This window comes from Bufo gargarizans, chromosome 3, assembly GCF_014858855.1.
Source record: "Bufo gargarizans isolate SCDJY-AF-19 chromosome 3, ASM1485885v1, whole genome shotgun sequence".
In the NCBI taxonomy this organism is placed as follows: domain Eukaryota; kingdom Metazoa; phylum Chordata; class Amphibia; order Anura; family Bufonidae; genus Bufo; species Bufo gargarizans.
Window position 1 is genome coordinate 120,237,361 of NC_058082.1, and position 66,941 is coordinate 120,304,301.

At 44.5% G+C, this 66,941-nt stretch overlaps 1 protein-coding gene across 1 annotated transcript; it reads left to right on the plus strand.

The window, feature by feature from the left end:
* Positions 1 to 8,192: 8,192 nt before the first annotated feature.
* Positions 8,193 to 32,865, plus strand: LOC122931428 (retinol dehydrogenase 7-like). The gene is made up of 4 exons (XM_044285502.1): positions 8,193 to 8,340; positions 9,989 to 10,247; positions 17,276 to 17,439; positions 32,633 to 32,865. The coding sequence occupies exons 1-4, from the start codon at positions 8,193 to 8,195 to the stop codon at positions 32,863 to 32,865; spliced, it is 804 nt and encodes a 267-aa protein (XP_044141437.1).
* Positions 32,866 to 66,941: the final 34,076 nt, after the last annotated feature.

Consider the following 66,941-nt stretch of genomic DNA (forward strand, 5'->3'; position numbering starts at 1 on the left):
CTGTGGAGGACACTGTTATGGGGGGATCTGTGGGTGACACTGTTATGGGGGATCTGTGGATGACACTGTTGTGGAGGGGGATCTGTGGATGACACTGTTATGGAGGGGGATCTGTGGATGACACTTATGGGGGGGATCTGTGGATGACACTGTTATGGGGGGATCTGTGGGTGACACTGTTATGGGGGGATCTGTGGGTGACACTGTTATGGGGGATCTGTGGATGACACTGTTGTGGAGGGGGATCTGTGGATGACACTGTTATGGAGGGGGATCTGTGGATGACACTGTTGTGGAGGGGGATCTGTGGATGACACATACTGTATATAGCATCTTATGCTATATGTGTCATCCACAGAACCCACCCCATAACAGTGTCATCCACAGATCCCCCCCCCCACCATAACAGTGTCATCCACAGATCCCCCTCCTTATAACAGCGTCAGCCACAGATCCCCCTCCCCGCCGCTCACAGAAGTGTACATTTGACAGTCACATTTCTAAACTGTAATCCATATCCTGCAGTAAATTTCACTTTATATAAGCGGCCGCTCATCTCTACTAGTACCTTACACCACTCCTCAGCTAGCTTCGGTAACAGGGCCAGGCTACAGCCTACAGGCCGCCAAGTGGAAGGAGCAGACGTGCCGCACGCACTGCATGTTAGTTGTTACCGAGCAAGCGCTGATTAAAAGTTAAAGTTACTGCAAGACCAGGTCAGAGTATACCGATTACAGTTTAGAAGAAATGTACATGCCCATGAGCGGTCAAAATGAATGGCGGATACAAATTTCGTGAATTACGTCAGGATTCGAGTCCACGAATCCCACGAATCCTGCAAAATTCGAGGGATTTGTGGATTCAACGGATTCGTCGTCCCACCTCTAGTAAATACCACAACACGAAGCAAAAACGAATTTCAAAATATGAAATTCGCTCATCCCTAGTTGCTATGGGCACTAAGCCAGTTATACTTTACACCAGTTTGATAAATGAACCCCAATGTGTTAAGATTTTAAGGGGAACCTGCCAAACTGAACACAATCTGCAGAATGTTATAGAGCAGGAGGAGCTGAGTAGATTGATCTCTTATATATATATATATAAAAATGAGTTTCTCTGTCTGTCTGTCTAGACGTCTGTCTGTCTGGACGTTCTTTATGTGTGACCAAATGACTGGACCGATCTTCACCAAATTTGGCACACAGGTACATCAGGTGTCTGGGAAGGTTTTAGACCGGTTCTCTTGGACATACCATTCCTAAGATATTCCCAAAAAATTACCCACATTAGTCAATACAAGCCTGCAAGTCTTTCTCTTCAAATCCCAACTGCCATAAACACCGTTTTACTCAAGGTTTCCATAACAACACAGCCATTTTTCTTTACTGCTTAAAAGGGAGGGCACTGGGGAGGTCACTGTTTTTAAAGGGGGGGCAAAGTGGAGGTCACTGGTATTAAAGGGGCGGGCACTGTGGAGGTCACTGTTATTAAATGGGCGTACACTGTGGAGGTCACCGTTATCAAAGGGGCGGGTGCTATGAATGTCCCTGTTAAAGGGGTGGGAACTGTGAAAGTCACTGTTAAAGGGGCGGCCACTGTGAAAGTCACTGTTAAAGAGTAAAGAGGCGGTCACTGTGAAAGTTACTGTTAAAGGGGCGGTCACTGTGAAAGTCACTGTTAAAGGGGCGGTCACTGTTAAAGGGGCGGCCACTGTGAAAGTCACTGTTAAAGGGGCGGTCACTGTGAAAATCACTGTTAAAGGGGTGGTCACTGTGAAAGTCACTGATAAAGGGACGGCCACTGTAAAAGTCACTGTTTAAGGGGCAGTCACTGTGAAAAGTCACTGTTAAAGGGGAGGTCACTGTGAAAAGTCACTGTTAAAGGGGATGTCACTGTGAAAGTCACTGTTAAATGGGAGGTCACTGTGAAAGTCACTTTTAAAGGGGCAGGCACTGTGGAAGTCACTGTTAAAGGGGCGACCACTATGAAGGTCACTGTTAAAGGGGTGGTCAATGCTAAAGGGGAGGTCACTGTCAAAGGGGCGGGCACTGTGGAGGTCACTGTTATTAAATGGGCGTACACTGTGGAGATCACTGTTATTAAAGGGGCGGGCGCTAGGAATGTCCCTGTTAAAATGGTGGGCACTGCGAAAGTCACTGTTAAAGGGGCGTTCACTGTGAAAGTCACTGTTAAAGGGGCGTTCACTGTGAAAGTCACTGTTAAAGGGGCGGCCACTGTGAAAGTCACTGTTAAAGGGGCGGCCACTGTGAAAGTCACTGTTAAAGGGGCGGTCACTGTGAAAGTCACTGTTAAAGGGGTGGTCACTGTAAAAGTCATTTTTAAAGGGGCGGGCACTGTGGATGTCACTGTTAAAGCGGCGGCCACTGTGAAAGTCACTGTTAAAGGGGCGGTCACTGTGAAAGTCACTGTTAAAGAGGTGGTCACTGTAAAAGTCATTTTTAAAGGGGCGAGCACTGTGGATGTCACTGTTAAAGGGGTAGGCACTGTGAAGGTCATTGTTAAAAGGGCAGGCACTGTGGAGGTCAATGTTTAAGGGGCGGGCACTGTGGATGTAATTGTTAAAGGAGTGGGTACTGTAGAGGTCACTGTTATGGGGGAAACTGTCTATCTTTTTACGACACACTGTGAAAGTCACTGATAAAGGGACGGCCACTGTAAAAGTCACTGTTAAAGGGGCAGTCACTGTGAAAAGTCACTGTTAAAGGGGAGGTCACTGTGAAAGTCACTGTTAAATGGGAGGTCACTGTGAAAGTCACTGTTAAAGGGGCGGTCACTGTGAAAGTCACTGTTAAAGGGGCGGTCACTGTGAAAGTCACTGTTAAAGGGGCAATCACTGTGAAAGTCACTTTTAAAGGGGCAGGCACTGTGGAAGTCACTGTTAAAGGGGTGGTCACTGTAAAAGTCACTTTTAAAGGGGCGGGCACTGTGGATGTCACTGTTAAAGAGGCAGGCACTGTGAAGGTCATTGTTAAAAGGGCAGGCACTGTGGAGGTCAATGTTTAAGGGGCGGGCACTGTGGATGTAATTGTTAAAGGGGTGGGTACTGTAGAGGTCACTGTTATGGGGGAAACGACACACGGAAACATAAAATGAAATAGATAAAATATACCCGTGCGAAGCCGGGTCCTTCTGCTAGGATATATATATATATATATATATAGTTGAAAAAATCGGACTGCACTCCAAACGTATCCTCAAACAATGTGTGTTTATTCACCCATATATGGCAAAGCGACGTTTCGGCTCAAACTGAGCCTTTCTCAAGCATTGGTGAACAGTTAATGACAAGTATATAAAGGTGTATCACAATACAATCAATAAAATTACATAATTGATACTTTACAAATAATGCCTATAGGCGATATACAAATGTGCAAGAAAACGGAACATTCATATTACATAAGGTGACTAGTGCTTAGAATATTAACAAAATATCATATAATGTCATATTACACATAGTAAAACCGAAAGATACATAATTGATTGCACCTGCAGCTTATCACCATCTCATTTATATATAAACTTGGGTGGTAACCATGTGCAACACCTTAAGTATAGATGAATAGAAACCTGATAGAGGGATGGGGCCCACGTATACCGTAGCGCCGATCGGCGCGTCCTGTGAGATCCAGTGCGCATGTCCCAGCCTACCACCGTCATCCACAGGAGACACATGCGAACACTGATGACATCAGCAGCATTCCGGTGTCGCCCGTCGATGACTATGGACAGTCAAGCATGCGCAATACCGTTGTCATCAACCAGCAGCCATGTTGCTCAAGGGAATCCTCTATGGGCAATTATTTGTTTCTTTTTATTTTTATTATTATTTAATACGGGGCCGAGAAACGTTCTATAAGATCAGTTGCTATGGTTGCTTACCACTCTATTACAGGGGGGCTATGTCACCATCCTTTTCAAGATGATAGACATAGCACCATTGTTCCCACAAACACCCTCGGCATGTCAGTGCCGTCGGCCCTATGGGATCTTGCCCTGCTTCACTTTGCAACTGTGAGGGAGCTCCTCATAATAGTAGAACGATGTCCATTACTGACAATCCCGGACCACGTAGAGGATAACCGAATCGCTCTCCCTTAGATTATAACTAGATGGGACATACGTCTGGACCACACAGAAAAAAATATATATATCTGATTCAACAGAATAATGTTGCTTGGGCTCATCATCCACTCGCAGGTTCATCCATCTTCCAAAGTATCATCGGCATAGATATGTCTAAAAAGACAGTAAAAAAGTGTTAATTAAAGTGTCTAACAAAGATGTGTATAAATGCATTTCTTATTTTTGTTTTTTCTTTTTTATATAAAACCAATGAATCAGTCTTACACGGAAGATACTACAGAGCGCACACAAGTGTTATCCGAGGGCAAACTGTCACCCTCACATGACACCACCATATCTATAATCAATGTTTAAACCCGTTGGATGGAGGCTTTTTAAGGTTTGGATCCACTGCATTTCTTTTTTCTTTAATAAAGCTATCCGGTCCCCCCCTCTCCTTGGCATCGGAACATGATCTATGATCCAGCACCGGAGGTCTTTTTCTTTATGTTTGAGTAACGAAAAATGTCTTGGGACTGGTAAGTCCTTGCGCCCCTTTCTAATTGTGTGGCGATGGTTGTTTAACCTAGTTTTCAGATCCGTAGAAGTTTCGCCTACATACAATACTTGGCAAGGACAGGATAGTACATAGATAACAAATGAGGTGTCACAGGTGAGATGGAATTTTATGGGGAATACTTGACCAGTTACAGGATGTGTAAATATTTTAGATCTACGAATCAGGCTACAATTGACACAATGCAGACACGGGTAACAACCCGTGCCCGATGGTGCCAATGTAGTCTGTATCATCCTTGATTTGGACCCAACATCGGCCCTAACTAATTGGTCACGGATATTCCGAGGTCTACGGTAGGCACACAGGGGAGAATTTAAAAATTCCGGTACCGTTTTTAGGCAACTGCCTAATATTGGCCAATGTTTTTTTAGGATTTTGTTAATAGGGTCACTGTATTCAGTGTACGTGGAAACAAACGTGATTCTTTTCTGCATCGTTTTATCAACTTTATCATGCAGTAAAGAATCACGATCCAAAGTTAACACCTTCTGTTTCTGTTCATAGAGCAATTTATTGGGATAGCCCCGCTGTCTGAATTTGGTGACCATTTTATCCACAGTATGCTCAAGCACATCAGTATCAGCGACAATTCGCCTCGCCCTCAAAAATTGCGAATATGGGAGATGTTTGACCATATTACGTGGGTGGCAACTCTCGTACCTCAGTATCATGTTCCTATCAGTAGGTTTTGTATATAGTAGTGTGGTAAGTTTACCGTTGGAAACCACCACGTTAGTATCTAGGAACTGAACTGAGGTATCAGAGTGTGTCAAGGTGAATTGTAAGTCAGTGTCCACTCCATTCAGGAAGTGGTGTAAATCCAACAGTTGTTCCTCTGTACCAGTCCATATGAGGAAGATGTCGTCTATGTATCGCCACCAGCCCAGAATATAGTGGGCATGGTGGGACCCATAGACGACATCTTCCTCAAAACGGCGCATAAATATGTTGGCATACGTTGGGGCCACGTTGGACCCCATCGCCACGCCGCGTTTCTGGACATAAAAAGTGTCCTGAAAAAGAAAATAATTATGTTCAAGTACAATCCTTAAGAGCGAAATAATAAAGCAGCTCGCCTCAGGCGTCATTGATGAAGCGTCTAACATGTTTTGCACAGCTGCAATACCCTTCTGATGGTTGATAGAGGTGTATAAGGATACGACATCAAATGACGCCAAAATTACCCTGTCTATCATCTCCAAATTCACAGCATTAAGCTTCCTCAAGAAATCAGAAGTGTCCCTAATATAGGACTGACCCCCTGTGGAGAAATTACGTAATACTTTATCAAGGAAGACAGACACCCGGCAAAACACTGAATCAGTGCCCGAAACAATGGGGCGCCCGGGTGGGTCCACCATTGTTTTGTGCACTTTTGGCAGGACATAGATCACTGGTGTAATGGGGTGTGGGACTATGAGATGTTCCCTAAGGCCCTCATCTATGATACCTGCCCGTGCTGCCTCTGTCAAACATTCTTCAATTAAGTGCATAATACAGAACTTAGGGTCATATGCAATCTCTCCATAAACATGCTCATCTCCAAGCTGCCTCAAGATTTCTTTGATGTATTTGGGAGTATCAAGTACTACAACGGCACCGCCTTTATCGGCTGGTTTTATCGTAAGCTCCGTATCGCTCTTTAGCTCCATCAATGCATGTACCTCAGCCACGGTGAGATTGGGAAATCTAAAACTCTCTGTGCATGGGAGAGCCCTAAGAGATCCAATCTCATTTTTTACGGCAGAGATATATGCATCGATGGCTGGTTCATTCACAATTGGATTAAAGTAACTTTTTTTAGATAAATTAAACATTTTACTTGAAAACTCGCTGGACCTTGCTGTCTGTTCACCACCCTTACCCTGAAACCACACCTTAAGTTTAATGGAGCGAAAAAAATTGCAGAGGTCTGATTCAACATCTAGCCAATTAATCTTAGCATTTGGACAGAAAGATAATCCCTTAGATAAAACCGATAACTGTGCAGATGTCAACATTTTAGAGGAAAGGTTAATTACCGCTATTTCTTCTTTTTTTGTTGTATTTGAGTCCTGGTTTTCATGTTGCGGCCTCTGTTGGTCTCGTCTACACCTGCGGCCACCTCTCCTGGTTCGTCTCCTTTTTCTGTATGGGAATCGATTTTGTTCCCTAAAAAAACATCTGCTTCCACTTTATGCATCTGGTTATTTTTTCTCACTTTTTGTTTATCCCTCATGTTGTTAAATGTGGGATTGCCCGGTTGCCAGCCGTAGATGTCTCCTTTCTTATAGTCATCGATATCACGTGCCCATTTGATCCGTTTTCCATCCTCTAGTTCCGTCTGTAGCTGTTGTAGTTGCCCCTTTAAATTTTCTTTAAACTCTGCGACTTGCTCCTCAGTCATGTGCGTACTGAGCTGTTGTTCAATCTGTACCATATCAATGGTCAATGCAGTGACCTCCTCTTGTAAAAACTCAATGTTTAGTAGTATGAAATCCATGGAGTATTTGTTGGACAGAGCTTCAAACCGTTTACAATACGAATCACTGTGTGAAAATAAATTAGGACGGAGATGCGATCGCATTCCTCTCGGAATGCGCTGCTCCTTAAAATAATGTCCGAGGGTCGTCATGTGTAACTTCAACGATAATGTCCTTCTTGACAAATTTTCATACTTTCTCTTGAGTTCCCTTAGCGATGGGGTGGTGAGGAAAGCAGCATCTCCCTCAATACCACCAATGATACGATCTGCATCCTCCTGTGTAAAGACATAGCCACTGGGTGCGTCAAATTGTGACATGTTGGAAAACCAACAAAACAGTCTTTGTAATAATAAAGTTCGTAATGGATATTGGTGTGCTCTGCCAGTAACACTTGATGATAGAAAAAGAAAAACCACAGGCGGCACCACCTGGCGTACAAAGTGGGTGCAAAGTCCAAGTATGGTAGCAGGTGCTTACCCAGTCGTAGAGTTGAAAAAATCGGACTGCACTCCAAACGTATCCTCAAACAATGTGTGTTTATTCACCCATATATGGCAAAGCGACGTTTCGGCTCAAACTGAGCCTTTCTCAAGCATTGGTGAACAGTTAATGACAAGTATATAAAGGTGTATCACAATACAATCAATAAAATTACATAATTGATACTTTACAAATAATGCCTATAGGCGATATACAAATGTGCAAGAAAACGGAACATTCATATTACATAAGGTGACTAGTGCTTAGAATATTAACAAAATATCATATAATGTCATATTACACATAGTAAAACCGAAAGATACATAATTGATTGCACCTGCAGCTTATCACCATCTCATTTATATATAAACTTGGGTGGTAACCATGTGCAACACCTCGGATAACACTTGTGTGCGCTCTGTAGTATCTTCCGTGTAAGACTGATTCATTGGTTTTATATAAAAAAGAAAAAACAAAAATAAGAAATGCATTTATACACATCTTTGTTAGACACTTTAATTAACACTTTTTTACTGTCTTTTTAGACATATCTATGCCGATGATACTTTGGAAGATGGATGAACCTGCGAGTGGATGATGAGCCCAAGCAACATTATTCTGTTGAATCAGATATATATATTTTTTTCTGTGTGGTCCAGACGTATGTCCCATCTAGTTATAATCTAAGGGAGAGCGATTCGGTTATCCTCTACGTGGTCCGGGATTGTCAGTAATGGACATCGTTCTACTATTATGAGGAGCTCCCTCACAGTTGCAAAGTGAAGCAGGGCAAGATCCCATAGGGCCGACGGCACTGACATGCCGAGGGTGTTTGTGGGAACAATGGTGCTATGTCTATCATCTTGAAAAGGATGGTGACATAGCCCCCCTGTAATAGAGTGGTAAGCAACCATAGCAACTGATCTTATAGAACGTTTCTCGGCCCCGTATTAAATAATAATAAAAATAAAAAGAAACAAATAATTGCCCATAGAGGATTCCCTTGAGCAACATGGCTGCTGGTTGATGACAACGGTATTGCGCATGCTTGACTGTCCATAGTCATCGACGGGCGACACCGGAATGCTGCTGATGTCATCAGTGTTCGCATGTGTCTCCTGTGGATGACGGTGGTAGGCTGGGACATGCGCACTGGATCTCACAGGACGCGCCGATCGGCGCTACGGTATACGTGGGCCCCATCCCTCTATCAGGTTTCTATTCATCTATACTTAAGGTGTTGCACATGGTTACCACCCAAGTTTATATATAAATGAGATGGTGATAAGCTGCAGGTGCAATCAATTATGTATCTTTCGGTTTTACTATGTGTAATATGACATTATATGATATTTTGTTAATATTCTAAGCACTAGTCACCTTATGTAATATGAATGTTCCGTTTTCTTGCACATTTGTATATCGCCTATAGGCATTATTTGTAAAGTATCAATTATGTAATTTTATTGATTGTATTGTGATACACCTTTATATACTTGTCATTAACTGTTCACCAATGCTTGAGAAAGGCTCAGTTTGAGCCGAAACGTCGCTTTGCCATATATGGGTGAATAAACACACATTGTTTGAGGATACGTTTGGAGTGCAGTCCGATTTTTTCAACTCTACGACTGGGTAAGCACCTGCTACCATACTTGGACTTTGCACCCACTTTGTACGCCAGGTGGTGCCGCCTGTGGTTTTTCTTTTTCTATATATATATATATATATAAACTGAAACAAATTAACAAAGAAAATAGACATATGTGATATTGTTGCGTCCGGAACAACCTGGAGTCAGTCTCTCTCTCTCTCTCTCTATATATATATATATATATCTTGTAATGTATTCATTTAAATATCTACTAATTTTGGGTTTAGGAGTCTAGTGGACGATACTACTTAGTGATTGACAGTTATTTCTTTATGTACACTGATATGGGGAGGTTATCAATCACTCAGTAGGACCTTGCACAAAACTAAATATCAATCTGCTCTGTAAGCACCACAGATTACACAGCAAGATGACATGTTCACTTTAACATTATTTTTTTCTGTTTCATTTTAGAATTGATTTAAAACATGTAACTTAAAGGGGTTTTCCCATTACAGACAATAAGGGCATATCACTAAGATCTCTGGGACCCGCACCTACACCGAGAAAGGAGCGGTGTTGGCTCGGCTAATTCCGTCGCCCTCATAGAAATGAATAGGAGAGGTGTGCTCCCATTCACTTGTATGGGAAGAGCGCTTGGCGGTGGCTGGAGGTGGGACCCACACCTATCAGACAATGAGGGCATATCCTAGCGATATTCCCCCATGGTTTGTGATGGGAATACCACTTTAATGCAATTGTCTAACTTTTTCTTTTCAGGTCTTTGGGGTCTGGTGAACAATGCAGGCATTGGTGTTCCAGGAGGTATTAATGAATGGTTGACTACAGATGACTTCTTGAAGATTCTGAAAGTAAATCTGATAGGAGTTATTGACGTGACACTTAATATGTTGCCAATGATACGGAAAGCACAAGGCCGTGTTGTGAATGTAGGCAGTGTGGCTGGCAGAATAAGTATCTGTGGTGGAGGATACTGCATATCAAAGTTTGGAGTAGAATCCTTTTCTAACAGTCTTCGGTATGTATCTTCTTTTAAAGGGATCTGCATTAATATCCTATAAAATAATCATTTATGAAGGTAGCTGTAATTTTGTATTTCTTTTCCCTTTATTGCTGCTATCTTCTGTAATGGGCTGTCCATGCAGTTCTTTCTTATTTTCTTTCTGTTAGGCCCCTTTCACACGGGCGAGTTTTCCGCAAAGATGCGATGTGAGTTGAACGCATTGCACCCGCACTGAATCCGGACCCGTTCATTTCTATGGGGCTGTTCACATGAGCGGTGATTTTCACGCATCACTTGTGCGCTGCGTGAAAATCGCAGCAAGCTCTATTTTGAGCATTTTTCACGCAATGCAGGCCCCATAGAAGTAATTGGGGCTGCGTGAAAATCACAAGCAAGTGCGGATGCGGTGCGATTTTCACGCACGGTTGCTAGGAGACTATCTTTTGACAATTTTTTTTAAAGGAGGATGCGGCGGCTACCAGCAAGCAACCTCCCTACTTGCTGGTAGCCAGGTAATTAACATATTATAAAAGTGCCATTTTTAAAGAAACAAAACCACAGAAAAATATAAGAGCACTATATATTGAATAATCGCACTATAAGGATTCTAGTTAGCCCAAAAATGAAAAATGACTTTTGGGGGGGGGGGGGGGGTGACAGAAGCCCTTTAAGGACTATTTTCTTTGTCATTGTAGATACATATATCACAATAATAGGACTGACACCTATAGATTAGTGATGCCAATAAATCAGTTGAAGGTTGTGGACGCCTTTGAACACATTTTTACAAACAAAACAGATTTGCAATTGGTTATTATTAATAACGCCCTATCATTTGGCTTGTACATCTTGCCTGTAACAGTACAATGCAGCCTACTCGATCCTTTTCTGTGTTAAATCTTTCACACTCTACTACAGTTGTGTGTTAAGCCTCTTTCTTATCTATCCTGAGTTTAATCTAAGCCCTTGCATATGGATGTCATGGTTCTCTAAGGCCCCTTTCACACAGGCAAGTATTCCGCGCGGATGCGATGCATGAGTTGAACGCATCTCACCCGCACTGAATACCGACCCATTCATTTCTATAGGGCTGTTTACATGAGCGGTGATTTTCACGCATCACTTATGCGTTGCGTGAAAATCGCAGCATGCTCTATTTTGTGCGTTTTTCACGTAACCAGGCCCCATAGAAATGAATGGGGTTGCGTGAAAATCGCAAGCATCCGCAAGCAAGTGCGGATGCGGTGCGATTGTCACGCATGGTTGCTAGGAGACGATCGGGATGGAGACCCGATCATTATTATTTTCCCTTATAACATGGTATAAGGGAAAATAATAGCATTCTGAATATAGAATGCATAGTACAATAGCGCTGGAGGGGTTAAAAAAAATAAAAAAGAATTTAATTCACCTTAGTCCACCTCTGTCTCCTTTGCTGAACAGGACCTGTGGTGACGTCACTCCGGTCATCACATGTTCCATCACATGATCTTTTACCATGGTGATGGATCATGTGATGACCGGAGTGACGTCACCACAGGTCCTGTTCCTGAAATGAATGCTCACCACAGGTCCTGTTCAGCAAAGGAGACAGAAGAGATGCCGGGCTACGCGATCAAGTGGACTAAGGTGAGTTAAAAAAAATTTATTTATTTTTTTAAACCCCTCCATCCCTATTGCACTATGCATTCTGTATTCAGAATGCTATTATTTTCCCTTAAACCATGTTATAAGGGAAAATAATACAGTCTACAGAACACCGATCCCAGACCCGAACTTCTGTGAAGAAGTTCGGGTTTGGGTACCAACATGCGCGATTTTTCTCACGCGAGTGCAAAACGCATTACAATGTTTTGCACTCGCGCGGAAAAATCGCGGGTGTTCCCGCAACGCACCCGCACATTTTCCCGCAACGCCCATCTGAAAGAGGCCTAAGGCCGCTTTCGCACGGGCGAGTATTCCGCACAGATGCGATGCGCGAGTTGAACGAATTGCAACCGCACTGAATACCGACCCATTCATTTCTATGAGGCTGTTCACTTGTGCGTTGCGTGAAAATCGCGGCATGCTCTATTTTATGCGTTTTTTTCACTTAACGCAGGCCCCATAGAAAGGAATGGGGTTGCGTGAAAATCGCAAGCATCCGCAAGCAAGTGAGGATGCGGTGCGATTTTCACGCACGGTTGCTAGGAGACGATCGGGATGGAGACCCGATCATTATTATTTTCCCTTATAACATGGTTATAAGGGAAAATAATAGCATTCTGAATACAGAATGCATAGTAAAATAGCGCTGGAGGGGTTAAAAAAAATAAAAAAGAATTTAACTCACCTTAATCCACTTGCTCGCGTAGCCGGCATCTCCTTCTGTCTTGATCTTAGCTGTCTGCAGCAACAGGACCTGTGGTGACGTCACTCCGGTCATCACATGATCCAAAACATGATCCATCACCATGGTAAAAGATCATGTGATGGATCATGTGATGACTGGAGTGACGTCACCAAGGTCCTGTTGCTGCAGACAGCTAAGATCAAGACAGAAGGAGATGCCGGCTACGCGAGCAAGTGGATTAAGGTGAGTTAAATAATTTTTTATTTTTCTTTAACCCCTCCAGCGCTATTTTACGATGCATTCTGTATTCAGAATGCTATTATTTTCCCTTATAACCATGTTATAAGGAAAATAATACAATCTTCAGAAAATCAATCCCAAGCCCGAACTTCTGTGAAGAAGTTTGGGTTTGGGTACCAAACATGCGCGATTTTTATCGTGCGAGTGCAAAACGCATTACAATGTTTTGCACTCGCGCAGAAAAATTGCGGGTGTTCCCGCAACGCACCCGCACATTTTCCCGCAACGCCCGTCTGAAAGAGGCCTAAGGGTTCTGGTGACTGCTATCTTTCTTAGGAATTACCTACCAACCATCCACAGGGAAACCAGTCCTCAATAAAATGATGAACTTTCTTATGGACTGCTATTATGCTCTTGACATAATACATTGTCTCTGGCTCCCCTGGACAACAGTCTCAGACTCACGATGCTCTCTATCACTGTCTCACATGTAAAAGTTATGTTTTATATGAAAAGTCATTTTTCTCTGTGATACATTATATTGATACTTTTCTAACCCTATAAATACTACTGTGATTTGTTGTCTATCACTGTCTCACATGGCAGCAAATCAGTCCCCAAACATCCTCAGGCTCCAGTCACTCCCTGCTTCTATATACGTTGTGTAGGACCGCTCTGCTTCTCAATTTTCAGGAAGGATTCCTCCTATGTTCAGGTCATAGGTATGTTGCAGAGCCAGGAAAAGGAACATCAATCTTCACACGAGACAGTGTCCCTCTGGGTAAGTTACTCTGTGAAGTATCAGAAAGGCACATAGATAGTGAAGCACCATCGATAGAGTCGCATATAAAGGGTTTTATTTATACTCACAAACGTGATAAAGTTAAAAGCTCATCAACAATAGAATCACCCTCGTATTCCTGCCCGACCCAGGTTTCACTTATGCTTCGTCAGGGGCGAATACTCCACCTTCTTTAGGGGCTCCACCGTCTTTTTATATCTTCAAAACCATATCCCCATCTCCCCCCATCCAGTATCCATATAAAACAATTTCTCTAAAAACAATTAATTTCATATTTATAAATTCACACTCCAAAAATATTATATGTCCTACAAAACTCCCCAATGTGGTTGTCGAAAAAACTCTTTAGGTTGTTAGATAGTTTAATGGGGGAGTTTATCTGGAAAGGTAATACTCCCAGGCTAAGGAGAGAGGTTCTTCAGCTTCCAGTAAGAGATGGTGGTTTAGCCGTTCCAAATTGTTTTTTTTATTATTTAATAACACAATATATTCAGATAAATGGAACATTAAAAGGAATGGTGGGGAGGGAGGAGTTAACAAAAATCGGGTGGATTGGGGACACAAACTATTTAGAGATTTTGGAGTCAGGAACATTGGGGAAAAATAGCACAGGAAATAATATAATGAATTTAATGGGAAACACATGGGTGGAACTTAAAAAAATTATGGATATTAAGGGGTATCTGCACTACACACCTATTTGGAAAAATGTAAACCTAAAGGAAGTGCAAAAGATCAAATCCTATATAGATTGGGGAAAAAAGGGGGGAAAATATTTAGCGCAAATATTTGAGGGGGATAACTTGAAGGACTTCTCTTCTTTGACAATGGAGTTTGGGATCCCTCAAAAAGATAGCTTTAAATATCTCCAGCTAAAAAATGCAGTTAGGATATCAGTTAATTTAAATAAATACAGAAAAGAACAATCAAATAGAATATATAAATTCACTAAAGTATTATTCCAGGCCAGATTGTTGATACTTCGGAAATGGATAAATAAAGATCCCCCTACAGTAGGACAGTGGCAGGAAGCTGTGCTTAATCTGATCAGAATGGAACAGGTTACAGAGAGATTGAGTGACAGACAGAGAAAAATAGATAATATTTGGAAGAAATGGTTGAATCAGGGCCGAGAAGCCTGAGTTAACATGTTTTTTTTTTTCCTCTCTCTCTTCTCAATGGGGTGGGTTCCGGTATTTGGGGTTAAAGTTTAATGTGAATGTTAATCCAAAGGGAGAATGTTAACATATGATATCGTTTTGTAACATGGGTCTTTTGGACGGTTCATGATTATTAATGTATTTGTCTTTTTGTACTTTGGAAAATAAAAAAAATAAAAAAACTCACTCTCAATACGCATAATTTATCCATCAAAGTTCTAAAAAGTGAAAAATGTATTATCTCGTTCAAAGCTACAAACTCCCATTTACCACTACTCCGATCACATTGTTCACTCTGACCAGTAGAAAATTACACATCTTTTATTCACAAGAGATAGCTATCCCTCCCTCTCTTGTTCGCTCAAGGAGATCTGTTTGCATGCTATACTCCAGAGACCAGGGACCGCACCCTCCTCACCTACAAGCTAATCCTTTCAACATTAAATAGCACACCAAATACTTTCTATCCACTGGGTGCTGTTCACATGATAGGTACAACAAAAACTGCACCTGCACTTTCCCCACTCTCACATTTTAAGGGGTCGCAACTTAAAGCCAGTGCCACAAGGGCACTCCAATAGATAGACAACCCCTGTACATTCACACGTAATTTCCCCCTTTATTTTAAAATCCAATCTTTTTTATTTGAGTGAATTGCTTGTACACCTCTGATTCCATTTCCTTTGACCCTGTTTTTACACGGGAGGCAAAAGCCGCACCATGTGAATTTGTTCCCTTTCCTTTTAACGTTTTCGGTTGGAATGAAACTATGCACCAGATGCTGGCACAGGTTCTGGGCACAGGTTCTGGTTGATCCAAAATATCCTCTCCCAAAATTTGGTAATTTTTTTAAACCACCCAATTTTTCTTAATGGCCTTTTTCATAAAACCCGACACTCATATTATATTGGGTAAGAAAGGCGAAACAGAAATCCTTTACATTTTGTTCGCCCTTTTTTCCCCCAATCTTCCACTTTCCGCTATATTTTTACAACAGATGGTCAAAACCTTTTCTAGATATACTTTTTCTACAAACCGCTCATGAATGACGACTTTGTATTTTATGGTCACTGATGACCATACAATTGCGATAAAGTCTCTTGAATTGTTCTCTCTTGAAAATGTGATTCCTTATTAGTTGATATATTTTAATAGCTAACGTTGAAAGCTTGTACATTTTTCATTATCTTTTCAGTTAGCCATTAAAAGGTATCAACTAATAAGGAATCTCATTTTTCTATTTACTGTCAAACACGGTACAAATATATTTTTATTGCATCTTAGGGTACTTTTACACTAGTGTTATTCTTTTCCGATATTGAAATCCGGTAAAGGGTCTCAATACCGGAAAAAATGAATCAGTTTTGTCCTAATGCATTCTGAATGGAAAGCAACCCGTTCAGTATGCATCAGGATGTCTTACGTTCCGTCCCTTGTACGGTATGTGACCGCACAAAATACCGCGGCTTGCTGCAGTATTTTTTCCAGCCAAAATCCCAGAACAATACCACACTTGCTTGTTCTGGAAAATTGCCGCATCTCCGGATCCGGTTTTCAGGCCTGCGCCGGTATATAAGAGGAGCTAGTTTCGCTTTTGAAAAAAATTAAATATTGGATCCGTTATTCCGTTTGAAACCGGATAAGATGGATCCGTTATATCACCGGATCCATCTAACGGATCCGGAAAGAAAAGCTATCCATTTGCATACGGTTTGCCGGATTCTAACAACGCTTGTGTGAAAGTAGCCTTACTGACAGTGCCTGAAAAGCAGCCACAGGCTGTACGAGTTGTAAAAGGAACATTTGGGGAATTTGGATAACTCACTGTATTTTTTTCAGTTGACCGCGGGATCCCTACCAGTAACCACTTTCTTCCAGAGCCATCCAACTTTATACACACGGGTAAAACATCAATTCCCACAGATGCCTTCTCAACATTAAGAGCCCTGTGGAATGCCAAAAACAGCACTAATAGTGAAGTATTGTGGTCAGTATTCACACACACTTGCAAAGAATTGTACTCACAAGCGTAGAAGAAAATGCAGGCACATCAATCAGTGTTAGTTTTTTCTGTTGCTCTTGTAGTTTGCACCCTTTAGTCACCGCGCAAAGGAAGTGTGCTCCATAGTGAAGTCCTGTAGGCAATTCTGCCGTATAAATATTTATTATACTCACAAGCATAGATGTATAAAAGCATATAATTCACGTGAGACCAGCCAAATGTTCACTCACTGTACCATGAGATCTATCTGCATACTCACAATACAAAGACCAGGAAGTAGACTAACGCTCATTTGCAAATAGTCCCTTGCACCTCACTTAATTGTCACCCACAGAGATTTAGAGGGTGGAAAAAAAACAACAGATTCCACCTTTAAATTTCCAAATGACTCAAGCTCTAAAAATGAAAGATGAACCTGATTCGTTGCTATGGGCATTAGGCCAGTTTTCCTTTCCATTGGTTCTAATAAATCTACCCCTACATATTTATATTTCCCCTGTTTTTCAGACGAGAAATGCTTCCATTTGGAGTGAAGGTTTCTATAATTGAGCCTGGCTTTTTCAAAACCGAGGTAACAAATCCAGAGTTACAAATGCAAAATGTTAAACTCACATGGGAGCAAGCATCAGAAGAAGTCAAGAAAAGTTATGGAGTAGAGTATTTCAAGAAAAGTGAGTATGTTTACTGTAATTGAACTAATCTTCTTGTGTGACTTTGTTGGTATTTGAAGAACAGACATAGGGCTCTTTCACACTTGCGGCAGGACGGATCCGGCAGGCTGGTCTCCCTGTTGGATCCATCCTTCCGCTGTTTCGCCGAGCCGCCGGACCGCCACTCCGTCCCCATTGACTATAATGGGGACGGGGGCTGAGCTCCGGCGCAGCACGACGAAAGCCGCCGGACTAAAAAGTCCTGCATGTCTGACTTTTTAGTCCGGCGGCTTTCACCGTGCACCGCCGTGCTGGGCCGGAGCTCAGCCCCCATCCCCATTATAGTCAATGGGGATGGAGCGGCGGTCCGGCGGCTCGGCGAAACAGCGGAAGGACGGATCCGACAGGGAGACCAGCCTGCCGGATCCGTCCTGCCGCAAGTGTGAAAGAGCCCATACACCATAACACCCTAGGGCTTCACAAAGGCATAGCCAAATAGTTTTCTTACCAGTGTATCAGTGAGCACTAAGGATTCCAAAGCATTTCAAATGTGATGAAGTAAACAAGGCTTAAAGGGAGGTTGCTAGTGACAGATTCCCTTTCAGCCCTTCCCAAATTCCCACCAGGAGAGTAACTACCATAGCGGCAGACCATGCGACTGCTATGGGGCCCAGTTGGGATCATCTCCTCTTCTACTGGGGTGAAAACCTGGTCAGGACTCTACCCTCTAAAAGGAACAACTTTTAGCAAACGAGGCAGAGGAAAAAATGGCCCAGGGTTCATTGTAAAGGGTTTAGGCGGAAACCCTTATGTCCTGTGTGGGGGGCCTAGTTTGAACCTTGCTATTGGGCCCTTATTTCTCTATGTACGCCACTGTTCCAAAGCTCTCCGTTGCCCTACGCTGATTCGTGCAGGGCAAAGGCATTTTCTGGAGTTCCTGTGACGAACCGGGCTCTGCTTAGGCCTGCCAGGCGGAGGCTTCTGCCCAACAGTGAGCCTGGTCACATCACCGGCACTGATGGGCGGGCTTTAGCGCTGCCCAAGCTTGTAAAACGGCTAGAGCAGCGCTAAATCCCATCCCAGTGGATGATGTCACCAAACACACTGCTAGGCGGAAGCCTCCACCCGGCAGTGTGTTATGGTAAATAAAAGAGCCCTTGCCCTGCGCAATCCTGCATAGGACAAGGGAGAGCATCAGAGCATGAAATGCTCCGATGCTAACATCAGGGGGGCTGCCTGGGTGAAATTATGGGTATCTCCGGGTTCAGCTCTGAACCCAGACAACCCCTTTAAAGATGGCACCAGCTCGGGAGCGCAGTGAGTGCAATACCTGCCAGGTGCCTGCTGTTTTAAATAACAGACACCTGGGGCTAATGTATGCGATTGACAATAACATTGATCGTACACATTTAACCCCTCAGATGCCCTTGGCTGTGCAACATCTCTCCCTAGCAGAGATTGGGGGAGCAGAATAGTGTGTGCAGCAGCCTCCATCCTTCTGAATGATCCGAGGATGCCGCAGATAGGTTCATATGGAGACCCTTCTATACAGACTCCAATGCAAATGCTTTGGAGGATATGAGAGAAGTAATTTAATGATTGTTTGTTCAAGTTCCCTAAAGAAACTATTAAAAATGTAAAAGAAAAAAAAAGTTGTTCCCCAAAATTAATATTCTATACTTGCTTACATAGCCGGTTCTCATGAGATTTGGCAACAGCACATTTTCTCCCTTGCTTGTCCATTGCGCTTGGACAGCATTACAGCCAGGGAGAAGGAGACACCCACTGAGGAGAGCTGAGGTCTCCTTCTCCCTGTATCAATGGTACTAATGAGCATATTGGGCACCAGAACATACAGGGAGGGCATAGTGGTGCAACGGAGGGGACCATTTGAAACATTTTTAAAAAAAAATAGCATCTTCAGCAGACAGACTATCTGTAATTAATAACCAATCAGGGGCAGATTGGCCATAAACCCTACAGGGAAATTTCCCGGTGGGCCGATGCCCCATGGGCCCACCCAAGTCCTCCTCTCTGCCATTGACCAAGTACCTAATGAGCTCTCAACAGTAAATTACTGTCACAGAAGGAAGGAAAGAGTGCAGCCCTGGACTCCACCCGCACCTCTGTCCCTACCTACTTGCACAACCCGTCCTATTTGACGACGTACAACTGGGCGGCAGTCCCTAGCTTAAATATGTGCAGAGGCCTAAAAGCAAAGGGAAAACCATGAACAGAGTCAGGGAAGCAAAAGTAAAAAACCAGGAGGTCACGCAGTACACAGGGAAAAACACAATAGCAAGGTCACTAACAAAGCCGAGGTCGGAAGCCAAGAGGTCACGATAAATACAAATGGAGGTAGCGAGATCGAGGTAAAAAACAAAGCCGAGGTAAAAAAAAGCAAGGTATCAATATATAAAGAAAGCTGGTGAGGGTAACTAGACCAATCTGTTATTATAGCAGGAACAAGAGAGTCACATGACGTGGCCAGCGGCACGTGACCCAAGCCCAGCCCAAACCATCTAAGTGCAGATTATTCGCGACGGAGCGGCAGTCCAGGGGGCACACGTTCACTAGCTGCAGGACGGATCCGACAAGCTGTTCACCCGATGAAACAGCCTGCCAGAGGTCCGTGCCCCTAGTGTGAAAGTAGCCTAAGCCCCCTGCTTCATAGACAACTGGAGGAGGAGGACAGAAGATGGTAGCTATTGATGGCCACCACAGAGGGACAGCTTTTGGGGGCTGTATAATATGCTATACTGTGTTATTTGGTTCTCATGGGATGGTGTTTTGCACTATGGTACTGTTGATCCCACCTACTTGTGTTGACACGCCCTCTCTTAATTTGGACCTGCCTACAAAATGGGGCCACTTAGGGATTTTTTTTTCTAGGGCCACTTTAAGTTCCAAGTCCGCCCCTGTAACTAATTCATATAAAATATATGAGTGGTCAAATGAATGCTTATGTAAAACAAAGCATCAACCACAACAAACATACCAGCAACCAGAATGTTAATGTCTTTGTCAATGTGGCTAACTGCTAAAAAAAACATATTCTACAAGGATGTATGTCACATGAAACAATACAGAAAAACCTCACCACTAGGAGCTTTGATCGGTTGAGGAGCCTGAGGACCCACAACGAGATCCCAAACTCACAATCGCAAATACTTTATGTTGAAATTTTAGCTAGGCAGCTAAAAGGCATCTGCCAAACCAAAAGTTGTCACACTCCAAAATAAGCATCTCTACAAAAATTAGGTCACCAGATGTAACAATTATAATCTGTTACTGCATGAACCAGCCTCTTAAAACATAACCTTTAGGCTACATGCACACAAACTTTGTTTCCGTGTCCGTTCCGTTTTTTTTATATCAATGGGTCCGCAAAAAATTAGAACAGCACACCGTGTGCTGTTCACATCAGTATATCTGTTCCGTAGCCCCCCCAAAAAAATGTACTATTCTTGTCCATTTTAGGCATTGTTACAATGGATCCGAAAAAAAAAAAACTGATGGCATATGGCTACATGCACACGACCGTATGTGTTTTGCGGTTTGCAAAAAAAAACGGATGATGTCCGTATGTCATTGGTTTTGTTTTGCAGATCCATTGAAATGAATGGGTCCGCATTCTATCAGCAAAAAAAACGGAACGGACACGGAAACAAAATACGTTCATGTGCATGTAGTCTTAATGAAGATACTAATTGAAATCACAATATTCCTATGCAGATAATTTAAACAATTAATAGAGGGTTATGTAAATGCTGTAAGTTTGATATATAGTCAGTTTGATATATAGTTATTCACTTCAGTTAGTGATTTCTATGCTGTAGGAGAAGTGTCCTGGTTTCTGTGCCAACGACACGATCACAAAATTATTCCCTATACATCTTGCTAATCCAGGGACACAATAGGTGCATAATGATTTCAGCTACTCTACATGGAAATTGGATCTACTACGGACAAACAGTTTGGAACTTTTAGGGGGACATTTATCATTTGTGGTTGTTTTTGTGTCAGTTTTAAATCTGTTTTTGCTTTTTGTACTTGCTCCACATTTATAAAATGATGCACCTTAATAACATGTTTGTAATGAGTGCAATGTGGTTTACACCTATTTGTGTAAAAGAACACCAGGGGGTTGCTTGGCATAACTTGCGACTTTTTTGTGATTTTTGAAAAAGTCCAGGTCTAATCTCACTTTTAGCTCTTAAACATAGACCATTTTGAAAAATTTTGACTTTTTTAAGCCATAAAACTGACATATCTGATTTGATAAATGTCCTCCGTTGTGTCTGTTGTAACAACAATTATCACTTTTGTAAAATGGGTGCATCATGGGATAGGTTTTGGAAATGGGAGTGGGAGAATATAATGAGGAAGAATGAGAATCATAGGTCATTAGATGAATAAAGAGCACAATGGGTTGGAATAGGGGCTCATGGGCCCTGGTGCAACTTTGGCCCCTTTTCCTCAGTGCAGGAGCAGAGGAGTGTGCAGAGCCTCACCAGCTCTGCCTTGTATAAAGCCTCACCATGAGGCTGGCTTTCCCTGTAACTAAAGCTCCTTTGGATGCTCCAGTTACAGTGGAAATGGTGCAAAAAAAAAAAAAAAAGTCTGTGTCCCCAAAAGTCTTTTATGGACATTTTGGGGACAAATTATGTGGCAAATATATATTTTAAAAGTAAAAAAAAATAAAACACAATAAAAAAATAAAGGAAAAATATATTTTAAAAAAAGAACATTTTAGCAAAAATATAAATGAATAAAATAAATAAATAAGATACAAGCAAAAGAAAACTATAAAAAATATAAATTGTTCACGGTCGTATTATGTGGCAAAAATATATTTTAAAAATAAATAATAGGAGGCGATGATAAAAAAAATACAAAATAAATAAAATACAAAAAAAGGAAAATGCAAAATAAAAAAGTCTTTTTGTAGCAGAAATATATAAAAAATAAACAAAAAAATGAAAAAATAGTAATATACATAAAAGAAAAAAATGCCCATACCATCCAAAACCATTTGAATTATCACCCCATTCATGTGAAACTAAACATAAAGTATAATAAAATGATCCAACACATATAAGGAACTAATTATAATAATTTGCATATTTAAATAATGAGCTATAGTTTGAATAAAAATGACTTAAAAAAATATATTTTTTGTTTCCCCCTAATAAAACTAAAAAATATATATTAAAAAGCCCTGTGTTATGTAATAAAAAGCTGCAAAAGTTATTTTGGTAGTCCAAAAAATAAAAAAGTTACAACCATGTGTGCTAAATCACCAAAAAGTGACTGGTCAGTAAGGCCTTTCCAGGCCTGGTTATTAACCCCTTAACGGAAAACGTTGTGCATGTACGGAGCGCACCCAATCACTGCAGGGGAACGGCAGTCTCTGGTAGCCGGACCCCTGCTGTATCCGCCGGCATCACTATACAAACAGATGACGGCGGATTAACCCCTTCTATGCCGCAATCCGTGCTGACCATGAAGTGGTTTGCGGTGTGTGAAGGAGCGCATCGAGTCCCTGCCCTGCTGTGGCGGGGACTCGCACGAACAGGCAATGCATTACCATACAGATGTATTGTAATGCATTGCAGAGGGGATCTGTAACGGATCTCCTGGCACCCCGACCGGGTACCTCCGTCAAATGATGCTCCTAGTGCTTCCCGAGGACTCCGAGCACTCCACTTGATACAGTAAGCGCTGCAGACCCCACGAACCGCCGAAGCTTGGTTGAGGTCTCACCGTCTCCTACCCACCCTGGACCTACGACAAGGCTCCAGTGGGTGAACCTCTCCTAAATCCAGAGAGCAGGAACAGCTTTTACAAGAGCTAATAGTATAGCCAGGGGAGTATAGCAAATCTTCAGTGTATAGCAATCCCCAGTATCGATCAGTTACCCAAACACCAGCCTCAACATGATGAAGGGTAATACAGGAACTCTTTATTGAACACACAAGCATTGACTTATACACATTTTCCAACAAGGTTACAGCCGACAGGGTTTTGTAAAAACAACCAATAAACACATACAATACACTCAGACACTCCCACACAAAATCCTCCCCTCTGCCTGTGATACAATTGCATCAACCCATTGTGCAGGGTTAATTGTATCACAGGCAGGAGAATACACAGTGTCCTCTGTCCTGGAGACAACCGAGGAGTAAGTCAATTATCTCTCAGGACAAAGGGAAATCGCCAATACACACGTGGGGACAATAGGACAGACATCACTACTCAAATATACAATGTCCCACCCTTTACAGTACACATAGATATTTAACATATCCCAAAATGGCACAAATTAGACCAGGGGTTCAAAAGTTAGTAAAAGTCCTTTGTGAACAAAGGAAGCCTGGCTGATGAGAGGGCCCATAATCCTGGGGCAAGAGGCTGGTAGCCTCTAACAGACTAACAGGGTATCTGACCTTCTGCCGGTCAGTGCCCTTGTTAGTCCAGCAGCCCACCCACAAAACAGAAACAGCAGTACAGCCCATCCACAATAAATAGTTACTACACCTGAGCAAGGGATAAACCTGTCCATGTCCATGTGCCTCACCATGGCTGTGTGGGGGACTGGTAGACTGCCTTGGTGGGTTGCTGAGTGGGCAGAGACTAGCGGTACTTTGCCCTGGTGCCAGCTCTACCATGGAAGAAGTCTGGTTGTAGCCTGGTTGTTGTAGGGGGAGACCAACTGTCTCCCCTTTAGATACACCGCTCTGCTGTTGTAGGGAGAGACCTACTGTCTCCCCTTTGGCTAAACAGCCCTGTTGCTGGCGGACAGGACCGACTGTCCCTACCCCCTGTGCTGTGAGTGCAGAGACCATGGTCCCATCTGCACTGTTGTGGGGCATATTGTCTCCCCCTGGTTCATTAAACTGCAGCTGGGGGATGGAGACTGTGCTCCCAATTCCTTGTAGATTACACGGCCGCTGGGGAATGGAGACTGGGCTCCCAATTCCCTGTAGATCACACGGCCGCTGGGGAATGGAGACTGGGCTCCCAATTCCCTGTACATCACACTGCCGCTGGGGAATGGAGACTGGGCTCCCAATTCCCTGTAGATCACACGGCCGCTGGGGAATGGAGACTGGGCTCCCAATTCCCTGTACATCACACGGCCGCTGGGGGATGAAGACGATGCTCTCCTCTCCCTGCAAAACATACTGCCGCTGGGGAGCAGGACTGACTGTCCCTACTCCCTGAAACTCCGGCTGCCGTTGGGGATCTGGGCCGACTGCCCAGCATCCCTGTAGGGCCGGTGGAGGGACCTCAGTCCTATCTCCACCTGCCATATGGGGTTTCCCCCAGGACCAGTCTATGAGGTCCCCCTACCTGTGTAGCTGGTACTGAAGCAGGGGATACTTCAGTCGGGTCTTCCCAGTAAACCTCCATAATATCCTTATATCATTCCAGCTGAAGGGCTCTGGACCTGGGTCTGACACTCTGCTCTCTCGCTGAGCCCTCTCAATGGAGTGGAAGAGATCTCGGCAGTCCTGCTCCAGTTCCCACCCCAGGGTTGCTAGGTGAGCCAGGTCTTTCTCTACCTCGTGGGGGTCATCCCAATCCTGCCTAGCCTCCCTCTCGTAGAAAATGTTCTGAAGTTTTGACTGTGCAGGGCTCCCGAAGTCAGGCTCTGCAAAGGACTCCCATAACAAGCCAGGACCATCAAACTCCTCTTGTCATGCTCAGCTGTCCAGGGTATATACTGTGCCATATACCACCAGAGCGCCTGGTAGGCCTCCTCCAAACATAGCTCCTGCCATACCCAGTGCTCTAGTTCCTTCACCCATTCCTCCAGGGGCTGCTCTCCCAGGAAGGGCATCCGCAGGGCCACTTGCTTCTGCAATCGCTGCTCTCCACTGGGGAGACTCTCACCTCGCTAGTATTGTACATTACCCAGGGCCTGGTACCAGATGCCTTTCCTTAATGCATCCCGGCCATCCAGGTCTTCCTCATCGTATGCCACTGCTGGTTCCATCCTGCTGCTGTAGCCAGGGGCACTGTACGGATACTAGCGTTGCCCTCAATTTTGTCAATCCACGAACGGTGTCTCCGAGCTGCTTCTCCTCTCACTAGGACGCCATCCCACTGCTTGCCACACCTTCTCCCCCTGAAGAAGCTTTACGCGAAACGTGCATTGGGGTATTCGGTTCACCACTCAGGTACTTATGTCATGGCTCCATTGTGGTTAGCTCAGTATTTATGATCCATGTACTATGTATGTTTGCACTTTGCACTTTATACTTTTTGTACTGTTTTGGATCTCCATCCTGTTTTGCTAGCCGGAGTTTGGCCTAATTTTTTAGATATCCGGTTCAGGTCATTTATATATTATGCTATCTACATTATTTCATTAGCCTGGATATTCATATGTATATGCCTATATACTAGTGGTTTTTTCCTGTGTGTTCTATACCCACCACAGTATTGTCTTTTACCTGTATTTTATTATATTTGGTCTCGTGTTGAGACTTCAATAAAGTCTATATTTATTTATTTGTGCCAGCTTTTTCTCTTCTTTGGTGTTTGACTTTGCGTGCAGGTTTGGCACGGGTGCTCACTTCTGTGAGTCATTTAGACATTTTCTGGTGTTGATTGCTTGCCACCAATGTAACGGATCTCCTGGCACCCCGACCGGCTACCTCCGTCGAATGATGCTCCTAGTGCTTCCCAAGGACTTCAAGCACTCCACTTGACACCGCAAGCGCTGCAGACCCCACGATCTGCTGAAGCTTGGTTGAGTTCTCACTGTCTCCTACCCACCCTGGACCTACGACAAGGCTCCAGGCTCCAGTGGGTGAACCTCTCCTAAATCCAGAGAGCAGGAACAGCTCTTACAAGAGCTAATAGTATAGCCAGGGGAGTATAGCAAATCTTCTGCATATAGTAATCCCCAGTGTCGATCAGTTACCCAAACACCAGCCTCAACATGATGAAGGGTAAAACAGGAACTCTTTATTGAACACACAAGCATTGACTTATACACATTTTCCAACAAGGCTACCACCCACTGGGTTTTGTAAAAACAACCAATAAACACGTACAATACACTCAGATACTACCACACAAAATCCTCCCCTCTGCCTGTGATACAATTACCCTGCACAATGGGTTGATGCAATTGTATCACAGGCAGGAGAATACACAGTGTCCTCTGTCCTGGAGACAACCGAGGAGTAAGTCAATTATCTCTCAGGACAAAGGGAAATCGCCAATACACACGTGGGGACAATAGGACAGACATCACTACTCAAATATACAATGTCCCACCCTTTACAGTACACATAGACATTTAACATATCCCAAAATGGCACAAATTAGACCAGGGGTTCAAAAGTTAGTAAAAGTCCTTTGTGAACAAAGGAAGCCTGGCTGATGAGAGGGCCCATAATCCTGGGGTAAGAGGCTGGTAGCCAGGCTTCTCCACCACCCAGTGGCGAGGTTGGTTTCGTCACAGGATCATACCCCCAAAAGTTCACCGTGTAATCAGGAATGTGTTACCAATAATCGATTAAAGTGAATGAGGAAGGAATGACTGTGGTAGCGATCATTCCTTCCCAGTCACTTTGCATTAGCCTGTGTAATAGGCTGATACAAACAAGCGCTGATTAACTTTTTTTTTTTGCGGCCCCTTGAAATAGTGCAATGTGACAATGCGGCCCCCAGACCAAAAAAGGTTGTGCACCCCTGCTTTATAGGGTAGATGTGGGGGAGGGTGATAGTATGGAGGATCAGGAAAATTAAATAGCTAGCTGGATAACAGTGCAGTAGAGTAGAGGGAAGAGTGCAAGGGAGGCCAGCCCTGATCTTGCACACCCCAACAAGTTGGCAAGGTTGGCAGATGAGGGGGATGTCAGTTCAGGGATAGCAATGCTGCAGCGAGACACTTCCTCTTCCAGTTAGGGACTCAATTGTTAGGGGTACAGATAGGGCAATCTGTCACAAAGATCAGGATTATCGACGTGGTGTTGTCTTCATGGAGCTCGAGTTCAACATATCGCAGATCAGGTTAATAGATTACTGGGAGGGGCTGGTGAAGATCCAGCTGTCATGGTCCACATTGGAACCAATGACAAAGTTAGAGGTAGGTGAAGTGTCCTTAAAAATGATTTTAGGGATTTAGGTTACAAGTTCAGGACCTCAAAGGTAGTATTTTCCAAAATACTACCTATTCCACTAGCTATACCAGAAAGGTAGCGGGAGATTAGGGAGGTTAACAAATGGTTCAAGATAACTGGTGTAGGAAGGAGGGGTTTGGGTTCCTGGAGAACTGGGCCGACTTTTCTGTTGTTAACAGGCTCCATCATAGGGATGGGCTGCACCTCAATGGGGAATGTGCAGCTGTGTTGGGGGAGAAGATGGCTAGAAGTGTTTAAATTGGTTACTGGAGGGAGTAGGGTAATTACATTATGACCTGGGGGAGATAATTAAACTGGGGAGGAATGAAAGGAGGAACTAGAACAGTTCAGAAGGAAAGGTGTAGGGTAAAACATATTTTTTTAAAAACCCTCTTAATTGTATTTATACTAATGGCAGAAGCCTGACTAATAAAACTGGAAGTAGTAAGGTGTGAGGAGGACTATGACATGGTAGGAATAACTGAGACATGGCTGGATGATAGCTATGATTGGGTGGCTAACGTACAGGGCTACAATCTGTTCAGAAAGGATTGTCAAAACTGGAGAGGGGGAAGGGTTTGCTTTTATGTAAAGTCCTGTCTAAAGCCCACAGTCCGAGAAGATATAAGTGAGGGAAATGAACATGTGGAGTCACTGTGGGTAGAAATACTTGCAAGCAAAAACAATAATAAAATACTGATAGGCCACCTACCAGAGTCTACAGAAAATCTACTACTAAAGGATATATATGAGGCGGCAAATCATAATGAGGTTGGCAATAATCAAAGACAATTACCTTTCCCAACTGGTTCAGGACCCGACTAGAGGGACGGCCATACTAGACTTAGTACTAACCAATAGACCTGATGGAACAACAGATGTGCAGGTTGGGGGACACCTGAGAAATAGTGATCAATCTTAAACTCTAATTGTGAGCGGTACATACCTTATGGGAATAAAAAGGTAAGAAAGAAGAAAAAACTATGAGGGTCATTTGGGTCATTTATGAACCTGAAATACTCCTATAGTAGGCATATTTCAGGTGCAGATTGCAACGCAACAACTAGTTGCGCTGCAATCTGCGACTTCTCCACGCTTATGCCAGGTCTAAATAAGTTGGCGTGGTGTGGGCGGGGAAAGGGACAGGACGGGAGGCCCATCTCATTTACCATTTTCTAAGCCTGTTTCAGGGTAGAAAAAGGTCTAAATGTAAAGACAGCTAGGAAGCAGCGGGGAGCAGCTCTTGGTGGGAAACCTCCAACCACAACTCTCACCAATTCGTTCTCGTTGTAGGTGCAGGTCCCAGAGGTGGGACCCGCACCTATCAGACAATGGGGGAATATCCTAGCAATATGCCCTTATTGTCTGTGATGGATATACCCATTTAAGGATAGGGAGTGTTCCACAGGATTGTCGATTAGAAAATGTGGTGCCAATATTCAAAAAGGGGTCAAAATTAACAGAGCCTGGAAACTTTAGGCTGGTAAGTAACATCTGTCATGGGTAAACTGTTTAAGGGTTTTCTAAGAGATGCTATCTTGGAGTACCTCAATGAAATGCAAATAACGCCATATCAGCTTGGCTTCATGAGAGGTCGGTCATGTCAAACTAATTTAATTAGTTTCTATGAGGAGGTAAGTTCTAGACTTGACAAAGTGAGTCAATGGATGTCATATATCTTGATTTCTCAAAATCATTTGATACTGTGCCACATAAACGTAATGTACACAACATGAGAATGTAACATATAGGCCCCTTTTACATGGGCGAGTATTCCACGTGTATTCCACCCGCACAGAATCCCGACCCATTTATTTCTATGGGGCTGTTCACATGAGCGGTGATTTTCACGCATCACTTGTGCGTTGCGTGAAAATTGCAGCATGCTCTATTTTGTGCGTTTTTCACGTAACGCAGGCCCCATAGAAATGAATGGGGTTGCGTGAAAATCGCAAGCAAGTGCGGATGCGGTCGATTTTCACGCACGGTTGCTAGCAGACGATCGGGATGGAGACCCGATCATTATTATTTTCCCTTATAACATGGTTATAAGGGAAAATAATAGCATTCTGAATACAGAATGCATAGTAAAATAGCGCTGGAGGGGTTAAAAAAGAAATAAAAAATAATTTAACTCACCTTCCGCTTCTGCACCCTCCTCATCCTCTGTATCGGCACCCTTCTCACTCTCTGCTGTGTGCACCACCACCATAGCTCCTCCACTCGAGTCAGAGGAATTATTTTCCCATCCATCACCAGACCTTACCGATGCGCAGCCATTCTTGGCATCGGATGAGGAAGAGGAGGTAGCAACGGCCGCCACCCAGCGGTCTGACGACGGTACCCAGATCAGCTCAAGAAGGGTGGTCCCCGCTGTTGCTGCCTTCTCCGAGATCTCTAATGTCTGTGGTGGTGAAGGTGACGATGATGGCATGTCGATGGACGTCACGTGCCCACAAGAGAGGAAGAGGAGGGGAGTTTAGAGGGAGAGACGGAGCAGCAGATAGGGAGGAGAAGCATGCAGAACTCGCAGTGCACAGGAGTCAAAAAGCAGACTGCAAATGTATCTGGAGCGAGCCATCCACACTCAAAGTCACATCTTGCGCTCCCAGGACGCCAGCACATGGCTCCGCAATGTGGGCTTTTTTTAACGTGTCAGCTGCTGACAATGGTGTTGCCATCTGCAGCCTGTGCTGTCAACGCATAAGTCGCGGTAAGCCCAACACTCACCTAGGGACGACCACCTTAAGAAGGCACCTGGCCTCCCATCACCAAGCCCAGTGGGAGCAACGCCATCAGAACCCACAAAGCCACACTCCTGACGCTCCACGTCCTGCCTCTTCTTCTCCTCCTCTCTCCTCCCTTTTGTCCTCCACTCCTCCTTCCACCGTGCCTTCGTCGTGTTCATCTGGAAAAAGGCAGGCTTCCGTGGCCCAAATGTTTGAGCGTAAAAAGTTGATGACGCCGAAAAACCCTGCTCAGGCGTCCTGCTGTCCATGGTGCTGAACAGATCTATGCTAAAAGCATAGATCTGTTCAGTGTAAGTAAAATACAGCACAGAACCCTATAGGGTTCTGTACTGTATTTTACAGACATCAGACCCACTGGATCTTCAAGGACCAAGTGGGTCTGGGTCAAAAAAATGTAAAAAAAAGTGAAAAAAGTTAAGATTAAAAAAACAAACATTTATCACTGAATAAAAATTTAAAAAATAAAATACACTACACATATTAAGTATCGCCGCGTCTGTAACGACCTGATCTATAAAACGGTCATGTTACTTTCCCCGCACGGTGAACGCCATAAAAATAAAAAAAAACTATGAGAAAATTGAAATTTTGCCCTCCTTACTTCCCAAAAAAGGTAATAAAAGTGATAAAAAAAGTTGCATGTACGCCAAAATAGTACCAATCAAACCATCATCTCATCCCGCAAAAAATGAGACCCTACTCAAAAACTGAAAAAACTATGGCTCTTAGACTATGGAAACACTAAAACATGATTTTTTTTGTTTCAAAAATAAAATCATAGTGTAAAACTTACATAAATAAAAATAAAGTATACATATTAGAAAAAAAAACGGTGTAAAAAAAGCCATTTTTTGCCATCTTACGTCACAAAAAGTGTAATAGCAAGCGATCAAAAAGTCATATGCACCCCAAAATAGTGCCAATCAAACCGTCATCTCATCGCCCAAAAACTGAAAAAACTATGGCTCTTAGACTATGGAGACACTAAACAATTTTTTGGTTTTAAAAAATGAAGTTATTGTATAAAACTTACATTAATAAAAAAAATTGTATACATATTAGGTATCGCCGCGTCCGTGACAACCTGCTCTATAAAATTACCACATGATCTAACATGAATGTTGTAAATAACAAAAACTAAAAAAGTGCCACAAAAGCTATTTCTTGTTACCTTACACAGACACCTATTGATCTACAAGGAAAACCTGTCAGATCAAACCACATGTTGCCAGTCTCACAGATCTCCTGCCACTCACTGTCACCGGGACGTCCGTATGTCTTGGTACGTCCGTTTACAAGGTGGTGATGGTGAATTCCCTAAAAGAGTTCAAGAGGGGCCTGGATGTATTTCTGGAGTGTAATAATATTACAGATTATAGTTACTAGAGAGGGGTCGTTGATCCAAGGAGTTATTGTGAATGACTGATTGGAGTTGGGAAGGATTTTTTTCCCCTGAGGAATATTGGCTTTAACGTCACAGGTTGTTGTTTATTTAATTTTTTTGCCTTCCTCTGGATCAACTTGCAGGATAACATGCTGAACTGGATGGACAGATGTATTTTTTTCAGCCTTACAAACTATGTTACTATATAATAGTATAAACATAATGTCCCCCAAATATAATTGTGCTAAGCCGATACTGTGCCAGGGTGCCCCCCACAGTAATAGTGCTCCTCAAAGTCCCACCAATAGAATTTTGTTAATAGAGCCCCCAATAGTAATAATGCCCCCATTGTGCCCTACTAGTAATCATGTTTCCCATAGTCCCCCAGTAGTATTAATTCTCTTTATAATCGGTGCCAGTAAAAAATGCCCCCAAATGTGTGCCAGTACAAAAAAAATCCCCTTATACTGTGCACCAATACAAAAAATACAACCTTATAATGTATGGCAGTACAAACAAAATACCCACTTACCTTTCAGATCAGACCTCAAATCAGACCCAAATATCAGGTCCTCAAATCAGACCCCCATATCAGATCTCCATATCAGACCCAAGATAAATAAACTTACCTCTCCCATAGAAGTGAATAGAGCATGCTGGGAGTTGTAGTTTCACAACAGCTGGAGTGCTGGAGGTTGCTCTAGACCTAAAGATAAACCTGGCTGCTTTGCTCATGATAGATTGGAGCCAATATGCATAGCTGCTGTATATGAATTTGTGCACCTTTGGGTTGTCACAAAAAAAAAGGCACTAATTAAAATAAAGCAAAAAATAAAATAAAATTAAGATTAATTAGCTATATTTGTTGTTCTATATTGTAAGCATATGATTGGACCTGATGCTGTGATCTAATTCTGTGTGTATTTATATTTTAGGCTATGAGTATGCTGACAGCGTAGCATCCTTCTGCTCCACAAAGCTGTCTCTTGCTACAGATTGTATGGAGCATGCACTGACCGCAGTTCATCCCTGGACACGTTACTCTGCTGGATGGGACAGTAAATTCATCCTGATACCGTTCTCATACCTGCCTTCAGTTCTCACAGACTTCATCCTAACTATGGGACAGCCGAAACCAGCCAAAGTGATTTCATCTTCTACTAAGTAATTGACTAAGACTGAGTTCACACTTCAGTTATTTGGTCAGTTATTTCCATCAGTTTTTGTGAGCTAAAACCAGTAGTGAAACCTACTCAGAGATAAGGTATAATGGAAAGATCTGCTCCTGTTCTGTGTTTTTGACACACACCTGGTTTTGGCTCACAATAACTGATGGAAATAACTGACCAAATAACTGAGTGTGAACTCAGCCTAACATGTGTCACCAGGGTTTTCTTGATAAAAGCAAAACGAACAAATACCAGTTCATGGCTTGTGTCTTGCATTACAGTTCTATTGAGGTAGCTACAATACCAAACACTACCTGTGGACAAGTGTGTCACTGTTCTTGGAGGAAAGAAGCCATGTTTCCCAAATCTTTAAAATTTACTCATCTGAAGCTACTTTCACACTAGCGTTTCTATTTTCCGGTATTGAGATCCGTCATAGGGTCTCAATACCGGAAAAAAACGCTTCCGTTTTGTCCCCATTCATTGTCAATGGGGACAAAACGTAACTGAGCAGAACTGAATGCTCCAAAATGCATTCCATTCCATTAGCATGCTCCTGTTTTCTCTCCATCATGATGGAAATCACTGACCAAAACACTGACGTGTGAATGAGGTATTAGGAGGCACCCTAGAAGAACTTGATCTTGGCAAGGAATGGGCTACTCTGTCAGCTTGAAAACAAGGTGATTCCTACAGCAGCCCAAATGTATTGCATGGTCCAACAGGTGCCTAGCATGCCACAGTCCTCTTCATTCACTGGAGAAATGTCCTTCTGCTAACATACAGTACAGACCAAAAGTTTGAAATGGTCTTCCAACAGTCTTGAAGGAGTTCCCAGAGATGCTTAGCACTTGTTGGCCCTTTTGCCTTTACTCTGCGGTCCAGCTCACCCCAAACCATCTCGATTGGGTTCAGGTCCGGTGACTGTGGAGGCCAGGTCATCTGGCGCAGCACCCCTTCACTCTCCTTCATGGTCAAATAGCCCTTACTTTCAAAGTTTTCCCAATTTTTCGGACTGACTGACCTTCATTTCTTAAAGTAATGATGACCACTCGTTTTTCTTTACTTAGAATTTGTATTATGGCAAGAAAAAAGCAGCTAACAGTCTATTCAGTAGGACTATCAGCTGTGTATCCACCTGACTTCTCCTCAACGCAACTGATGGTCCCAACCCCATTTATAAGGCAAGAAATCCCACTTATTAAACCTGACAGGGCACACCTGTGAAGTGAAAACCATTTCAGGTGACTACCTCTTGAAGCTCATCAAGAGAATGCCAAGAGTGTGCAAAGCAGTAATCAAAGCAAAAGGTGGCTACTTTGAAGAACCTAGAATATGACATATTTTCAGTTGTTTCACACTTTTTTGTTATGTATATAATTCCACATGTGTTAATTCATAGTTTTGATGCCTTCAGTGTGAATCTACAATTTTCATAGTCATGAAAATAAAGAAAACTCTTTGAATGAGAAGGTGTGTCCAAACTTTTGGTCTGTACTGTACATAAACACACATTTATCAGCAGCTGGGTTACCCTTGACAATGTTAGATCTGCTTGTGACTTACCACTTGGTCCCCCTTGTGTAGCAACAACACAATACAATGCCTAGGCTTTCTAAGCTAACAGAAGGTAAAAATAAGACCATTAGTATTAATGTCCTCAGAGGCAGTCCATATGAGCATAGAAGTAACTAACTATCTGGCTAACAATATTATTTTACCAAAGTCCATTTAAAAGTGCATCATGGGTCACATTGCGGTACCCAAAATACAGTCTGGACAATGGGCTAAAGTACTTGAACATTGCTAAAATTTTAAAACATTAGTGCATAAATTGTGTAAATACAGAAAGCAAATAATTTCACATTAGAGACCGCAAAGAGCTCAGGTATACCTTTGAGTCTATTCTTTGGATGCTGGCTTGTTAAGTGCACCAAACTGGAACAAATAATGCAAGAGTCATTTGTAATCCACATGAGGTATGATATCAAATAGCTGCAATTTTAATGAGGACCCTTTTTGCAAAGACGGTTCCCACTCAACCTAAGAAGGGGGAAAAAAGGTCTCGAGTGCAACTTGGAGGTATTTTGCCAATGGGGGAGTCCTGACAAACCATGTCTATCTGAGTGAGGACCGAACAGGGCAACAAAAACAGAAAATGGGCCAACAGGCTCTCACCTGTCAGATTCAGTCCATGTAGTGGTTCCAGTAGTCCAAAAGATGGTTTTCTCACAGCATAAGGTCTCTTACAGGAGGGGCTGGAAGTCTTCCTCCTGGTCCCATATTTGAAGGTGCAAAAGTCTTTCTTTAAGCGGCGCAAAATCCTCATCGCTGTCACTCGTAGCTCTGGTGCTCTCTGCAGCTGTAACTCAAGCAGAAACTTCATCTGTGATCTCCTGGTGGCCTTCTTTGGCAGAACTTGGAACTGCAGGATCCCCTTTCTCTGGAGGATCCTCTCTAAGCCTTGGTCTTTTCCTGGTAGGTGACAGATTCTCCAGACAACAGTAAAGCATGGACCCTTGGTCTTTCATAGCAAGGAGCTCTGCATTCAGGGGTGGTTCCGGAGTGCATGGAGCAGTTTCAGTGAACTTCTCATTGGTGGATAGGACACTTTCAGTGGTTAGAGGATCTGGTAGTATCATACCATGTGTGCTGTCTTAAGCAGGTGGATGAGAGGAAGTCTTGGCATTTTTGTAGAGTTCATGCAATTCCCTTTCTCTGCGCTCTTTTTCCGCCACAATTTCTTTATATGCTTTTTATGCGTTTTCTTCTTTCTGATAAGTCACCTTCTCCACTAAGAATCCTCTCAAGATTTTTCCTTTCTTCCTCTTTCTTTATCAAGTCCTGTAATGCACTCCCCCTGTGGGCCTTCCATCAGGCTAGGTCATTCTGCCATGTGGTATCCTTCTCTTTGAGTAGATCACTGACATACTGCAGATGTTCTTGGTGGGCGTCTCCTAAATAACGTGGGAGCCAAGGTGCCAAAAAGTACTTTGGCATAGTAAGAGGCATGTATGCAAGTAGGTGCTATCTTTGCTGTCAGACATGGCTTCTGATACCCTGTACCATACTAGAGGGGTCAGTGTAAGCTGAAATGTGCTTTAAGTGCATGTTGCTATGGGTAACAGCAGCAGAATTGGTGTGTGGATCCTTTAAGAGTCTCTGCAACTGAGCAATTTTGGGGAGTATGATGCTGTGGCAGGCAGATAATGGCCCCAAACAGTCTTTAGCAAGTTTATTTTCCCTAGCAGTACTTACTCAGACTTCTGGACATTGCTTCTCAGGATCCAGGGATGAAGGAACTGCCTTTTCCAGTTTCCAAAATGGCTGATGCTTCTACTTCCTGTAAAGGGAGGTTTCTCTGTCCTCCTGGGAACTTGTACTGAGCACTTTAGTTCCTTCTGCTGCAAAAATGTTTCCTCTGTGGAGGCGCACTGTTTTGTTCCCTCCTCTCTGCTGGGTGGATGTCTTCCTCTCAACACACGATGCCCAAATCCAAGATGGCCGAATTAACCCCTGTTTTGGCACAGTGCTGCAACTGATGCAGATTTACACACTCCAGCAGTAAGTAAGTGCAATAAAGTCTATTTTTCCAGGGGTTTAGCAATTACTGTAGGCCTATAGTAACAATAAGGCAAAAAGTACATCCTGTTCGTGATGCAACTTGCAACAGGCGCCTCCCCCCAGGGTCCTTTGTATCGCGTCCCAGGTTTGGTAGGAATGTTGAGTGGTGTAGTGTGGCCTAAATGTCTCTTCATGTGTCACTGGGCTCCTACCTGGATACTGCTGGACCCCAGGCTTTGGCTGCAAAGCAATAAATAGGGGGAATAATTGAGAGATTGGAATGATTGTTTTTTACTATGTTTGTGAGTTGTCTAGTTTATCTTTAACATATTTAATCACACTTAGAAAATATTTTTATCACTTAGCCTGCATAAACCTATTTATTCTCAAATCTTTGAATTCACATTGAGTTAATAAATATGCTGATATTGTTGATATGGTGATATATAGAGAGAAAAGTATTGATCCCAGCCACTCCAGATGGACCCAGGGTATATATAAGAAAACCCAGGAAAGCGAAAATCTGTGGGCAGACATTGAATTGGGTAATCTGTACTAAAATGCTAAGAGCGGGGCTTCTAGATAGTAGATTCATAAGTGAGGTTTTGGACAGTTAGTATAATCTGTGCTAAAATCCCCAGGCTTTGGACAGTTGATTTGGATTGAAGTCAGTAGAAAGGAGCAGAGTTCTGCTGAGTTTACAGAAATCATTAGTAACAGTCTGTAAGAATTTGAGTAGTGAGAGCTTGCATATTGTAGGTATCAGAGCTCAATGATCACTATGTACTGAGAAATTCTAATAAGTCTATAACAGTGCATTGACAGATAATAAAAAATATATGGCACTAGCAAGAGAAAAGCACCCATTCGTCTAGAATGTGAAGCCTTTGTTACTCCAATGCTGTGTATCCAAGTATGAAAGATTTGCAGCATTAGAGACTACTTTAAAATAGTAACTATAAGTAAAAATATATGTAGTCAAATGACAGTAACTGTGATACGTGTTGAAGATAAGGGTCGGCACTGCTTTGTGATGGTTGTGGTGCACGTGTCAATAGGTCGACATCCGTGATAAAATTATTCGAGCCGATATAGGCACCATTAAATCAAATCTGCGACAAACCACACTGACCACCCCACGTCAGGGCACATTCCCATGCCTGAACTGTAATAACTGCTCCAGCGTTATTAAAGGCGCCTACCTCACACATCCTCATTCCGGTGAACAGATCCCAATTAAGGGCATGTTCACATGTGACAGCAAATATGTCATATACATCCTCAAATGTCCCTGTGGTTTGCTCTATGTGGGTGAAACCTCCATGTGCATCAAAGATAGATTAAGCAAACACAAATCCACCATTCGTACCGAGAATCTATTGCTTCCTTTACCGCACCATTTTCATGAGAAAAGACATGCAATATGCCAACTGCGATTTCAAGTGATCGAAAATGTACCATTACCCCGCTGCGGTGGCGATAGGAATAAAATGCTCTTAAAGAGAGAGGCATACTGGATCCACCGATTACAAACGGTGGAACCAAGAGGCCTCAACAGGGATTACAATATTTCTGGCTTTATATAATGCTTGATCATGTTTGCACAATATGCATAATGCTTATACTTTGATTTATGTTTGATTTTCAGCGGACTTGAATTTTTCCACCGCTTTACATTGACTCCCATGGTCTATGGTATACACACAACTGAACCTGTATCGGCCTCCATGTGGGAGGAGCCTTACATCTCATGACGTCAGTTCCTTTACATATTTGTATGTATATAAGACACAATGATAGGAGTGTATTGTATGGTCTGATGAAAGCACTATCTATGTGCTGAAACGCGTCACTATGTATTTATAAGTGACTGAATAAACCACAGCAGCGAAAATTCTACTTGCGAGTGCCGGTCCTCTTCTTTACACAGTAACTGTGATACATCTGGGACTGTTTGTTAATTAACAGAAAATAAACATTGTTACCTAGTGTGCCAATAAGTGCATGGTTAGCACTAAGAACATGAAGAGGTTGAAAGAAATATCTTTGTTAAAGTAGTTCTGGTTTCAGAACCATCAGGGACTGTTGAAGCTATATGATATATCATGGACAAGACTGAAAAGACAGATTGGTGAGACTTTGAGTGGTGTATGTATGAAGTTTAAGGGTTAAAGAGAAATGTGTATAGAATGGTTACTCTTTCCCTTTAAGAACAGGTCCCTTTAACCAGGGGGGTTGATATGTTTGGAATGGCTAGTTTGATTATGCTTTGTTTAACAACATAGATAAGGTTATGGCTACTGTATTCTTTGGCTAATGACTATAGAGGGGAGGGGAAGGAGTGAAATAGCAGAGTGAGACAAAGACTCTGTTGAAAATTTAATGAGGCTGACTTGAAATACAGATACTTTTTTTTCCTTCCCACTATTCAAAGCTGTTTTTCCACTATTGAATTTGCTGTCGTATTTCTAATCAAAGAATGTGTGTTGGTATGTGTTTTGAGAGTTTTAAAGGATCTGTTAAAGACAGTGTTGTGTGGTGTTGTATTGCTATATGCGAGTATTTGTGTGTTTTAGTACTGTTTTTGATGTTACAATTGTGTTAGATAACTCTCTTGCCGGAATAAACATAAGAAGACTTTGATATTAAGGCTGTATTACACAGGCAGATTGAGAAAGTGATTGTTGGGAGGGAAGCATTCTGTCCTGGCAATTGCTTGCTAGCTAGCAGAGGAGACCGCTGTTATTACATGCAGAGATCTCCTACACAGCATGGGGAAGAGCAATCGCTATGCCATCGCTCGCCCCCATGCTGTCTAGTGCTTTCGGCAGCAGATCGTAATCGGACAACACGATCTGCTGCCGAAAGAGTGCTTAAAAATCATAATTGCCCGATGAACAAGTATTTGTCCTTTATCGGGCAATTGGCGGCGGTATTACAATGCAAGATGACCACTAATGAGCATTCATACAAACGCTCGAGTCGTTAGCGATCATCTGCTGAAAAATCGGCAGGTGTAATACAGCCTTTACTTGCCCGCAATTGATCTAATTAGTAAATGTTTCTTTGCACCATGATAGGATAGTTTTCTGTGTGTGTATGTGTCTCAGGAGAAGCTGGGTGGATGAATGCTTCAGAGATAAGAGGCACAGAGAGCTGCTGAGTGTGTGATGCTGCTTTCAAAAGAATGTGATTGACCAGACATAGGCATGGTTGTGACTATGAGTAGTTGTTTGTGAATGTGTGACATTGTAACCAAAAGAATTTGATGGATGTTCAACTGACTGGACAAAAGAAAAATGTTGCAAATTTGTGTATGAAGTTTGTAGTCAAATGAGAATGTGAATGCTTGATAGCAAGGAGCTGAGTGTGCGGAGTAAAGTATTATGTGTAATACTATATACAGGTGAAACTCAAAAAATTTGAATATTGTGCAAAAGTCCATTTATTTCAGTAATGCAAATTTAAAGGAATTGCATTAATGCAGCTTAAAATTAGAATATTGTGAAAAGGTTAAATATTCTAGGCTCAAAGTGTCACACTCCAGTCAGCTAATTAATCCATATCCCCTGAGCAAAGGGGACCTCAAAATTGAGACTTTGGGGTTTCATAAGCGGTAAGCCATAATCATCTAAATTATAACAAATAAAGACTTGAAATACCTCGCTTTGCATGTAATGAGTCTCATATGTTAGTTTCACCTTTTAAGTTGCATTACTGAAATAAATAAACTTTGCACGATATTCTAATTTTTTGAGTTTCACCTGTATGTACACATATATCATCTATCCAACGCGCCTTGGTCATTATTTATTATGGGAGATTCTTGTTTTTTATTGGAGCCCATTTTTTTTGTTGAGTTCACAGAAACTCAGGTATGTTAATATGATGGAAATGTTTCCTATGATGAGTTGGAAGGGCTTATTATGTGTTATCTATATTGTCAGATTTGTCCGTCTCCATCTGTAATCGGCAGTGCCTTTCTCTTTATGGACATCGAGGACTGAGAAAAAGAAGCCTTGGTCTCATGCCAGATCTAGAAAAAGTCCCTGGACGAGGCATCTGTAGCTGACACATCAGTGGATAGCTCATAAGGTTCAGACACCCGAGGATGTTGACCATAAGCAATAAAGAAAGGAGACTTGTCAGTAGATTGTTAGTGGAGTGATTGTTATGGCAGAATTCATGGGAGCAGAGATATCCAGTTATCTTGCTTGGCGGAAACAAAGAAACGTAGATAGTTCTCAAGAACCTGGTTAATTCTTTCTACCTGCCCGTTAGTCTGTGGATAATATGCAGAGGAAAAAATGCTATTTAACTTCTAACAACTTAGGGTACTTTCACACTTGCGTTGTGAAGATCCGGCAGGCAGTTCCGTCGCCAGAACTGCCTGCCGGATCCGGAAATCTGTGTGCATTTGTAGACTAATCCGGATGCGGATCCGTCTAACAAATGCATTAAAACACAGGATCCGTCTCTCCGGTGTCATCTGGAAAAACGGATCCGGTATTATTTTTTTTTTTCATTTTTAAAGGTCTGTGTTAAAGGGGAATATTAATTACCAATATTTATGCAAATATTGATAATTAATATTCATAAATAGGCGTGAATCGTCTAGTGATGACTCCGCCTATTTATGCCTAAATCATAAAATATAAATATAGATATCTATATAGGTTAACTATGTTAACTAGCTAACTACCTCTGTTACCTATACACTCCACTGAACTACACTACGGCTATTACAGCTACAAAAGACTACACACTGTGCTTAAATAAAAGGTATTTATTAACACACTATACATCTATACGTAACAGTCTAATATTTGCTTATAATTATATATATATCTATATAAATGGAATAGATATATATATATTTATAGCAGAACACAGCAATAGAAGTAAACACATTATAACAACACACTAATACGGTTCTAACAAACACAGTCCCAAATCCTCCACAGAATCTAACTACAATTACAATTGTGGCCGCGGCCACGGTCAGTGAGGTGACAGGAGTATACAAAAAAGAAAAAATGTAGCAGCACTACAAAAAATGGTGATTTCCTTACTGTGGTGGTGCTCGCCGTGTCAGAAGCCAGTCCTATGCCTCTCCAAATCCAGGTAAAGTTGAAGGTGACAGGAGGGGGTCCTAACGGTGGCTGGTGTGTGCCTGGAGCCACTGGACGTGGGCCTGCCTAAAAGAGGGCCAACCCTAGGGAGAGTGGAAGAAGGGGTGGGAGCAAGGGGGGGAAAAATACGGAGGAGCGAACGCGGCAATGGGGGTAGTGAGCAGGGGGTTTAAGAAGGGGACCTGGCCCCTCCCACAATTACAGGCTGCATGCAGCCTTAACTATTTGTGGCCGCGGCCACGGTCAGTGAGGTGACAGGAGGGGGTCCTAACGGTGGCTGGTGTGTGCCTGGAGCCACTGGACGTGGGCCTGCCTAAAAGAGGGCCAAAAGACACAGGGTAGGGAAGGTGCTGTTTAATGCGTGAGCAACAGATTACAAAACCAAGGAACGGAATACCTGGCGGGTTTCAGTCAGCGGATCCGGAATGTACCGGGAAAAACAGGCAGATCTCCACCTACCCATGTGGCGAATGACGTGCGGAGGTGTCCCGTGCTTGGAGGCTGCGGAGGCCGCCCCAATGCGGAAGGAATGACCCGATATGGTTTTGGGGTCCACCCCTAACCCAGCGACCAGGGAACGGATGTATGAGACAAACTGTGGCGTGGATAGGGGTTTCCCTTGGCACGGGAGCAACGGAGCCTCTGGATTCGGAGAAGGCGTGGAATCAAGGAGACCTTGGAGTACCACCACAGGGCACCAGGCGTTTTCGGATTTGAAGAAGCGGATCTGTATGGGAGGACCGGTTTGCGACGTCTTGGTGGATGGAAGACTTAACACCAGATGGTCCTGCTTCCAGGACAGCTGTTTTCTCTTCAGGAAGGCCGACTTCTGGGAAGAGACTGAGAATTCTCCTGGGCGCAGGAATCCGTAAAAGCTCAGGTACATCGCGGCCTTGATGACCAGGCTAACGGAAGGGCCAAAAGGGTAGCCATCTAGGGATGTGGAAAGTTGCCTGAAAAGTTCGCCGGAGACTGGCCGACGGGAAGGACTTGAATCCTTGCTGCTTTTTTCAATACCCCTGAGAGTGGCCTTGACGGCTTGGGAAGCGAAAGCTGTGCGAACTTCGGGATTCTGTAGAACCAAGAAATGTTGAGCCCCGGCCAGATACAAACGGATGGTGCTGGGTGCCAGCTTGAGATTGACATGGCAATGGGCCATGAAAGCCATGATGTATGACACGAAGGCTGTATCTTGCTGCGGATGATCTCTGGAAAATTTTTGGAACAGGTTCCAACCTGTGTTATAATTCCGGGCCGTGTTGACCGAGAGGGACCGGTGCATGAGGTCCTTGGCGGTAGCCAGCAGGGACCTCAATCCAACATCAGGTCGTAGAAACCGGGAATCCGGGCCCCGGTCTGGTCTGCTTCGGGACACACCTGAAAGAAGGTTTGAAAGTTGAACCTGGACAAGGCATCGGCCGCCGTGTTGCTGGCACCTGGGATATGGGCACAAGTAAAATGGAAATTATTGACCATGGCCAGCCAGACTAGCTTACGCAACAAGGACATGACCCTGGCGGATTTGGCTCGGCCTTTGGAAATGATATCCACCAGGTCCTGACTGTCGGTGATGAACATTACGCTGGCATTGGCCCAGAGATGGCCCCAGACAGATGCGGCTGCCACGATAGGGTAACATTCCAGAAATGGGGATGACCTGAGGGACTGCGGGTCAGCACTGACCTGAGGAGGCCATGGCCCAGCCAACCACCAGGATCCGCAGATGGCCGCGAAACCCTGGGACGCCGCGGCATCAGAGAACACCCTGGCGGATGACTGGGACCACGGGGACACAAACAGGCTGACCCCGTTCCAGGTGGAGAGAAAGCTGTCCCACATGCGCAAATCTGCCATGGCAGCTCTGTCCAGGTGAATGATGCTGCTGGGTTCGGAGGCCGTCGGAAGGAGTGAGAGCAGGCGGGAGATGAAGGCCCTGCCCTGGGGCATCACCCTCAAGGCAAAGTTCAGCCGGCCCAGGATGGACTGGAGCTCGACCTTGGTTACCTGGGACGAGATGATGGCCCCTGCCACGACTTCCCGGATCTGGGACAGCTTTGCCTCTGGAAGCCTGGCCTCCATCCGGTCGGAGTCCAGGACGATACCCAGGAAGGTGATGGACGTGACTGGCCCCGCGGTTTTCCCCTGCGAGATGGGGATGCAAAGGCCGGAAAAAAGGTCCAGGAGGGAGTGCAGCCCGGCTGGCTGACATAGCGGAGGTTCTATAAGGAGGAAGTCGTCCAGGTAGTGGATGACCGCTGGGGTGCTGCCGTGGTGGAGCAGGATCCAATGTAAGGCCTGCGCCAACTGGTCAAATAACCACGGGCTGCTTTTGGAGCCAAAGGTCAACCGGTTGGCAAAGTAGAACCTGCCCTCCCACTGGATACCATAAAACTGCCATAGGTGTGGGGCGATGGGCAGCAGTTTAAAAGCGTCCGCTATGTCAGCTTTGGACAGCCAGGCGCCTTTCCCAGCGCCGAGGATGAGGGCGATGGCCTCGTCAATGGAGGCATAAGACATGGTGAACTCCTCAGAAGGAATCAGCGAGTTGATGCTGGGAATGACAGAACCATGGGGGGCGGAGAGGTCGTAAATCAGACGTTTTTTATTTGAGTCCTTTTTGGACACAATGCCTATGGGGCTGATCCGCCAGCGAGAGAAGGGAACTTGGCTGAAAGGGCCCAGGAGGAACCCCTTCTCTACCTCCGAGTTCAGGAGTTCCTGAACAGCGGCAGGATCTGCTCTGGCCGACTGCAGATTGTCGCACTCCCAGTTGGAATGAGGGAGCGCCACCAACCCTGTGTCGAAGCCAAAGCAGAGGCCCGTGATCAGGAAATCCGCAAAACCCGGCACCGGATGCTCCCGTAACAGGAGGGCCAGGAGGTCGATGTTGCAGTCGGCCAGTCATAGGCGCTTGGATGCCTTCTTGGGACATGTGGACCTGGGATGAGCCATGGAGCAGATGTGCAGGGCCCTGCACCCGCTGAACAGACATGACCCGAAATTGAAATTGTTGCACACTTGACTGTTGCCAAGGTACACGATGGGTCTGCCCAGTTTGTCGGTGGAGGAGGGGCTGCGGGATACCCCGGAGGGGCCTGGGATGACCCTGTCTGGCTGGGCCGTGGCAGTTTGGGGACACCACTCGGTGGCATGGAATATCGACTGACACGTCGAACATGCGGGGGCCCGGAGACCGGCGAAGTGCCGGCAGAACAATTCCATGTCCAAGGTGGCCCAACTGACAGAAAACTGAAACTGGGTCAGCGCGGCGGCGGCCTTGGCTGAAAAGGAGCGATGATAGTCATAAAAAGCCGTGCCGCCGTACTTGTGCCCCAGATCAGTGACCCTGTATAGGTATGTGTCCAGCTCCTCCCGGCGAGCTGGGTAGGCGGAGCAGATCACATCCCTATACAGGCTGAAGGCCAAGACAAACTCAGGCACCGTGAGTTTGCGATTGAGGCGGCCATCTTTGGCCCGAAGGACCACCGAGATCTCCCCGCAGTGAAAGGTTTTGTTGTCAGCCGCATCGTGGGACGCGATCAGGATGGACGCGAGATTCACGTCCTTGCCCGCCAAGATGTCCTTCCTGATGTTGTCCGGCACGAAGTGTGCCGGAGCCACCACGGGAGCGGCAGGGGTCGTACCTGGAGCTGGAAGCTGATACAGAGGGGGATCACTGAGAGGGACCACCGCCTGGGATGGAGCCGGTGCCCTGGCCTCCAAGTCCACCACCCTGGACCTGATGTCGGCCACGGACGAGACCAGTGAATCCATTGAGGCCTGCAATTGTACCAAGGACTGCTGGATGGACGGGGTCGGATCCTCTCTCTCAGGAGGACCGGATTCCGTCATCAACAGCCTGTACAGCTCCGCCTTTCTGGCTGAGGCTGGGTGCCTGATGCCCCTTCTGCTCAACTCTGCCACCAGCCTCGGTACGGTCCATCTTCGGAGGGACTCGGGCCCGCCTTGGCCAGAGACCGAAGTACCCGGGAGGGACAACGCGTCGTCCATATCTGAGACCTGAGACATGGTTCCGCCGCTGGTCGAGACTTAAGCGAGACCTGGAATTAGAGACAACAATATGGCAGCTGGAACGGACATGGGGACCGTGTACCGTGGCTGCTACGAACGTGGGTGAATGTATGGATGACGTACCTGAAAGCTGGGATTCGACACCCTTGCCTTACCGTCTAAGGATCAACGAGAACGACCCGGCTGGCTCTGCGGACTGGAAAAGTTAGGAGCGACGTGAGAAAATAGCGGAGTGAACCCGGAAACAATGCAGATGCGGACGGACCCGCCACTGTGCTAGCTCAAGGATGGACACAGCGGGGTGAGGAAGAACACTGAAGGAAAAACAGAGGAATATCGGGCGAGCCCGGAGACGGAGTTGAAGACTGCGGAGAGGAGGCGGCCTGAAGGTACCGGGGTGGGTGGCGAGGAGTGACCTGAAGGTTTCAGGATGGGAGCGCCAGCAGGGTTGCCTGGGTGCCGCCAGGTACGTGGAACTGGAAGATACCTGACGTGTTGGTTGTGACCGTTACGGGGGTTGAGTGCCGTAGGCAGAAGCAACCAAGACGCGACCCTGATGCTGTTGACAACGGGGGACGGAGGAGACCCTTGGGCCCCAGGGTACCTGGCCAGAGAAGACCCCTGAACGTTTCAGGGTAGAAGGACAGAGAAGACACCAGCACGCTGCCGGAACCTGGACAGAGAAGACACCTGAACGCCTCAGGCTAGGGTGGACAGAGAAGACACCTGAACGCTTCAGGGTACCTGGACAGAGAAGACGCCTGAAAGCCTCAGGCTAATATAGACAGAGACGACCCCTGACGTTTCAGGCTGAATGGACAGAGAAGACACCTGAACGCTTCAGGCTACGGTGGACAAAGAAGACACCTGAACGCTTCAGGGTACCTGGACAGAGAAGACGCCTGAACGCCTCAGGCTAATATGGACAGAGAAGGCACCTGACGTTTCAGGCTGGATGGACAAAGAAGACACCTGAACGCTTCAGGCTAAGGAGGACAGAGAAGACACCTGAACGCTTCAGGCTAAGGAGGACAGAGAAGCCCCCTGAACGTTTCAGGCTGGGGTGGACAGAGAAGACACCTGAACGCTACAGGGTACCTGGACAGGGAGGACACCTGAACGTTCCAGGTTGAGTAGGAGATGCCGAACGGAGGCAACGCCGCCTTAACTTACCAGAAAAACCCTTGAACTAACGAAATCCAACGAGTGGTTGGTAGCAACCTTCTGCAACCTGTGGGAAAGACAAATACCCTTTTTTTTTTTTTTTTTTTTTTTTTCTTTGGTGAGACCGTAATACCCCCGCCCAATACCTAAACCTGATGTCAGCTTGCTGCGACAAGACACGGCGGGAACCACGCACGCTACTGGCACCTAAAAAAGAAATAGAGATGTGAGGATGGGGGTGGCGATGACCAGGGGTCCCGTAAGGCCCGGCTGTAAGGGAAGGAGCGAGGCCGGCTGGGGCGTGGAGGCCTGGGGGGCCATAGCCGGACCCGGGAGGCGTGGCGGTGGGTGTGTGCAGCTTGCCTGGCAGGTGCAGGAGGCACGGAAGGGTGGACAGGCGGAGCAGTGGCACGTGGAGAAGTGCCGGCCTGCATCCATCAAGTACCCTTGGGTGTCTGCAATCAGCAGTATTGCTGTCCACCGCACGTGCCAGCAAGAGCCATGTTTGAAGACTCTGCCAGCGCTGTGCATGCACGATACTGGGAGCCAAGGGGTTGAGTATGCTCGGACACGGAGGACCAGGATGGAACACATGCGAAATGGCACGTGTGTTCATGTGGTGAGTCTCAACATACATGCGAGAATGTGATGGCAACACACAGGGTGGCATTCAAGGGAGATGTAGACTTAGCCCAACATTACACAATGACAATGACATGCCGCCGGGGACCTGGCTCGCAGTATGCCCTAGTCTGACCTGGAGCAGTAGCCTGACATCCGGAGTGAATGCACATGCACGTGGGGGAGGCGTGGGCGGCTGGCGTGCCAGCCGCTGTGTGAGGGAGTCATGGCAGCGGTCGGGGCTCCTCCTCCGCTCTCTCCCCCCCCCCACCTCCCAGCAGCCGGCGCAGGGAACGGCAGCCGGCCGCTGCGATCGGGACCCGTCCGCGGCAGGGCCCGACCTCTCGCGAGAGTACGGTCGGACCGGAGCCCGCGAGGACGGGGCGGTGTGCGAGGCTGTGCGCCCCCGAGACGGCGAGCCTGAGGAGGAGGGGGAGCGGGATGACCGGGGACACGCGGTGTGAGGCGGCCGGCGCACACTTACCAGCCGGCGATACCTACCGGAAGTGACGTGAGTCACAAAAAACACAGAGGAGCGAACGCGGCAATGGGGGTAGTGAGCAGGGGGTTTAAGAAGGGGACCTGGCCCCTCCCACAATTACAGGCTGCATGCAGCCTTAACTATTAATACAATTCCATACACACAAATATCAGTAAGGGGTAAACACAATTGTGGCACTGCAGGAGAAAATACATGCAGGCCAAGGCACACAGAGTTCTGGGCAAGGCATGGCAAGGGGTAACTCAGGAAAGGGTGTTTATGCTCTGCAGGGCTGAGGCAGGGCAGCATGTAGTGAAGGGGTTGATGGTCAGGGACAATAATACAAGTCTATCCAAACCTATCTACACTAGACAATTTACAATTCCCAATTCCACCCCACACTCTAATACACTTTCATACATTCCTTAGCAGCCCAACCCAACCTGGCTCTAAGCTATCCCTATGGGAGGCAAAGGTTTAACACACCATCAGCTGCTGCTGGGGTAAGCAGGCAGCAGTGAAGGGGGTAGGATTACAGGGCAGCTAAAGGGGTAACTGTGTTGCCTCCAGGGTACAGGCTCATCAGGGATTAATGCTGAGGCATGAGGTCAGCAGCCAGGGGTTAGGGGATGGTTGGTACTCAGCCATCTTCAGGAGCATGTGGCCTCTCTTACTTCAGGGAGCTGCTCCCATCCCATGTGTCTCTGATTGTAGTCCAGATGCAAGAGACCCCTGTTCCTGGTTTCAGGCTCTTATATCATCCCCAGAAACAGCCCCCCCCCCCTCCTCAGGGATGTGACATCATAGTGTGACTGTGACGTATGCCTGCCAGTTGGCCCCCTGAGGCTAGCAGCACCACACGCCCAGCCATGTCACAAACATAAGGTGGGGCAGCGCATAGTAACTAGGCGGATAAACTCTATTGATCCCTTAGCCTTTGAAGTCACCAGCCACCTGGAGACATATCCACCCCCCTACTGGAACTGGCTGAACGCTGTCCCTATGGGGGGAATTAAAGTATATATATGTATATAGATACTTGGGGCGCATCTATATACACATATATACTCATTATAAACCTGGGGCATACATGGGCAGTTATAGACCCATATATATATATATATATACAGTGGAATGCAAAAGTTTGGGCAACCTTGTTAATCGTCATGATTTTCCTGTATAAATCGTTGATTGTTATGATAAAAAATGTCAGTTAAATATATCATATAGGAGACACACACAGTGATATTTGAGAAGTGAAATGAATTTTATTGGATTTACAGAAAGTGTGCTATAATTGTTTAAACAAAATTAGGCAGGTGCATAAAGTTGGGCACCACAAAAAAGAAATTCAATCAATATTTAGTAGATCCTCCTTTTGCAGAAATTACAGCCTTCTGGCTGAAGGTTATTTGGACCATTCCTCTTTACAAAACATCTTTAGTTCATTCAGGTTTAATGGCTTCCGAGCATGGACAGCTCTCTTTAAGTCACACCACAGATTTTCAATTATATTCAGGTCTGGGGACTGAGATGGCCATTCCAGAACGTTGTACTTGTTCCTCTGCATAAATGCCTTAGTGGATTTTGAGCAGTGTTTAGGGTCGTTGTCTTGTTGAAAGATCCAGCCCCGGCGCAGCTTCAGCTTTGTCACTAATTCCTGGACATTGGTCTCCAGAATCTGCTGATACTGAGTGGAATCCATGCGTCCCTCAACTTTGACAAGATTCCCAGTCCCTGCACTGGACCACACAGCCCCACAGCATGATGGAACCACCACCATATTTTACTGTAGGTAGCAGGTGTTTTTCTTGGAATGCTGTGTTCTTTTTCCTCCATGCATAACGCCCCTTGTTATGGCCAAATAACTCAATTTTAGATTTCATCAGTCCACAGCATCTTTTTCCAAAATGAAGCTGGCTTGTCCAAATGTGCTTTTGCCCACCTCAAGCGGCACTTTTTGTACTGTGGACTGAGAAAAGGCTTCCTCTGCATCACTCTCGCATATAACATCTCCTTGTGTAAAGTGTGCCGAATGGTTGAACGATGCACAGTGACTCCATCTGCAGAAAGATGATGTTGTAGGTCTTTGGTGCTGGTCTGTGGGTTGACTCTGACTGTTCTCACCATTCGTTGCTTCCGTCTATCCTAGATTTTTCTTGGTCTGCCACTTCGAGCCTTAACTTGAACTGAGCCTGTGGTCTTCCATTTCCTCAATATGTTCCTAACTGTGGAAACAGACAGCTGAAATCTCTGAGACAGCTTTCTGTATCCTTCCCCTAAACCATGATGGTGAACAATCTTTGTCTTCAGGTCATTTGAGAGTTGTTTTGAGACCCCCATGTTGCTACTCTCCGGAGAAAATTAAAAGAGGAGGGAAACTTACAATTGACCCCCTTAAATACTCTTTCTCATAATTGGATTCACCTGTGTATGTAGTTCAGGGGTCACTGAGCTTACCAAGCCAATTTGAGTTCCAATAATTAGTTCTAAAGGTTTTGGAATCAATAAAATGTCAACAGTGCCCAAATTTATGCACCTGCCTAATTTTGTTTAAACAATTATAGCACACTTTCTGTAAATCCAATAAACTTCATTTCACTTCTCAAATATCACTGTGTGTGTCTCCTATATGATATATTTAACTGACATTTTTTATCGCAACAACCAACGATTTATACAGGAAAATCATGACGATTAACAAGGTTGCCCAAACTTTCGCATCCCACTGTATATATATATATATATATATATATATATATATATATATATATATATATACCTGGGGGGGAGCCATGGCAGATACACATATATAGATGTTTGGGGCACATCTACCTGCATGTACAAATGCACAATATAATTCTGGGGCATAAATGGGCAGTAATAAGCCCACCTGCCTATGGATATATTATACATAGAGATGTATGCTGACAAGGGGGCATACATACATCTCCATGTATACACCCATACCACCTGGACCGGCCCATGCAAAAGGGCCAATATACATGCATATATGTAAGGGCATATATACATATATATTTAAATCCAACACTTCCCTCAACAGTCTGCGCATGCGCAGACCAGAAAACCAAATCAGTTTTTCTGGATCCGGCATTAATGCATTTCAATGGAAAGCAAGTGTTCCAGAATTTTGGACAGAAAAAATACCGCAGCATGCTGTAGTATTTTCTCCGGCCAAATACAGTAACAGTGACTGAACTTACGACATCCTGATACATACTGAACGGATTGCTCTCCATTCAGCATGCATTAGGATAAAATTGATCAGTTTTTTTCCGTTATTGAGCCCCTTGGACGGAACTCAATACCGAAAAAGAATAATGCTAGTGTGAAAGTACCCTTACAGAAACCTCCAAAGTTTAGAAGTGACTTGTACTCCTCTATCAGAAACAATCGGGCTCATTTACTAGCAGAAAGTTACCTATCTTTGGCGTATTTCTTGCTCAGATTGCTGCACAAATGTTATTTGCGCCAAAATCTGCAACTTCTCCCCACTCACATCTACCCCATGGTAGATGGGCCCGACACACGTTTGATCAAAAAGGTGCGCAAAGAGCTTCTATTTTTCCATTTATAGTAGGTATAATACCACTTTAATTTAGAATGATCCCCATTTCTCAGCTCTATTGTTTGTATGTGAAATGTTGTGCAGCCATTTTTTATCAACTTTTTTTGTGCCATACATTTTTTTTTACAATTACTAAAAAAATATATAAAATGATGCTTCTACTGTTTATGAATACCTATATACATGAGAAACTACTATGAGTTTTCTTTTTTTTTTTTATAACAATCTAACATTGAGCTCAATAGCCCAGTGGTTAACATTCTTGCCTTTAATGTAGATGGTTGTGAGTTTGAATCCTTGCAGGAACATTTCAAAAATAGAAGCTAAATAAAACTTTTTCATAGCAAGGACTCCTCAGCAGGAACAGTAACACTATGGGAGTTAGTAATACTGCCCCTGTTTGTGGTATGTGATATGATATGTTAAGCAGAGAAGTACTGAGAAGCTAAGGAGGGGAGGTAGGAGAAAAAGGTGAATGTTATGGACACCAAGGCAGCCCCTTTTGCTTGTCCCTAATTACAAGGCATCCACATAAAGAAAAGAGAAGTAATTTGTGAATTTATGGAAAAAGAAAGACCTTTTCACATTTGTTGTGTATGCCTTTATGGAAGAAGACCATTCATTTCAACTTCAAGGAAAGCTGATTACATCTGCAAACAAAAATACCATAGGGTATGAAATGCAGGGTAAATTAAAATACAACGCTGAGAAGTGTAGAAGATTGCAACATTAGGTATACTAGAAAATTCCTGAATACATGTGATATTAATGGTGTTCAGTTTTATTCTAGATAGGTTTAAGAAAAATCAAATCAAAGGCATATGACCAAACTCAAAGTTAATCGTCTGCCCAAGACTTCTTGCAGCACACCAACCAAACAGTGGGGTGATGACTTTATAACGGCCTGCACACTAGGGAGGGGAAGAGGTGGTCTCAGTGTCAAAACTCCTCTTTGAGACAAGTCTGACTGTTATACAACCACAGAGAAGAGGCTTTGAAACATGCACTTAGGATTGTGATTATACTTGCAATCCCCTCACATATCAAGGTGGAGAAAGGAGGGCTAAGAGACTGAACTAAGGGTCTGTGCTATACAAAATGTAAAGAGATCAGCTGTTCTATGTTCTGGCACAAAACGCCATCCAGTATGGTGCACAGAACACCACAAAATGGAAAATTGACTTTGATACTTTTGAGTGTTAAGAGAATGGGCATCAATGCCATTGTCTTTGCTAAAAAAAAAATGGAGTTAAAAGGTTGACGAGAAGGATTCCAAAGTCAAGATCAAGATCCCCATGTTTTACAGCACCAAAGACCGTACAAGTTTAGGATCCAAGAAGATCAGAAGCGAAGATCTCGGAGAAAGAAATTTCTTGTTAGTCCAAAACACACACATTTTTTTCATTTGTTTTGCATATATTATGGATAGTTTGAGATAGGTGGAAATTAATTAAAGTGGAAGAACCAGGGGTGGATTGTGTTAGAAGGGTTTTTTTTTATTAAAAGGGTTGTCTCACCTCAGACATTGGGGGCATATATCTAGGATATGCCTTCAATGTCTATCTTTACGGAGCCCGCAAAGTAAACGAGGGCGCACTGCGCATGCGCATCCACCCTCCATTCATTCCTATGGGAGCCCTGAAAATAACTGAGCAGTGGCTCTGCTATTTCCGTAGACCCCATAGAACTGAATGGAATGATGGCTGTGCTTAGCAATTCATTAATTTCAATAGAACTGCCAAAAATACCTGCTTCCATAGAAATGAATGGACAGCGCATGCGCAGTGCACCCTTCTTGACTTTGCAGGCTTCATTCCTACCTCTGGGACCCGCATCTATCAGACATTGGGGGCATATCCTAGCGATATGCTCATAATGTCTGAGGTGGGACAACCCCTTTAAGTACTGATTGGTTCATTCCCCTTTAATTATTATATTACCTTTTATATTCATTATAATGTAGTTAGTTATGGATAGTTAGTTAACATATACAAAGCCATTGTCCTGTGTCATATGACTGCCAGCCCACATTCCAGAGTGGTTAACTAACAGGACATGGTACTGCACACGGGGAAGCATCTTGGGGGGCCAGAAGGTGTAAATTTTACTTCGGTAAACATCATGTGAAGAAGTAAGTCTGTCGTTAGACCTCTTGTATCACCTATGGCATTGGTCATATGCTATGTTGGTAGCATAGTTCATTGAAGCTTGCTGGTTGTTTTGAACACAGGTTAGAGTGATTGTTTTTTATTATGTATATGACTTGTTTGGCTGTTTTAGCTTTAATATATTTACTCAGACTTCATAAATATTTTTATCACTTAGCCTTAGTAAGCCTATTTATTCTCGAATCTTTGAATTCATGTTAAAACAGGGTGCAATCTTGCTCTCTCAATAATTCTGTTAAGAAGCACACATGCCAACCTCCCCCTACATACAGCTTTATATCCCATACCAGAGAGAAAAACATGACACAAGGTGTGACAAAAAACTATAGCAAGCGCCACATTCCCGCATTTCCACCCTGTAGGGAAGCCCGGCCCAAATCGCAGCACCTCAACCAGCTTAGTTGCCAGACAGGCCTCGTGTTCAAAACCAGTTTCTCCATTCAGTTCTTTGCAAGCCAGATTACCTCATATGAAACCAGGTTTTTGGGTCAGTCATTAGCTACCTTTGGATTCTCTACCCTCATTAAGGACATGCTGCCTAGCTATGTCCCTCCCCACTAACAGCTGGCACACCACTCAGCAATGCCTACCTCCAACATATCTCCTTGTGGCCCCATACAGCATAATGTCACCTTGGCCCTAGCCTCCCCATATATATAATATCTCCTTGTGGCTCCCATACAGCATCATGTCTCTTTGTGGACTGCCATCTCATTCACTATAATGTCTCTGTGATGAATACCACCCCTCGTGTCCGCTGACGTCAACCACGTCGAGCTCACGAGACCTGGTATGATCACGGGGTTTACCAAAAACGTGAAGTTACGCCCTCCAGAGGAGCACGTAAGGTCAGGCTGGTATAGTTTACACACACACCTCCTGTCCACACGGGCACAGAGAGGCAACAAGCTGGAAGGGCCTTTTCACTGCCACAGTGAAAACAGCCCACACTCAGCCCGGGTAACTGCCACCAGTTTCTCGTTTGATATAAGCCCGGTCCGCTAACAGGATTATATAGGGTCAGAAACCAACCCGCGGTAGCTTATAACTAGGCCAAAACACGGACGTGGGGATTCGTGATCGAGATACAAGATAGCACAAGATTAAATTATAGATTTAATCGCTGTAAGAGCACACTAGATATGACACAATATACACAGACAATATATACAGTGGTCTGAGATTACAGATACAGATTATATGGGTACAACTGGGCTAAGCAGTGTAAAAGTAAGTTACCAAGTATGATGAAAGTTCTTTGTGATGTCCTGAGCTGGAGTCCACACGAGGGGCTGTGATCTCCTGCTATTTCTTGGGTCCCTCTAAACACATGTGTAGGATGTGACCCCTCTTCAGAGAAAAGACGCCGCCTACTTGCTGGCACCAGGCTTTTAACCTGTAGCCGGCCTCTCCCCTCCATGCCTCAGGGAGGGGTCAACTCCCCCTCTTCTGGGCTGACGGTGAATGACCCACAAAACCCTTTAGGGGTCATAGCTCCAGACCAGAGGGTCACAGGGAGATGGTTCTGGGACTAATGGACCTGCCTGGGTTCCGGCTACAAGTAGAGCCCAAACCTGGTACCGGTAGGTGGCTTCTATGGGGAGATATGGGTATCTCCCTACCCCGACTGGGTACGAGTAAACAAAGACCATGGGACCGTACCTCGTGGCCACCGTGTCACAAATATGTATCTAATCCATAAATACAGGACCAACCTGGGCAAGGTTAATTCAACATTTATTTACAAATGCCTAAATAGGCAATAGAAACCTATCTTGGCCCGGGTTACTTTAATACTTCACTTTTATTGAACACATTGTTAAAAAGTGTCACTAGACATAGTGAACCACATTTGAATTAACACAGACAAAACACAAAATAACTACTAAGGTGTTAAAAACACAGTTGTGGCCCACCACAAAAATGCTATATGTAATCAATAGGAAGTGATATACTGAATTGCTCACTCCAAACATGAGGAGAAGAGCAGAACCATTTCCATATACCCACAGGGAGTGATATTGGATACTGCCGGCAAAGTTTATTTGATAGTGGCAGCCCGTTACCCCTGATGAAGCCAGCGAGACTGGCGAAACATGTTGGGGGGCAGTTTTAGGTTTTAATTAGCAGATAAGTGGCCCCCATCTGCTAATCACCACCAGTGACTTAGTTTCTGTTTATGATCAGTCACATCTTAGGAGAACAGTAGTCCTGCTAGCCCTGTATACACCAGTTGATTGTCTAAACAGTATAGCGATCGCTTGTGTTTAGGGATAAACTGCACAATGATGGCGTTCTGGCTGCAGTGAGGGTGGATATCATAAATCCTCTTCAACAAAGGGTAGCACTCTGCTTCACTTGCCACTTTAGGTGCTACTAAGCAATTTTGCTGGTAATAGCATTTCGACATGTTGGAACGCACCTGGCCAGCAACAAGCAGTGGCTTGGCCCGTTCAGTGGCAACCCCTCTGTACTGGTAGTGAGCATCTATAGTGCTGGTTTGGACAGTCTGGCACTTACCAGTAGTGTATATGTTTCACTTACCACAGCCAATGCCATCATCTAAGTGCTAGTGTCCCTTGAGTATGCCCAGTTGTATGGAGGGTGGGTGTCAAAAAATCCCTCCATACATCTAAGGCGTAATAATCTGTGCGATTCGTCGCCTACTGCTGCCAAGCAATTGGTGTTGATAACAGCATACAGACACGTGGTTAGCCACTTTGTCAATAAATAATAGTGGCTGTGTCTGGCTTACAGGCAAATTTCTTGGCACTAGCAGGACCATACACCCCTTCAGGGCAGCTTTATATGCTGGCAAATAGTAAATTGGCAAATAGCCTATCAGTATATAAGTGGTATGATGACATCAGTCTCCCACTATTGACATTTGCCACTATCAAATAAACTTTGCCGGCAGTATCCAATATCACTCCCTGTGGGTATATGGAATTGGTTCTGCTCTTCTCCTCATGTTTGGAGTGAGCAATTCAGTATATCACTTCCTATTGATTACATATAGCATTTTTTGTGGTGGGCCACAACTGTGTTTTTAACACCTTAGTAGTTATTTTGTGTTTTGTCTGTGTTAATTCAAATGTGGTTCACTATGTCTAGTGACACTTTTTAACAATGTGTTCAATAAAAGTGAAGTATTAAAGTAACCCGGGCCAAGATAGGTTTCTACAAATATGTATCTGGTTTGCGCCTGCGATGGCCAGGTGATTCATAATTCCTTATGAGAGGTAGGTGCCAATATGTCTAGGAAATCTCATTGATCCAGGCAAAAGCTGATACCCACAGCAGGGGGTTTTCCTGCAGATTCAGGTGGCTCCCAACTGCTGCACAGAGGTGTGAACTTCTCCTTGAAGCTTGGACCCCCTGAGGGGTGTCTTCCTGGCCAACTGACACTCAGTTGGCTGGGGGGGGGGGAGTGGAAACTTATTTGGCATGTACACAGAATCATGCCAAGAGGTGCATCAAATTACAATCAGAGCTGGGGGCTTTGAAGCAGGGAAATCCTGTAGATTTCCCTACCTCTGCTGTCTGTCAGCAAATGGGGGGTGTGAGGACATGGCTGACAGTAAATATTAATCCATATTCCTCACAGTCTCCTTGTTGGAGGGGTATTTATCGCAATATATAGTTATCGCGATAAATTTCTTAATATTGTTATCGTGGGAGGTAGTATTCAGAGTAGGCTCCAGTCCTGTCCTAAAGAGATCCCCTTGTCGTTGACGTACATGCACAAATAATTTTGTACAAAAAGTATTTGCCAAGAATTTCACATTCATAACATAGCATTAGCATTAGTACATTTTCCATAGTGAGTATGGCACTATTGTATTTAGTTTATTATTTGTTTTTGCAGAGTGTGGTTGCATTGTGTTTAAAATTTTAACTACATGCAATTACAAAACTATTCTGATCCAGGTGCTTATTTGAAAACTGTAGAATATTTATATATTTATTGTGGGACAACCCATTTAAGTTCAGTTTCTCTCTCTCGGAGGCTGTCCTTAGTTTATAGGCTTCTGTATCTCAGGCTGTGTTCTGCTTGCTCTGCAACCTGTTGCTGCTCTTGTCTTAATCTGCTGGCTGCTCCTAGCTGCTCACACATACACAGCCTACACACAACAGAACTACTTCCCCCTACAGAGGAAGTGGGTGGAGGAACCACCATCAAAGTACTGCTACTAATACAGTAACCCTTTATGCACTGCACATGGTGGTGGCAGCATCATGTTGTGGGGGTGACAGGGAGACTGGTCGGGGTAGATGGAAAGTTGAATGAAGCAAAGTACAGAGATATTTGTAATGAAAACCTTATCCAGAGTGCTCTGGGCCTCAGAATGAAAAGGTTCACTTTCCAACAAGACAATGACACTAACCACACAGCCTATACAACACAGGAGTGGGTAAGGGACAGTTCTGTGAATGTTCTTGAATGGCCCAGCTAGAGACCTGACTGGAACCTACTGCCCAGGGCCTCCTCCTGAAAAGCAAATATCTCTGGAAAGACCTGAATATGGCTGTCCACCGACAATTCCCATACAACCTGGCGGAGATTGATGAGATCTGCAGGGAAGAATAGAAGAAAATCTCCAAATCCAAAACCTTGTGACATCATATCCAAGAAGACTCATGGCTGAAATCGCTGCCAAAGGTTCTTTAACTAAGAACTGAGTAAAGAGTCTGAATACTTATGTCACTGCAAGATTTAAGTTCTTCATTTTCAATAAATTAGCAAAGATTTAAAACATTCTGTTTTCACTTTGTTATTATGGGGTACTGAGTGCAGAGTGATGGGGGAAAACTTGATTCTTATTTTAGCATAAGACTGTAACATAACAAAATGTGAAAGGGCCTGAAGACATTATGTATATATATATATGTATATATATATATATATATATATATATATATCTTGGTTATTATGTGATCACCCGTGTATCACTGTCACAATTGTATGCTGCTCCCTGCTGTGCTGGGTGGGGGGGATGAGCACCAGGAATCCTCTACTTTACCATCACATCCAAAGAGAGACGGAGGGGTGGGGAGGTTCCCGAGCAGAGGGAGTTTGCTGCCAGTTGGGACAGTTCCTGGAATTCTTGTGCAGTCACCATGAATGTAGAATGCCAAAGGGGAAAGTGCAGTAGTGGAATGAAAGCACGTGGGAGCTGAAAGGAAGATCAGGACCCCCAGACTGTGCAAGAGTAATGTGCCCTGTGCCTTTGCAAAGGTCGCAACACACCTAAGGCCGGTCCTGGTTTTATCACTCTGGTAAAATACTTATAAAACCTATCACGATCGGCGTGACTATCACATACGTGACACAGAGGGAGGGAAAGAGGAAGGCCCTGCCCAAGTGAGAGGGAAGGTGGTGACCCCTGACTCACCTTGCGGCTGGCACCTGGCTGCCCTGACGTCCCTAGACGGGTTCCTCACCCGTACGCCGATCACGTGCCTAAAACCCTGGCTTTCCCTAAGATGAGCCCTAGATAGTGAACAGGGCGGTGGGAACACTAGTCCGCACCACTAGCTCTAAATGAAAACACCAAGGGGAGGACAGACAATACAGACTCAACATATAATCCCAGGTGGGCGACAACAGGAGACAACAAAAAGCCCAACAGGGATCCGGAGGGTAGCACTCTGGAACAACAACCAGGATTCACAGCTCCAGTGGGTCAGTATAGAAGTCCAGGCAGGAAGCTCTATAACTGGCAACTAGAGAAGTGTGAGAGGAGAATATAAGGAGGTTGGGAGTGGCAGACAAGAAACAGCTGAGGAGGAGAAGCTACGGATCCCTGAGTGAGACAAAAAGGATTGCAAGGCAAACACAGAAAACAATCACTAAGAAACAACATGATCTTTAGACATAGAGCGCGCAGCCACCCGCTGCGACTTCCTGACCCCGGGTATAACGGAGTCAGACGTGGCTCTTGACACCCTCGTGACAGTACCCCCCCCTTTCACTCAGGACCAGGTCTCTCAGGATGAGAGGCATGGAAAGCCTGAATTAACCTGTTGGCGTTTACCTCTGACGCTGGAACCCACATTCTTTCCTCGGGACCGTAACCCCTCCAATGCACCAGATACTGAAGAGAGCGGCGGACCCGACGAGAATCAACAATTCTGGATATTTGAAACTCCAGATTACCATCCACAATAACAGGAGGAGGTGGCAGCGGTGATGGTTCTAGAGGTGGAACATACTTCTTGAGTAATGACTTATGGAAGACGTTATGGATCTTAAAAGTCTGAGGTAGCTCCAGGCGAAAAGCCACAGGGTTAATGACGGCTACTATTTTATAAGGACCAATGAACCTAGGGCCCAGTTTCCAAGAGGGAACCTTCAACTTAATATTCCTAGTAGACAACCACACATTCACTCCTAGGTCCGGACCTGGCGACCGTTTCTTATCGGCCATGCATTTATATTTACCACTCATATTTTTCAAGTTAGCTTGCACCGTCTGCCATACCGATGAAAGAGATGAAGAAAACCGTTCCTCTTCGGGAACCCCAGAAGACCCCCCCTCTTTGAAAGTACAAAATTGGGGATGAAAACCGTATGCACCAAGAAATGGTGACTTGCCAGTGGATTCCTGACAGCGATTATTTATGGCAAACTCGGCTAACGGTAAATATGATGACCACACCTCTTGGTTTTCAGACACAAAACACCTTAAATATGTTTCTAGGTTTTGGTTGGTACGCTCAGTCTGTCCATTCGACTGAGGATGGAAAGCTGAGGAAAAGGACAAGTGTACCCCCAAACGGGAACAAAAAGCTTTCCAAAACTTAGAAATAAACTGGGTTCCCCGATCCGAAACCACATCGGAAGGGACCCCGTGAAGCTTCACGATTTCACTGATAAACACCTGAGCAAGAGTCTTAGCATTAGGAAGTGCGGGTAGCGCAATAAAGTGTACCATTTTGCTAAACCTGTCTACTACTACCAAGATAACTGTTTTACCCGCAGACAACGGTAAGTCAGTGATGAAATCCATTGACAGATGTGTCCATGGCCTATTGGGGATGAAAAGTGGCAATAAAGACCCTGCTGGACGTGTATGAGAGACTTTCGCGCGTGCACAAGTAGAACAAGTAGACACGAAATCCATTACATCCTGACGCAACCTTGGCCACCAAAAACGACGAGACAATAGCTCCAAGGTTGCTTTACTACCCGGGTGCCCAGCAAGTGCCGAATTATGATGTTCCTTTAATAATTCAAGACGCAGGTTTGACGGTACAAACAATTTCTCTGAGGGGCAAGAGGCCGGGGCGTCCCCCTGGGCCTCTAACACCTTTCCCTCTAGAACAGAGTGTACAGCAGAGACAACCACTCCTCTTTGTAAAATAGGTACCGGATCACTAACATTACCCCCTCCAGGGAAACTACGAGATAATGCGTCTGCCTTGGTATTTTTTGCCCCAGGACGATAGGTGATTACAAAGTTAAATCTGGTAAAGAATAGCGACCACCTAGCTTGTCTAGGGGTGAGACGCTTAGCCGATTCTAGGTACAGAAGGTTTTTGTGATCCGTAATCACCGTGACGGGGTGGATTGCTCCCTCTAAGAAATGACGCCACTCTTCAAACGCCAGTTTAATCGCCAACAGTTCCCTATTTCCAATATCATAGTTCTTTTCTGCAGTAGATAACTTTTTGGAAAAGAAAGCGCAAGGACGCCATTTGCCAGGAGACGGACCCTGAGACAATACAGCCCCCACTCCCACCTCTGACGCATCTACTTCAACAATAAAAGGCTGGGAGACATCAGGTTGAATTAGAACAGGTGCCGAGGTAAATCTCTCTTTTAGAGAGGAAAATGCAATTTTAGCGGCGTCAGACCATTTAGAAAAATCAGTCCCCTTCCTAGTCATGTCAGTAAGGGGTTTAACGATCACTGAATAATTTTTAATGAACTTTCTAAAGAAATTTGCGAAACCCAAAAACCGTTGTAGAGCTTTAAGGTTCTCAGGAAGATCCCAATCTAAAATTGCCTGGACCTTCTTAGGATCCATACGGAAACCTGAAGCAGATAATAGATATCCCAGGAACTGTATTTCCTGAACGGCGAAGACACATTTTTTAATTTTCGCATATAATTTATTCGTCCGTAGGACCTGCAGTACTTGCCTGACATGTACTTCATGTGTTTTCAGATCCGCCGAATAAATTAAGATATCATCTAGGTATATGACTACAAACCTGCCGATGAGATGACTAAAAATATCATTAACGAAATGTTGGAAGACAGCAGGGGCATTGGTCAGACCGAAAGGCATGACTAAATTTTCATAATGCCCCTCAGGGGTGTTAAAAGCTGTCTTCCACTCATCCCCTTCCTTGATACGAATCAGATTGTAGGCCCCCCTAAGATCAAGTTTGGAGAACCACCTAGCACCCGCAATCTGATTAAAAAGGTCAGGAATGAGAGGAAGAGGGTATGGGTCTCAGATGGTTATCCGGTTTAACTCACGGAAATCTAGGCAAGGACGCAGGCCCCCATCTTTCTTTTTAACAAAGAAAAACCCTGCAGCCACGGGTGAAGAAGAGGGTCTGATGTGTCCCTTAGCCAGACTCTCGGAGATATAAACTTTCATGGCTTGTCTCTCGGGACCCGAAAGATTATACAACCTGGACTTGGGTAATTTTGCACCGGGAATCAGGTTAACCGGGCAATCATAAGGACGATGAGGTGGTAGCTTCTGACAACCCTTTTCAGAAAAAACGTCCTCAAAGTCCGAAATAAATGTAGGTAGGGAAGCTATGGAGGCGATTAAGCAATTGTTATTTAAGCAATTCTCTCTGCAATGCTCACTCCACTCCAATATCTCCCTGGCCTGCCAATCCACCACTGGATTGTGCGCTACCAACCAGGGAAGACCCAATACCACAGGAGAGGGAAGGCCCTCCAGAACGTAACATGAAAGACACTCATTATGGTGGTCCCCTACCCGAAGGTGTAAGTTATGGACAATGTGAGTGAGGTTTCTCTGAGACAGAGGAGCAGAATCAATAGCGAATATGGGAATAGGTCTCTGCAGCGTACAGAGAGACAAACCCATAGTGCGGGCAAAATGGGCATCTATCAAATTTACCCCTGCTCCACTGTCTAGAAAAAAATAAATAGACTCCATCTTAACACCAAAAACAATAACCGCTGGCAACACAAATTGAGATGTTCGTATGGAGGAAACGTATACCCCCCGGCTGACATCCTCCGCACAGCCTGGGGTTAGTAGTTTTCCGACGGTCTTTTGTTTTTGAGATAGGAGGGACAGACATTAATGAAATGACCCCTCCCCCCACAGAAAAAACAAGCCCCCCACCTACGGCGAACTTCAGGAGGACGGATCTGATGAGAAGTTCCTCCTAGCTGCATAGGCTCATCTAAGTCAGTACAGACTAACTGCTGCTTGGGTGAGGTTACCAATTGCTCAGGAATTTTCGATCTCTCCCTAAGACGTCTATCTATTCTGATAGAGAGGGACATAACAGCATCAAGGGAAAGGGGGGTCTCATACAGCGCCAGCGCATCCTTAACCCTTTCAGATAACCCAGAGCAGAACTGACTCCTGAGAGCCGGGTCGTTCCACTGAGTATCCGTAGCCCACCTACGGAACTCTGAGCAATATTCCTCTGCTGGCCGATCTCCCTGTAGGAGTCTCCGTAACTTCGACTCAGCCAGGGCGACTCGGTCAGGGTCATCATATATGAGACCCAAAGCCCCACCCGCTGTTCTTCATTACCTGAGGAGTAAGGGCGCAGCTTAAAATATAATTTGCAGGCCTCACGGAACGTCACAAATTTGTCCCTTCCCCCAGAAAATCTGTCAGGAAGAACAACCTTGGGTTCTGTAACAACCTGGTTACCCATAGCAACCGCTGGGCTTGCGGTCTGCTGCATTTGCTGCTGTTGTTGGAGGACAGACGCCTTCAATCCTGCCACCTCCAAAGACAGGCCTTGAAGCTGTTTTGCCAAAGCAGCAATAGGATCCATATTGGATTCTAAGTAGAGAGAAAAAAATATATATATTTTTTTTTTTTCCCCCAAAAAAAATAAGGGCCAGTTATAATATCACGATCGGCGTGACTATCACATACGTGACACAGAGGGAGGGAAAGAGGAAGGCCCTGCCCAAGTGAGAGGGAAGGTGGTGACCCCTGACTCACCTTGCGGCTGGCACCTGGCTGCCCTGACGTCCCTAGACGGGTTCCTCACCCGTACGCCGATCACGTGCCTAAAACCCTGGCTTTCCCTAAGATGAGCCCTAGATAGTGAACAGGGCGGTGGGAACACTAGTCCGCACCACTAGCTCTAAAGGAAAACACCAAGGGGAGGACAGACAATACAGACTCAACATATAATCCCAGGTGGGCGACAACAGGAGACAACAAAAAGCCCAACAGGGATCCGGAGGGTAGCACTCTGGAACAACAACCAGGATTCACAGCTCCAGTGGGTCAGTATAGAAGTCCAGGCAGGAAGCTCTATAACTGGCAACTAGAGAAGTGTGAGAGGAGAATATAAGGAGGTTGGGAGTGGCAGACAAGAAACAGCTGAGGAGGAGAAGCTACGGATCCCTGAGTGAGACAAAAAGGATTGCAAGGCAAACACAGAAAACAATCACTAAGAAACAACGTGATCTTTAGACATAGAGCGCGCAGCCACCCGCTGCGACTTCCTGACCCCGGGTATAACGGAGTCAGACGTGGCTCTTGACACCCTCGTGACAAAACCACCTAAAAAACATAGATATATGCAGGGCTGTGCATGAGTACAGGGCTGGAGGCTAAATTGCAGATGCTCAACTCACCTCGTGGATGGTGTTCCTATGAGCAGGGAAGCTACTGAGCATGTTAGTCTACCACTGACTGCAGGAGAAGTTGGACCAGAATTTCAGCCACAGGATAAATAGTAGACGGCACTACAAACGAGAAAAATGTAATGTACATTTTAAAAGAAAAGGAAGAATATTTTATTGTATATATATATTACAATAATAATTCCTTTGAAATGCCCTATTCATTGTACAGTAATCCTTTTTGTGAGATAATCCCTTTAAGCTGATCATTGCTTTGTGTACAAGAGCCTTAACGGGGTTTTCTCACCTCATTCAGTGGCATTTATATAGAGAAAGTTAATACAAGGCACTTAGTAATGTATTGTTATTATCCATATTACCTCCTTTGCTGGCTGGATAAATTTTTTCCTCACATTATACACTGCTCATTTCCATGGTTACGATCACCCCGCAATCCGTCAGTGGTGGACGTGCTTGCACACTATAGGAAAAAGCTCCGGTCTCTCCGATGGCCAGGACTGTGGGAGCGCACATAGGCTAGTTCTTTTTCTTATAGTGTGCAAGCATGACCACTGCTGCTGGGTGCAGGGTGGACGTAACCATGGAAATGAGCAGTGTATAATGTGATGGAAAAATGTATCCACCCAGAAAAGGAAGCTACATCTGTATATCAATGGTGTTTGCAGGGCATATACTACATACTTGAGTACAGCAGTAGCAATCTGTGATCTCTCATACCTGATGACCTTCAAAAACCTTTTTCATCAAACACTAATTTGTTTCAGCACTATGTTATCTGTGTGAGTCCACAGTGAACTTTGTATTATTCATTGTGCAATACTTTCCAGCAGAACAGTTTACCATGATTACTCAATAATTACTTATTACTCAAATAAAAGAAACATCACTTACAACTAAGGGTACTTTCACACTTGCGATTTTCTTTTCCGGCGCTGAGTTCCGTCACAGGGGCTCTATACCGGAAAAGAACTGATCAGGCATATCCCCATGCATTCTGAATGGAGAGTAATTCCGTTCAGGATGTCTTCAGTTCAGTCATTTTGTACTGATCAGGCGAAACATGAAACCGTAGCATGCTACGGTTTTATCTCCGGCGGAAAAAAAAACTGAAGACTTGCCGGAATGCCGGATCCGGCATTTTCCCCATAGGATCCTTCCGGTCTGCGCGTGCGCAGACCGGTCAAAATGTGAAAAAAGATACAAGACGGATCCGTCTGTCCGCATGACAAGCGGAGAGACGGATCCTTTCTTGTAATGCATTCTGTGAGACGGATCCTCATTCGGATGCGTCTCACAAATGCTTTCAGTCACATGCGGATTGGCGGATCCGGCAGGTGTTATCAATGCCAAGTTGTCAAAGCCCGGCAGGGAAGACCAGAGGATCAGTGCTACTGGATCTAATCCTATTGCATTGCCCACCACTGACCTGTTTTAACTTGAAATCAAACTACCCCTTTAAGTGTCCTGAATCTAATATGTTTTACTCTAAAGTGCTGTAGTGTTTTATTAATTATGTTCCATATCAAAACAGTTATACATGTATACAATAATGTTTTAGATAAAAATGAATGACTACATTGAAATTAATCTAACTGTTCGACCCTTCATGGGGTAGTTAACAGGATCGGTCACTTTTAATAAATATTGGACCACCTTCTAATTACATCTTTTTTTATGAGCTTCATAGCTTCCAAATGGCACTATAAAATGGGGTTGCATGTAGCCTCCCATTCCTATGGCCAGGGTCACAACTATAGGATCAGTAAAGTTGGCAGTTGGGAACATAGCATGTCAAAATACCTGTCTGGCATATTAAAGGACACTACTATTGTACTTGGCACATGCCAACTTGGGGGGCTCTTTTGTACATTTGCATTTGTGTTCAAGCTATGCTTTTGAATTCCCCATCATATCAGTAGCAGCAACATGATATACTCATGGGACTAATTTGATATTGTTCCCCCTTGAGTGCATATGCACCTACAGAAAACAACCAGGATGAATCCATTCATAATTTTATTTGAAAATGATCTGATCACTCATTTAACTGGTTGGAAAGGGTCATCAATAACAGATTGCCCGGGAGTCCGACTCCCAACACCCCCACGGATCAGCTGTCTGAGGAGCACTGTGAGCATCCCAGCCTCCTCGCAGCATACCAAGCACACCACCGTCCACTGGATAAGTGTCTGTGCTTGGTATTGCAGCTCAGACCCATTTACTTGAATGGGATTAAGATGCGCCTAGGCCATATGACGGATGAACGTGATGGCACAGACCTAGTAAGAGGCTGCAGCGCTCACCGGAGTGCCATGGCCTCTTAAAACAGCTGATCTTTGGGGGTTCCAGGAGTTAAAGCAGAAAAAGACCACCTGGTCCATCTAATCTGCCCTTATATTCATTCTTTTTTATCTTAGGATAGAAGTGCTAATCCCAGGCATGTTTAAATTCACTTAGGCTACTTTCACACTAGCGTTAATATTT

Coding starts and splice junctions, on each gene's coding strand:
- LOC122931428 (XM_044285502.1), top strand. CDS start 8,193: ATGAACCTGCGAGTGGATGATGAGCCCAAGCAACATTATTCTGTTGAA. Junction 10,248..17,275: donor TCCTTTTCTAACAGTCTTCG/GTATGTATCTTC, acceptor CCTGTTTTTCAG/ACGAGAAATGCTTCCATTTG. Junction 17,440..32,632: donor AGTAGAGTATTTCAAGAAAA/GTGAGTATGTTT, acceptor TTTATATTTTAG/GCTATGAGTATGCTGACAGC.